Source organism: Neltuma alba, unplaced genomic scaffold (genome assembly GCF_004799145.2).
Source record: "Neltuma alba isolate B1F8T4 unplaced genomic scaffold, ASM479914v2 tig00012499_pilon, whole genome shotgun sequence".
Classification (NCBI taxonomy): domain Eukaryota; kingdom Viridiplantae; phylum Streptophyta; class Magnoliopsida; order Fabales; family Fabaceae; genus Neltuma; species Neltuma alba.
Genome location: NW_021636968.1, coordinates 84 through 72,172, shown reverse-complemented (window position 1 = coordinate 72,172; position 72,089 = coordinate 84). Strand labels below are relative to the sequence as shown.

Sequence of the window (72,089 nt, the reverse complement as noted above, 5' to 3'; positions counted from 1 at the left end):
CAACTTTAGAATGGGTGTCCCCATAATTAAAGACGTCAAGTAAAGAACAAATCATCGTCATCTATTCTCCTTTAAAGGGTTCAGACTTCCTTCTTATCTTTTTTCACATTCTTATGTCATTCATTGTCTTCTTTCATGAACTCATCAAGGCGTCTTGCAGGTAAATATTGTCTTTGAAGAACTGTTAATTCTTTAATTAATTTTCACCAGGAGAAAATTGTGAATATTAGAAAATTAAACATAAAAAACAATCTGTTAGATGTTCTCACTTTGTAACTGTAAATTCATACTAATTGGATTTGTTTGTGTTCAATCTGTGACGGTGACAGTATAATCATGCAGAACGCTGTTTCTTAACTTTCATATTTTGACAAGATCGAAGAATTATGTCTAATCATTTGGATCTTATAGATTAATCATATCAAAACATAACAACAAAAATAAAATAAATACCATCTTCTGATCACCTTCCTTTTTGTTCACTGGCTCCTGAAATATTTTCAAACAAATTATATTTTTTATTGGCTTTTAAATTAATTTCATCAAATATTTTAATATTAAAATATTAAACATCAAATCTGTTAGGCGCTTTTGTCATATTATAATGAATTTATATTAACTGAATATTTATTCTTGAAAGAATTTATTTTTTCTGCATTTCATAAAAAGTTTGGCCAGTGAACTTTATTTTTTCCTCCTTTTGGTTCCTCAATAATTGCAATAATGTGAGGCCAAAAAAAATAATTGCAATAATGAATTTTAAGAATTAAATTTTTTTAAATTTAATATATCATGTATTTGTACCAATTGCATGAATTGTTATTTGTTACTTTTGTGCAACTGGACATCTCTTAATTTGAATTAAGAGTTACTCGATAGGTCATTTCTGTATTATTCGTGTAACTTTATTATAATATTTGAGGTAAGTACCAAATATCATAATAACCCATTTAGTCACTTATTTTATTTATATTTTATTTTTCTTATTATTTGCCATGAATATAGTAAGGGAATAATATCTCAATCAACAAATAAATTGATATTTTGATAAAGGCAAGGTTTAAAAAACCGGACCAATCATTAAAATAATTGAGGCAATGGGTTAGATCAAAGTCCAACCGGAATCAGACCGGTCATATCAAAATAATATAATTTAATTGACAACAACAAAATATAACAATATTTATAAATAATAATCACTCAATAAAATATAAGAAACTATAAAAATATTTTAAATGTTTGATTTTTTTCCCAACAGTTTAATTGTTTAATTGTAGCAATCAAAATTATTAAAATACATATCTATTTTAAATGTTTGATATTTTTAGGTGTTTGAGACAAAAATCTGCACTTCATTAAAATACATATCTTTTTTCTCATTTTTTTAAACTTTTTTTTCTCTCTCCCACGTGACTGCTCCCCATTTTCCTTTCCATGACACGCATCATGCGCAGCTTTCCTCTTTCTTCCTTGAACAACGAACAAGCAGCAAGCACAGTAAAATAGCAAACCTGGAACCCGCTTCACAGTTCTTCATTTCTCTTTCTCAGCTAAATGGCTTTTGCTTTTCTCATTTCTCTTTCATTTGTCCATACTTCATCCGTCCCATTATCTCTATCATCTTCGTTCTTACGTTCTAATCTTCTAGTTTCTCCTCTCTCTCTCTCTCTCTCTCATAGTTTTTCTCTTACAGCTTCAACAACAAATAAGTCCCCCTGGTGAAGCCTTGAATGTTGAATCATCCTTTTATCTTTCTTCCATGCGTTTTAGTTTTCACGCTAAAATGCATCTTCACTTCATTTTCTGGCATGTTCAGGAATTCTCTCATAGTAAGGTTTGTTTTCTCTCTCTATTTTTCCTCTTCCTCTTCCTTCTTTTCTCGGTAAATCTTCTCCTTTCCCACAGTTTATGCATTTTTGGGACACAAAAAAGTTTAAAACGGGCAAACCATCCCAGTTGGTGGTTACCTGGTTAAACCAGTTTGTCACGGGTCCAACAAGAAAACCTGACCAGTTTGCCAGTTTTCTTATCGAACCGGTTGGCCAAGTCCGATTTTTTTTAACCTAAAGCAAAGAATAATCTAAAAACTCTTAGGGGGTGTTTGGATAACCTCAAACCATGGTTTGGAGAATAACTTCTGGAGAATAGATTCTGGAGAGAATAGATTTTGAAAGAATAACTTTTCTGAAAAAGTGATTCTGATAAAGTGAGAGTGTTTGGATAGTTGTTGTCAGAAGTACTTTTTTATATGTAGAAATTACAAAAAAGGACATAAGTATAAATAATAATTACATATAAGATATATTTCATAATATATCTTTATTTAAATAAATAAAAATATTAATAAAAAATTAATACGTACATATATTAATAAAATAAATAAATATGTTTTTTCCCAAAATAATTTAATAAAATAATTAAATATGTATATATATTAATAAATAATATATATTAATAAAATATGTATATATATATCACCGTTGGAAGCTACTGAGGGACCAATAATTACCAACGACTATTTTGACTCCTCAAAAGCAGGTGGCGTGCAGCTTCAACCGAAACCAAGGTTTCCAGCTCAAAACCATGGTTTTGCTGGAAACCATGGTTTTTAAAATTTTAAGGGTGTTTGGCAAATTTTTTGCCAAACCATAGTTTGGCTTCCCAAACCATGGTTTGGCAAAAAACCCAAACACCCTCTTAGTTTTATTGTGATGTTTCTACTTTTTCTATTGGGTTTGGGACTTTGGGTTTCGTTATTAATTTAATATGTATTGTGGGTCTTTAATTAGATATTTATATCAATTGAACCAAAAAAAAACAGCGGTATAAATATTTAATTATTAGCTGATAGATTTTTTTAGTGTATTTTCAGAAGAAAACCAAATCATCATCCTTCCACGAATCATCGATTCATATTAAAAGTTGTAAATACAAAATATTTTGAATCTATCTATGTTTATTTTTTTTCTTGGAAGTTGGAACCTGTGGGTAATTTTTCCAACTTTTTATTTGAAGTTTGGTGAAAGAGAACTATAAAAAAAATTACAAATTTGTTTGATTCGTTCTTCTGAACTTTACAATAATAAATTTAGGAGAATGAATATTTGTAGAAATTGAACTCTAAATTTTAAGATCCATAATGCCATAGGCTTAATTACGTGAATCGTTGTTTGCTTCTTTATTGATTCCAGGCTCGCTTCGGTGAAACATTTTCCTTTCCAGACTAATTTGACTCTACAGTTTGAGGTAATTAACTAAATAAATGCTTTATTTTTTTATTTATTTCATTTTAGTTGTTTGCTACGTCTTATGATTTTTTCTGCTTAAATAATTTCTATAACTGTGTGAAGTTACGACACTTTGGGGGCTAAGTTATGCTTTCTAGTACTCAATTTTGGGAAATCGCAGGAAATCCTTTCAATTTTGTTTAAGAAAAAATTCTCCATTTTTAGAGAGTATTTATTAATCATTAATTTACATTGGTGTCTATAATATCTTCTGGTATGGTATAACTTGAGAATTCCTGTTTTTCTTGTGCTCTCTCATAATTAATTAGTTTCAGTTATCGTCTTTCTGCATTGTCAATTTTCATGTCATTATTTAGATTTTATATTAGTTGGCAGCGAAAGTATGTAACAACCGAATGAACTCTTTTTACTTGATTTTATATTTATAATATGAGAGATTATTAGTACTAAAGCAACATTAAGTATATGTGATTGCGTTTTATTGCATCAGATGGCGGAGATTGTGACATCAATCGGGTCAAAGCTTGCAGAATATTTGGTGGCTCCAATTTCACAAGGAGCTACTTATTTGTTCTGCTTCAAGCAGTTCATTGGAGGTGTTGATAAAGCAAAACAAGAGCTGGAGGCAAAACTAGAAGACGTGAAAAAGCGCAAGGAAGAAGCTGACCGAAAAACTAAAGAAATAATGCCATCCGTGAAGAAGTGGTTGGATGATGTGAATGCAATCCTAGAAGAGGTGCAAAAGCTACAACAAGAGCTTGAAGGAGGACGAAACAAGTGTTTTAATGTGTCACTCAGATATTCTTTAGCAAAACGAATGGAAAATAAGGCTAAGCAAATGATATATCTCAAACAAAATTCCAGCTTTGAGCCATTTTCTCAACTGATCCAGCTTCCTGGCATTCCTGACTTCTCTTCCAAAGAGTTTATGGATTTCAACTCAAGGAAATCAACTTATGATCGTCTTTTGGAGGCAATTATAGATGGCAAAAACAAGATGGTGGGGCTGTATGGTATAGGGGGCTCAGGCAAAACAACTTTGGCAAAGAAAGTGGGCAAGAAAGTGGATGAGTTGAAGCTTTTTGACAAGGTCATCATAGCAGTCGTTTCTAAACCCCCAAATATTCTGAACATTCAGCAAGAAATAGCAGAGCAAATAGGCTTGCAATTTAAAGAGGCAATTCAAAGTAATAGAGCACAAAGGCTGTCAGAGGGATTGAAAAATAAGAAGATTCTTATAATCTTAGATGATGTATGGGAGTATCTAAGGCTTGAAGATATTGGCATTCCAACAGTTGGAGGTTGTCATATCTTGTTAACCACTCGCCTTCAAGATGTATGTGTCTCTATGGATTGTGAGAGTAAAATTGAGTTGCCACTTTTACCAGAGGAAGAGGCATGGTCATTGTTCAAGATGCGTGCTAACATAACCAATGTCTCAAGGAATGAGTTTGATAGCATTGGAAGGAAGATTGTTGATGAGTGTAAGGGTTTGCCTATAGCAATTGTAACAGTGGGAAGGACATTAAAAGGAAAGGGAATTCATGCATGGAGATCAACTCTAGAAAGGCTACTACATCCCCCACCATTGGATATTGAAGATGATTTGAAGAACCCTTATGTAATTCTCAAAGTAAGTTATGATAATTTGTCGAGTCAGCTAGCTAAGTCACTCTTCATATTGTGCTCTATGTTTCCTGAGGATCATGAAATTCATATAGAGGATTTAATTCGTTTTGGCAAAGGGACTCTTAAACTTGGTGAATGAATTTATACAATGGAGGAAACAAGGAATAGGATTTTAGCTAATATTGAGAAATTGTTAGATTCTTGTTTGTTAATCCATGCCAATAAGCAGGCACATGTAAAACTGCATGATGTGGTTTGAGATGTAGCCTTGTGGATTGCAAAGAAGCAATGTCAAGAAGTTCTGGTGGACAGCCAAGAAATTTCAAAGATGTTAATTGATAACTACCAAAGTTTGAAAGATACAAAGGCAGTGTCCTTGTGGAATTTGGATACGGGTTTTGAGCTCTCTAAACAATTGCATTTTCCAAAACTTGAGATTCTGCTACTTCAACCTTATGGTTTCATTCAAGATATTGGAGCAATGGAGTCACTCAAAGTCTTGGCACTCATAAGACATGGATTTGAGTGGGAATTGCAGCCGTGGTATCCAACATTTGGTTCAATTCCACAATCAGTTGTATCATTAACAAATCTTCACACCGTATGCCTTAGAGGGGAAAATTTGGGGGACATATCTCTTTTGGGTGAACTTAAAAGATTGGAGATTCTTGACTTACGTGGTTCTGGATTTGATGAATTACCTGCTGGAATTGTAGATATGAAAATGCTGAAACTTTTGGATATATTTGGTTGTCAAATTGAGAAAAGCCCTTTAGAAGTAATTGGAAGATGTGAGCGGCTTGAAGAATTATACTTTTGGGACCACAAATCTGTCATCCCAGAAATTCTCTCTCTTTCAAATTTGAAGAGGTATGTTATCTATGATTCCAGATTAATTCGTCACTGTTGGGATGACTCTTTTGAAGAATATTTGGATAGCTGTGATGAAGCATTAAGAGCTTTATGTATACAAGGCTTTAGAGTCTCTGATTTGAATTTACCAATGAAAGATCACATTCTGAGAGCCAACCACCTTTGGCTAGATAATTGTAGGTGGGATTATGAGGATATAAATTTGCAGATAAATTATGAGGATATCCTGCTGTCAAGAGAAAAGATTCATCATCGAGAACCCTAATATGAACATTCTTCAAACACAACAAGTGTTCTCACAGTTGATCACTTTAAGATTGTCTAAAATGAATAGTCTTGAGCAAGTGTTTCAAGATTCATCTCTCAGATGCTCGCTCCCCATGTTACAAGAGCTATGGATACGGAGTTGTCCTGAATTGAGAATTTGTATCTTCTCACATGCCACCATTACGAGCCTGCCAGAGTTGAGAAAACTTCATATTGATGGTTGTAACAAAGTGAAATGGCTATTCTCTTGTTCCCGCTTCTTATTGTCCTTTACTGAAGGAAATAATTATAAGCAATTGCTCTGAATTTGAGAGGCTCATTGATGAAGAAGCTACACATGGGGATCCACTATTTCATGATAAGCAACATCATCCATATGTAAGTATTATTCGCAAAATTCCTCTTAAATCACTGCATATTAGAAATAATAGTCCATGTTCACACATTCGATGAAAAATATTTATCTTTTCATTTTATTTTTAAACTGAATTTTTTTGCTTTTCTCTTTTGGTACACATAAATTTGATATCCTTTTCTCAATATATGTGAAATCAATGCCTTTTTATTTTAACTCCTGTGCTGGGGAAAAAAAACCTAGAATCATGCAACTGCTAATAATTTCACTTTTAGGTGATTTTTTTTTCTTTTTGCTTACTCTACCGTTTTTTTTTTTGGAGAACAAATTGAAGATATTACTTTTTTCGTTTAATTTGAAAAATCTGTGCTTATGATCGAACAATATATATAGGCATAAAACATATATATTCTCAATAACCAACAATAGTCATGTTATTTTTCTTTTTGTTTATTCTACCTCTTCTTTCTTTTTAATTTAAAGATAGCCATGTTTACAATCGTATAATATATATATTTATGTTTTAAAAAATATTCTTAGTAAGAGATAATAGTCATTTTATTTTTGACTTGAGTTCATTGTAACTGTATAAGCCTCTTTTTATTATGAAGTTTTCTGAGCTCTGCATTTAGGCTGCACGATAAAAACTACGTTTTGGGTTTTTCTTTATTTTCAAAATAACAAAATACTATTGCTTCTTCAAGCGTTGTATTTTTCATATTAATTCTTTTTTGGCAACAAGTATTTATCGTGGGGAGTACTTATTCAAAGTTGTTCTATTTATAATAAATTGGCATTGATGCATTTTCCATATATAAAATGTTCTTTCTTTCTTCGTTTGGATTTTTCTGCAATGCTTTTTTGTGGATGTGAAAAAACACTTTTTAACGGTGCCTCTCTCGGTCTTAAACAATTGTATGTTTATATTTCAATTTTTGGTCAAAGAAAGATTTTTGTTGGTCAAAAAATATATAATATGTCTACTTATATGTATATCATTAATTAAATGTTATAGCAGAGGTTGAATTTAATCATGGAGCAAAACATATATAGAATATTCGTTTGTTAAATACATGTTGAGATTATGTTAATTATCACCATTTAAAAAATACATGAAATCAATTTCAAAATTTTGGCCCAAAAAAAAAATCAATTTCAAAATGAAAGTCAAGTGTTGTTTGTTATCATAAAATAGTTTGGTAAATCATAATTTCTATCACCATCTATATATTAATTGTGGAAAGTAATTAAAGAAGCTAATATATTATAAATTAGTGTCGTTTCTTTCTTTATTTAAAGACTTTTAACTACATAACAATGTTCGTATAATGAAATTCTATATCTTTGCACTACTGCTAGTCCTCAAGTATAAAATATAGTTTGCAGTGCACCTCAATGATAATATTTTTAAAATATGTAGGATACATATATAATCATATATAATTGGAGAACCTTGTATAATGAATATAAAGAATTTGACCTAAATATTGTTGCTTAATATTTATGTTATATACTAAACATTAAAGAGAAGATTAAGGACTAAGTAGCAATAATAAATAAAAGTCCAGGGACCAAATTTTATATTAAGTTAAAATTATTGGGACTAAGAGGTTTGTTTTTTTTTTAAGAGTTAACTACTAATTATGTTTTGTAACCAAATTACACTGCTACTTCTACTTTTCTTTTTCTTTTTTCAGTATTACAAAAATTATTTATAAATTGTCTACTTGTATTTTTTTTCTTTTTTGAGTATTACAAAAATTATTTACAAATTGTCTTTGTTATCTCATTCTTCCGAGCGGCACTTTAAATTTTTTGTTTTATATTTTGTCAATAAAATAATGATTCAGGATACCACATTTTAAGATAAATGTTTTCTTAAATTTTCTTTTGATATTTAAAAAGATCTCTCTTACCGTGCCTCTTTTACCGCTATTAAAATTTTTATATTTTCATTTCAAGTTTTGGTAAGAAAAAAAGTCCTGATTGTTACTATATATATTTGCCCAGTTGTTAAAAAGGATTATTTACTAGCAATAGTTGGCAATAATTAATATACAATATAAGAAACTTACTGGGTTTAATCTCCAATCTAGTTAGAGTAAAAAGCAAGTTGTTTTTGTACAGCCATACGCGATCGTGGGGGCTTGATGTAAGGTTGCTTTGTTATTTAAAAAAAAAAAAGCAAGTTGTTATAATCAGTCCATTTCATAATTTTAATTTTAATACATTTACAGGGAAAGGAAACTGACAGTGCTTATGTGGGCGTTACAGCAAAAAGATTCAATCAGTTGCAAAATCAGCAATCCTTGATCCTTTTTCTCAGGTTGAAAAGTCTACAAATTAAAAGGAGTGGAAAAAAGAAAGGTATATTGGAAATCCAAGTCAGAGAAAGAGTAGAAGATGATGAAGAATCTATTAAAGCACAAGAACCTCTAAAGCTGGATTCAAAGTTGAGTGAATTAAAATTAGGTGGTCTACCAGAATTGGAATATATTTGGAAGGGCCCCACCCAAATTATGAGCCTCCATAAACTTGAAAATGTTTCATTGGGGGGCTGCCCAAAATTAAAAAGTATCTTCACTCTAGCTATTGTTGCAAGCCTTCCAGAGTTGAGAGCACTTGGAGTATATGATTGTGAGGAATGGGAGGGAATATTTTGTGAAGAATCACTCAAAAACCTCTCTTCTTCTAATATTTGCTTCCCCAAACTCAGAGGATTAACATATACCGTTGCAACAAAGTGAGATGGTTGTTATCTTATTCTCTGGCATCTCATTGTCCTTCACTAGAGGATATAACCATATACTGTTGCTCTGAATTTGAGGGGCTTATTGGTGAAGAAGCTGCACATGGGGATCATCCACAGGTAAGTCTCATCCGCAATGTCTCTCTCTCTTTTTTTTTTTTTACCAGCAAATCCGCAATGTCTCTCTTGAATCATTGCATATTAGAAATAATAATAATCCATATATGTTGACGCATTTGCTAAAGTAGCCGTGTTCAATTTACATCTCCCTTTTATTTGAAAATTTTTTGTTTGCTATCGTATAATATATATATTTGTATAATCATTAAACATAACTTCTACAGTAATTATTTTATTTTTGACTTCACTTTATTATACCTGTATAAACCTCTTTTTATTATTAAATTTTCTTGGCTATATATTCAGGCTGCACGATGAAACTATTTTCTAAGTTTTCCTTATTTTCATAATAATAAAATATTATTTCCTTTTTTTTTTTTAAATAACAACTTTTATTTGTCAGATGCAGTAACATTTTACATTTCGTATTCTGCATTTTGGTTAAGTAAATGACTTTTTCATATTGCTTTTGCTATTAGGTATTTATTGTGGGAAGTGCTCATTCAAAGTTATTTTTATTCAAAAATAAATTAGTGTTGATGCATTATATAAAAACTACACATACTTTAAGAGAAATATTTTTCCCTTTCAAATTTTTTCGCCATGCTTTTTTTTCTTTTCGATGTGAGAAAATACCTTTTTGTGGCTCTTTCTTTTTCTGCTAAAAATTAAGTTAACATTAGTATTTTTGTTCAAATAATTCTTGTCGGTCAAGAAATATTTAATATGTGTACTTCTTGTTAAAAAAAGATATATATTATTTATTAAATGTGATATAGTTGTTATAATAGAGAATTAACATAATCATGTAGTAAAAAGTATATACAACATTTGCCAGTCACACATTTTCCATGTTACTATAAAAATTGATTGAGTCTGGTAAAATGCATGTTGAGATTATGTTAACACAATTTTAAAAGTAAATTATTTTTATTTTGCCGTTAAATGATCAATTCAGAAAATACTTATAATGGCCAGCATAATATAAATTAGTGTCTATAGAAGTTCTCACTAGAGATTTCAAACATTTTGATAAAATTTTTCTTTCGCTCACCTACCTCTTTTTCATAGAATTTTTATTTAGCATTTACATTATAATACTAAAGATTAAACTGCTCAAATTTTTCTTTTTCTTTTTTCAGTACTACAAAATATTATTTGCAAGCTGCATTTTTTAATTTATCTTTCCACATATGAATTTGATAAAAATTTTAATCTCTTCAGTTCATTTTAATTTTTTCGTCAAATAATTAATTTTGTTTTCCCAAACAACACTTTCTGATTTTTATTTTTTATTTCGTCAAGCAAATAATTATATGGAATTGTATTTCATTTAGAATAAGTTGGAGCTGATATAATATCTACAAATTATGTATATATACACAATATTTGTTAAATTTTCTGTGGACGCTAAAAAGGTCTTTGTCAGTGTGCATCTTTTATTGCTATTAAAATTTGTATGTTTTCCTTTCAGCTTTTGTACGAAACTAACTAGCATGCTTTAATCTCTCAGCAACCTTTGATCCGAAATTGTTCTGAACTTGAGAGGCTTGCTGAAGAAGCATCCTATGGGGATCGACTCCCACTTCTCAAACTGAAGCAATTATTTTTGAAGTCATTGCTGAAATTGAGAGAGATCTTCCCTCACGTGAGTGTTTTCTCTCACTATTTCTTTTTTTATTTGTGATTTTTCATGGATAAAATTGATAAATGTCTTTTAAATTATTTATCAAACAGAACACTTTATATTTTTCGTTTTATAGCTTCATCGAAGAAATAACTTCTTTGTTATTACAGAAAGTACTTGTTCATGGTTGTTTTTGTTAAGAATGAATCAGTGGAAATGTTTTCTCATTTTCTTTGGACGTGAGAAAATTCTTTTTACAGGACCTGTTTTCCTTTCCTCTTGTTTACTTTTTAAATTTATTTGAAATGTGTTTACTATGAAACGATATATACGAGTAGCAAGACTATATTCTAATGAAAAGCAATAATCATTTCAAATTTTATTTAATATTTTGCGTCTATGAAGCAGTCTTCTCGTCATGAAATCAAGCTGGAAATTACTTGAAGTATTAGCAATATTCCCATTAATGCTTGGTTGCGGAATCATTTTTCGTTTTTGTGAGTGGTTCTTTATCATGGAAAGTATGACTTGTCCAAGACTGTTTGATTTGAAATAAATCAACGTGGATGCATATTTATACATCATACATTGCGTACTTGTGTGTGCCTATATATATTTCACATTGGAGCATCAATAATATGTATAAGAAAAGTCTAACGTAATAAAATTCATCTTACTGAGCTTATCTTATTACAGTTTTATAAATATGTGAAATGAATGGGGTTTACTTTTTAATGTTACAGTGCCGTTAAATTTATGTGGTTCATGTGTGTGTATACATAGTCCATATGTTGAATTTTCATCTAATCACTGAATATATTTACTTCACAGAAACATGAGAATGACCCAGTGAGAGTGACGAAGTCAGAATTGTGTTCTATATGGTTACAAGATCTACCGGAATTAGAATATATTTGGAAAGATCCCATACAAATTTTGAGCTTCCATAGACTTGAATATATTACACTGAGGGGATGCCCAAGATTAAAAAATATGTTCACTGTTGCTATTGTTACAAGCCTTCCAGAGTTGAGGCAACTTGATGTAAACGGATGCAATGAATGGGAGGGAATATTTTGTGAAGAGTCACTTAAGAATCTGTCTACTTCTTCCACTGTTTGCTTCCCCAAACTTGAGAGCATTCTTACAAGGAATTGCCACAAAGTGAGAAGGGTGTTCTCATATTCTCTGGCATCTCATTGTCCTTCATTGAAGAGAATAACTGTAGAGAATTGCTATGAACTGGAGGGGGTTGTTGTTGAAGCTTATGAAGGTGAAGTAGCTGCTCATCATCATCAAAGGCTGTTTCCTAAACTGAATGATTTGGAACTCATGAAGTTGCCAAAGTTGAGAGAGATTTATGAAGGTTATGAATTCAACCTCCTTTCTGGTACTATAACAATAGAAGATTGTCCAAACATATCAAAAATCTCAAAAGTCCCATTAGACAAGCCTTCGTCATCAGGTTCGTAGCTACACTCTTTCTTTCAAACTATTATCATATTTAATCAATGAAATAATTTTGTGCATTACAATTTCTATCGTTATATGGAAAAAAAAGGTCTTTTATTAGAAGAAAAAAAATTCTATCTTAACACCCACACACACATTGCTCTATTTTTTTTTATAATAAGAAATTGCAATCACTCCCAAAAATTTTTCCGTGTCTATATAATGGTCGTTATGTCAAAATCATAATAATGTACTCGTACTAAATAAGTGACATGTTATGGTAATATTAGAAGTTGAATAATTATTTAGAACTAAACAATAATTAATTTCCACTATTTTCGCATTCGTAGTAACACATTTTTTCTCATCATTATAAGCATAATTAGCTGTAGTTTAGTACACATTATCCAAGGAAAATTTCAAAAATTGTGTATAATAAATAAGTTTATTGGTTTTTATTTTGTCTATGTTCCATTTTGATTAGACTGCTAATTAATTGTTTTTGTCTTTGGTCAGCCGTGGAGATCAAATTAGAAAGTTAGATAATGAAGGACTGATTTGAGCTTTGGATCTTCTAATGGTTTCTTTATCTGCATATGTGTTTTACTGAGTTTTATGTCTGTGAAAATGTGTTGAATTTGTATTATTGTGTTGAAAATAGATGAAAATGTAGATATAACTTTACTCTGAAGTTATGTGATTATATTCAACATTATACACAAAATACAATAATTGCGTGGCTCTTGTGTCCACTACTTATTTTGTTTCAAATATTGTATCAATCAATGATTTCTTATCTTATTCTTTATTTCAATTTCGTAATATAGTTATTATTATTTTAAAAAATATAATCACAGTTCTATATTCATTTTGATGTAGAAAAAATCATTCCAAAAGAGCTTTTCAAATTAAAAAAAAAAAAAAAAGGATAACATACTTTTAAATTGTAAACGAATCTGTTTCGAAGGTTCTAAACTTTATAATCCAGTCCATCAATTTGATGACTGTAAATAATTGTAAATTTTTCAACAATTGTCGACATTTTGTATAAAATTAAAACAATTTTCAAGAGAAAAATATCATTAAAGGGAACAATTATGTAAATTTTATGAATAAAAATTCAACATTAATAAAATTAGATAAATTTAAAATACTTTTCATCAAAGACAAAAATTGAAAAATAAATAAGTTATCTGGTTGTAATGTAACTAATTTATGTCTTGCTAAACTATACTTTATTATCTTTTGTTTTAAGAAATTTCGAACACATCAGCTCGAGTTGTGAGCTCCGCCATTTATTTGATAACTCCAATTGTCATAATTTTCATTCATGCAACTTAATTTTAAAATATATTGTTAGGCAAGACATAAACTAGTTACATTACAACTAAATTATTGTATATATTTGGACATTTCAACAACGTATGTTACAATTTTCTTTTATGTTTCATTTATAAATATATGATATCTAATATTGTTAATTTGAGCATTATTAGATTCCATGATCAGATAGAATTAGATTATGTTATAAAAACACAAGAATTAGATTACATCTGGCTTTCACAAGGAACAGTGATAAGTGATAACTATAAAAAGAATATAACAAAACTTCCTTGTGTTTAATTTAAAAATAAAAATATCATTCATAGTCCACCTATTATAAACCAAAGTCCTGCTGTTTTCCCCCCTTTTTATTCATCTAATAAAGTATACTTTAGCAAACATATATAAGAAACTAGGATTCTTTACATTCATGGATTGATACATTTGAAGAAAGTTCCATAAAAGAATGTAACTACAAATTAGAAATAGTCTTGAGAGTTTTTGAAAAGGTACTAAAGCTAGAAACACAAATGTTCTCTTTATTGAATCTACAGAGCATGAATCCAAATGCTTTTAAATCCTAAGTGGGACCAAGTTAAAAAAAAAAATCTAGGGATGATTGTGAAGAAAGAATATTACTCATCATATTTGCCATGACTTAAAGATTTATATATATGTGTTTCTCATTCTCATGAATATCAAGTAGGTGGAAAAAACCTATTGCGATTGAATGGCAAAGTATAGAACTCTTCATTTCTGCTATCTCCTTTAAACTTTCTGAACTTTGCCCACCACGTCATTCCTCTATCTTTCTTTGACTTTTCAACCTCGAGCATGTTGTCAAGGAACACTGTCACGATCAAAGCCACTGTGGCCGGTGATGAGAATATGGTGTTTATGAGTGCATTGAACTACAAAAATGACACATTGTCAAACATAAAAATGAGCTCTTGATGTTCGAAAATTTCAGCAACAATGCAGGGATGGTTTACTTCTATCTTAATCAATAATCTAAGCCTTTTAAGACAACTTTCCACTTAATCCCATCAAAGGGCTTGAAAGAAAATATCTATTATCCAAAGAGAATGAAGTACGGTGCAGTCAATATTATATTGAGACCAGTATAGATGCAAAAACAGCTCCAAACTTTCTAGCAGAAACAAACAGAACTTTAGTTTAGCTTGTGTAAAAAAACTATTTGCCTACTCTGCTTTCAGCTTTGTCATCATAACAGATAACAACCAACTTGTTAAGCTCATATCATCAGAAAAGATGGGAAAATGTGAATGCAACCATCAAAATTTTCCTTAAAAAATAAAGCTCCACTGCAAACAGTTAATGGCGTGCATCATCCTTATCCTAAAAAATAGCATAAGGATGTGTCGTTATACATTTCTTGCAATTATTCACAGGACAGCATCAATTAATATAAATCTAATATTGGAAAGAACACATTAACAACTGAAACCTATAAACTATTATTATGTGTGTGTGTGTATATATATTAGAACTACTTTTTCATATATCATTACACTGAACATTTTTTTTTTTTGGGGATCAAAAGTACTTCTGTTAGAGGTGCAAATCAAATATTCGCCGGACATTTAAAAGGCGCTTGTGATGATTCCAACTTCAAGTAATAACATCTTTTTTTTTGGGTCAGAAAAGGTATAATATCATTAAAACAAAACAGAACGACTTAAAGTTTAAAGGCAAAGAAAACAACAGAAACTCAAAAACCTAAAAAAGAGCAGAACAGGAACGCGAGAAACATCAAAAGACAACACTGAACTGGATCACTCCTATAGCAGCAGCTGAGAACAAACAGATCTGGTTCACTCCTATAGTAGCACCTGAGAATAAACCGTGAGAAAGAAGGGGAGACGATGAAAAATCTATCCAAGAACACGCTCCCTTAATGCACTTGAAGCTGCACACCAAAACAATCACAAAACCAGGCAAGCAAAGATGAGCACAAGTTAACCATCCTTCTAGAGGAGAAACGAACAAACAAAAGAAGAAATTATTGGGATTGAGGGGCATAAAACCCAACCATAGAGGCCACAAACCCATTACGAAACTCCTTAGGTCATCCAAAGAAGCTAAGTTGCAACAGAGAGCAGCAAATTCCAAAAGGAACATGCTCTCATGAAAGAAGCTCCACCAATCACAGCCAAGCTGAGCAAAATCAACACAAAGAGCCAGAAGCTTTTTATCCTCTAGATTTCCAGTCAACCAATGACCAATCTCCAAAGCCAAAGCAGAAGCAAACCTCCCTCTTAAACCAGAACCATCAATCCTAGCAACTACTAACACTAAATTCTTAAAATCAAATACAGACTAATGACATCCGGGCAGCACCCATCTTAAATCATACTTAATTTTTAGTGGAGCCCTTTTGATTGCTATAAAGAAACTAAACTTCTGGACCTTCCCTTCGGTAAAGATTGAAGCAAAGCAAACAAATGAGTTACCAATAAATCCCGAGATATCCTTGTCTTGAAAGGAAAACAAACTAAAGCTCCATATCACCTTTGAGAAAACTATGGCAAGCACTATCTCAAATAAAACCAACAATACAAACCAGCAGCAACAATCATTTTGAACAGAAACCAAGGTTTTCCTCATATTCCAAAACCACCAAGAAGCATAAATCAGACCAACCAGCACAACACGCACTTCATAACAAGCAATCAAACCATACGGCCAAAAGGAGTTCACAAAGAAACTATTCGAAGAAAGAGTATCACATCTTGTTACCTCACAAGGCCAAGGCAAAAGAATCCCACAGAACAGACTTACATCAAGAAGGCACTGGGAGATTAGCTTTAATTTGAGAATCATTGATCCATGGCTCATAGATCTATTTTGAAGAAACAACTCATTTGCTTCCAACACATAGAACTCTCCTTCACCCATACTCCTCTGACCAAAATAGCTTCCAGATTTCACCATCTCTGGTGCTATTCCCATTGATTCCCAATTTGTGCTCGGCCATTCTGTTTTTGTCTTCGCCATTCTTGTTGAGGCTCCTAGTCGTGCTGCCCACTGATCTTCCTCCTTCGAATCCCTAACCAAAAAAGCCTCAGAACTTGCCCTCATCTTCAGATCTAGCAAAATCTCCAACTCACACGCGCACACACACTAGGCTCACTCTCCCCCAGCGGCGACGCCGTTGGAAGTCGCTCACCTAGGGGTGGTTTGTGCTCTCACGGGAGGTGAGAATTTGCTCTCACGAGAGGAGAGGTTTAATTTAAGTAATAACATCTAGTTGGATTAATTTCCTAGTTTTATATGCTAATTAATCCCTTTTTGTTGTAATTCTGATTGTGACTGATGCTTTTGAATTGCCATGCCAGAATATGAGTAGTAGAATTAGTAAGGTGATTAATTAGTTGTAAGTGTTAATAACCTAATTAGTTGGTGGATGCCCTTTATTTCTGCTTAGCGACTTGCCATTCTCTTATGAAGACTGCTTGGAACTTCCACTGAATCCTCTGTATCCATGAGGACTGAGGATATTGACACCAGTGGAATAAGATCCAACACAATGGCTGAAAACTTCTTTTAGGGGCACTAAAGGAGACATTGTAGATCGTAATTCATAACAATTCAACTCTTTTCAATTAAAAAAAATGATTACTTTAGTAGAGCATTGGGGTGAACAAAGCATCCTTGTCTTCTCTGTCAAAGAACCATTCAATGCCCAACACAAATCTTTTAGGCTACAGACACTAATGTGGAATCTATGAGACCAAAACCAAGTGATCAAGTTTGACAACACAGCTTGAATTGCAAAGTAGATAGTCATAACACAACCGGTGACCAGCTAATTTACAACTTTGTAACAGACCAGACAATATAAGATCACTTAAGCGCATACACCTAAATCACAGTTCAAGAAAGTGATCTTTCTTCACAAGCAAGATTGTCCAATCGCACAAAAACTAGTAGATATAGGCATCTTCACTCATACAAAGGAGGTAGATACTCGCAAAAAATTTAGGAGATATTATCATCTTCACTCATACAAAGGAGGCAGATATGTGCCAGCTGAGATATCACAGGATTAATGTATCTTTTGGTACGATAATATTAAGGACCAGAGATAGTATCTTATTAGAATGAATCCAACCAATTACTTCAAGTAACATCTATTTGAATTAATGTGCTAGTTTATTTGTCGATCTGTTTTATGTTTCAATTATGATTATGACTGACGCTTCTAAATTACAATTCTAGTTGGAATGCCATGTCAGAATATTTAGAAAGTAAACTAAAATTGTTCTGAAGCTTTGGATGTAGGACGCAAGAAATGCTTCATGTACAGTTTAAGAATAAGCTATATATAGTTAAGTTTTTTTAAATGGATCAAACTTGTCTTAAAGATCAGACTTGTCTTAAAGATCAGAGACATAAAATTGGAATCTGCTTTATGAAGCTTGCTCAGAAAGCCGTGAGCTCCTCCTTATCCTTTGGAACTAAAGAATGGACAAACCTTGATTGAATCATATTCCTATTCAAGTTTTTGGAAATAGTTTTTAATAATAATATAACAAATATTTTTTTTAATTTGAATCACACTCTTATCATCAAAAGTCAATTATTATTTTTAATTAAATAATCTAATAAGAAATATATAGAGCAAAGGAATACAGATATATAGAATATATGAATCCCAAACACCGTTTTGAGGTCCCATCCACATCATTTGCACTGTCCTTACAAAGCTTCCAGTAACAGACATATTCTTTAATGCTACTTCCGGTTCTAATTATAAGATCTAGTTGACTAATTTGGAGAGATTAAGCAAAAAAGCTAGGTTAGTTATTTGTAATAAATATATGTCATCTTTTCTAAAATATCCTTACTAATTAAGTGTGTTGTGTACAATTACCATTATTAGAAGGACTATCTTGGGAAAAAAATATATAAATATGAAAGATAAAGTAAATTAGGGTCTTATATTTATAACCAAAATAAAAGTCAAGCAAAGTCTTATATTATGGACCAGAGGTAGTAAAACATAGATCAACTCCAACACAAGACTTTTCCTTAAACTTAATCATTCTAGGCTTTAGAACATTGCACAGTGTTCTGAATCCAGAATCTCAGATTTTCTGTGGCTCTTGAAGAAATTAGGGCCCGTTTGGTGGCCAGAAAATGTGGCTTGGGAAATGGAAAATGGCTCATTTTCCTTTCCTGAGTATGTTTGGTGCACCATTTTTTCCTAAGAGCATTTTCCGGTGGCGGTGAAATTTTCCCTCATCCATGGGAAGCCTTCTTCCTCCCATTTTTGGTGGAAAACAATCTTTCAAGGTGGAAAATTCCCAAATAGCCCCTTCATCTTCTTCATCCATGTTCGAAGGTTCTCTCGCAACCACCGCTCAACCGTCTTCCTTATTCGCTTGCCCATCTCCACTACAGATTTGCTTGTCTTTTGTTGGTTGGTTCTTCACGTATGCTTCTTCTTTGGTTTTGATTGTTGCCGATGACTTAGCATTCTCCACCGCTAACTCATTTGTTGGAGTCATCAGAGATTCAAAATCATGAAGCTCTGACCTGTCGAAATTTATGGAAGAGAACGAAATGAGGATGAAAACTTAAAAATCTGTTCAGATTCATAGGAAATTAAGAAAAAGTTGGAAAGGCAAATCCTTTTGTTAGAAGAAAATAGCAAGGCTGCAGTGAATAGTAGAGGAGGAAGTAAGACTGAGAAGCACAGGTGCCGCTGAATATCCTCAACAAATTCGAATTTTTTTAATTAATTTTTTATTTGATCCTTTTTTATAATAATAAAAATAATAAGAGTACATCATGCCAACTATATTTGATTACTATAATAACAAAAATCATCATTATTAAATTATTATTTATTATTAAAAATTATCTATCCATAAATAATTATCTTAATATTTTCATTACTAATAATAAATAAGTAATTATTTTAGTATTATTTTAAATCAAGGGCATTAAAGTCATTTACTTCTCGCTTTTTCCTATTCTATCATATTTTCATCCAATCAAACATAATATTTTCATCAATCTATTTTTCATTCCATTGCATACCAAACAAGCAGTCGGAATGGCTTCTAAGTAAACTTTTCAATCGTGATTTATAAAATACAAGATAAATATGTAAAAGAAGTTTTATCTCGACTTATATAAAATGTATTTTTGAGTAATTTCAAATATTAATTCAAACAGAGCCTATATATACTAGTATATATATAGTTGTGACATGGATTTGGAAGAATGACTTTTATCACATGCTTCTTTCTTCTGTTTGACATGTTAAAGCTAAACAATAACAATTATTTTGGACCCCAATAATAAAGAAGAAAATGCTTTGGTTTTCCTTGGTCTTCAAGGAGAGGAGGCACAGAATGATTCCAGATGAGGGCAACACTAACTTTGGAATAAAGAAATGAATATATATGGCTTACTTTAATGAGATACAGTTTGGAGTTGTCCCCTGGCCAAAAAAAAACTGAAAAAAAAATTGAAAAACCTCTGGAAAAACCCAGAAGCAACACAGATATATACACAGGACTTTGCTTTAATTAAAGCTATATATACATATACAGATATGGCGACGTTCTTACAAATTAATAGGTGGCTGGAAGACAAGAGAGGGGGAGAGAGAGAGTTAAGAAGCAGAAAGGGAGAGACTGAGAAAGTAAAGAAAGAAAATTGAGAGGAGAGGAGGGGACTGGATCATCATACCGGAGTGAAGGCTGTTTTGGTAGTAACGATCCATCTGTTTTTTTTTTTTTTTAATTTTACTGCCGTTGAACTTACTCTTTTACACTGATCGTATAATCAACATAGTTGTCAATATTAAAAAAAAACTGAAAACTTCTACAAAAATTCTGTTTAAAACAGGACACTCTCCATAGGATAAGATCAAACGCGATGGCTGAAAACTCCATGTAGAGGCAGCAAGAGAGACACCGCTAGATTGTAATTCCCAGTGGTTGAATCCTGTTTTAGTAGAGCATTGGGGATGAACAGGGCATATTTGTCTTCAGTGACTTCTAGCTTACCATCGCTGAAGGCTTCCACCACCTTCTCCCATGACAGCATGGTTAATTAACAGAAGGAGTTGAAGCTTAACGGTTTTAAACTTCAAGGACCCATATCCGAAAAATAGACTCTAGGGACCTTGACGAAATTTGACTGAAACTATAAGGACCTAGAACATAGTTTTCCTTTATACTAACCTCATAATGGTCCATTATGGAGTCTCGTGTTCTTAAATCTTGATATGTAATGGCTTCTAGATTAGGCACATTCAACCACAAGTACTCCTCCGGTCTTTAATATAGGACCCATTTAACTAATTTGATTAGATTAAGGAAGTTAGGTAAGTTAGTTAATTATAAGAAATGTGACATGTTTTTTCTAAAATACTATAATCATCTTTCTTAATACCCCATCTTCCTCTTCTACTTGATTATGATTGAGGGAGTATTCATAAGTATAATTTAGATAAAATTGATAAATATGAGAAATAGGTCTTACATTTAGAATCAAAACCAACTCAACAATTGGGTCCTATATTAAGGACCAGAGGAGTAATAATCAAATGTTTAGGTTGTAATCGTAACTTGTTAATCTACGCTGGTGAAATTAACAAGCTTTATTCCTTTTTAATATTGCCCATAATTTATGCTGATGATCTCTTTAAATCTCATAATTATTTTTCTTTGAAAATGTTGGTCACCAAATTCATTATATGAGCGCTCTGAAACACGTTTCATCTCATGCCGACTCATATTGAGCCACTTCGTCTCATCTTCGATTAAATAAATAGAAAAATGAAATATAATGAGGGCATGCAATATTCTTTCCATGAGCCACCCAGAAAGTTCAAAATATTATGTTAAAGACTTTGATTGAATTAATTTTTAAGTGTGACTTTGAAGGAAATCGTTGTGCTGATAAACTTACAGCGATGAGTCTGGATCAAGAGATTCTCCAAGAAGACGTCGCTGCACTTGATTTATTTCGTTAGTTTGTAATTCTTCTCTGACCTTTGGCCTTTGTCACCAAAAAAAAAAATCTTAACATGCAGTGGCCTCTGTACTATTAATATTATAAGGCATATTAACCAAAAATTAATTAAAACACAAGTTATTTGGCACGATCTGAGATAAATTTGAATATTTTTTTTCAGTTTCTACTAAAAATTTAGATGATTATTTAACAACTTTTTCATTTTAGTGAAGTATTTGGTTACACAGGTCTTATAATAGACAGAGGCCACCACATGTTAAGATTTAAGGACAACATGAGACTCCATGATGGACAATATATGAGGTTAATCTAATTAAAGTCACAATTGTATTAAAAATTAATTTGATCAAAGTCATCAACATAGTATTTTCTTTTTTGAACTTTTTGGGCGGCTCATGGAAAGAAAAATTATATGCTCTCAGCATGTTTTAATTTTTTATTTGTTTAATCTGAGATGAGATGAAGTGACTCATTGCTCAATATGAGTAGGAATGAGATGAGCCGTGTGAAAAATGGGGGTGAAAGGGCATTTAGGTTTAGGGTTGAATGAACTAAATGATTCAAAGAAGAAAATAATAATCTGAATCAAAGAAGCACTTCGTCTTCCTCAGCTTTCCATGGCCCTTTACTTGTAAGAGAGTGATCCCTGTTCTTCACTTGCATTATTATCTGCAAATCTCTCTCTGCTGTAGTCCCCTTGATCCTTATGATGGTGAGTTTAAGGATGGATGGAGGGAGTTGGAAGCCACAACATTGAAGCAACCATATAACCTTCTTTCATTAATCAATGTTCAAGCATCTTTAATTGCATTATATTTTCCCTTTTTGATTCCAATCAAATTAGTCAGACGTGTATCACATCTTGTCTTCTCTTTGATATATAAAGGCTAAAATAACAATTTCTTTGTGGCCCGAAGAAATAAGGGAATACTTTCATTTTCTTCATCTCCAAGGAAACAACAGTATAAGAGAAGCCTAAATGATAGCATAAAAAATATGCTTTACAAAGTTGTTTCAAAAGTTTTTCAACACCCCAAACCTATGCCCCACATCTTTTGCAAAAAATTATTATTATTATTATTATTATTATTATTATAATAATAAATTAGCTAATTTTGCTTTTCTGTGTTTTCTTTTATTGAACATAATATAATGAGAGATTGTTTTAAATATTTTTATTTATTTTTCTCTCAATTTCTCTTTTCATTAAAAGAAGCATATAAATAAAAGAAAAAGTTTGGCGGTAGATCATAAAATTAAAAAGCATTAACAGATGTTGCTTTCTACTTCTGAAAAAAATATGAATTGAAACAAATTTTTTCTTCTAATAAAATTTATATTATAAATTGGAGGCAGTAAATAGTAAATGAGGTAAAAAAAAAACGTAATTAATATTTTTATAAGAAGTAACTCTCTTTAACAACTTTTTTTAATAAAAATGAATTATTTTTTAAAATGAGACAGTAGGAATAGTAATCTACTTATTAATTATTAATTTAGGGAATAAAAAATTTTCTTTAGCCTTGAAAAAGAGCAATAAACTGATAACAGAAGGTCGATTGAAATCTCAAGTGATGCTTTTAGCGACTATAAAATGGGTCAACTTATCATCTTAAGTTAATTTTTAAAATAATTTGCTTTTAAAATCAGCACTACTCAATATTTACTCACTTAATGTAACACTCCAGATTTTCTAACGTAAGAAAAGTAGAAATGAGAAAATTTATTTAAAATTATTTATTGCCTGAATAAATCAGAAAAAAAATGAAATATGAATTTTGAAGATTTAGAAATGTTTCAAAAAGTTTATTCCCCAAAAGTGAGTTAAATAATTTTAAAGTTATTTTTAGAGTAAAAATGGGCTAGTTTCTTAGAAAATTCTAATAAAAATAGTTAGCAATCAACTTTTGACCTAAAATTTTTTTAGAGAAATTATTGTATTGGTCAAAGAAGTTAATGGATAATATAAATCCATATAAAATATTGTGGATTAATTTTTGGGTTTATCTTATAATTTCAGAATCATAGAGGAAGGATGAAATTGGAGGAAAGCATTGAGTGTAAGGGCAAAATGGACATTTCATTTTTATTCCCGCATTTCACGCATCCTCCCTCACCCTTTTAACATCAGATAACACGCTCTTCCTCCTCATTTTCACTCTACTGCTCGGAAAAAAAAAAAAGGGAGAGAAAGTCGAGAGAGAGACCAGAGGAAACGAGAGCAATATAAGAGTGGCGAAATTGGTGGTCGGAGGTATTTCTACTACATGCAAACCGATCGAACTATCAAGGTGAGCCTTCTGATCAATCTCCCACCACTTTCTTTTCCGTTATCTGCATGGTTTGGCTGTAATGGAGGAGAGAGAGATGGGTAGTGAGAGAAAATGGAGGAAAGAAGAGGAGGACCGGTTGGTTCGTGTCCTGTGGCAAGAATGAGATATATGATGTTGGTTTTTGAGCTTGCGTGTCAACTTTTAGTTGTTTAGAGGGTGGCTGAACAGTGGGTCAAGGTTCTGCAAGTTTGAGTTACGTTGTTGCATGCCTTCCTTCTTGCCTCTTCCGTGAGAATCTGAATCGTAGGATGTGTTTTTGGTTCATGGGTGTCGGATTCATGGAGCCAAATGGGAAAAAACTGAAACTGATATATATAAATATAAATGTACTCCTCCGGTCTAGACCCCTTTTATAATGTAAATTACACTATAAAAGGGGTATTATATTTAGGACTGGAGGAGTATAATGTATTGCATGTTAATTTTCAGTTAAATGTTGTTTTTTCTCTGTTTTGGCTGCTAAAAACAGAGGCCATAGTTTCTGGTTTAAGAGGAGAATGGGTTGTGTCAATGGAGTGTGTTGAATGGTTTGCATGTAGTTTTGTTTTTACTCTGTTTATGATTAGCGAAAACAGGGACCATAATCGCTATTATAATGTTGTCGGATTTATGGGGTAAAGGAAAGATTGATAATATATACACATATATATGCTGGTTTTTGCCGAGAGTTTTGGTGTTGAGTACCCTTTGGTTGGTGTTTTGCGTTTGGGCCGAAAGGGAATAGATCTATAATATATATATGTACATATCCATGTGTGTATATGCTTGGTTTCTAAGTGTAGTTGCTGCCCCTAAGTGTAGCCTCTACAAGGAACAGTGATAAGTGATAACTAGAAAAAGAATATGACAAAGGTTCCTAGTGTTTAATTTAACAGTAAAAATATCATTCATAGTCCACTTACTATAAACCAAAGTCCTGCTAATAAAGTATACTTTAGCAAATGTATATAAGAAATTAGGATTCTTTGCATTCATGGATTGATACATTTCAAGAAAGTTCCATAAAAGAACGTAACTACAAATTAGAAATAGTCTTGAGAGTTTTTAAAAAGGTACTAAAGCTAGAAACATAAATGTCCTCTTTATTGAATTCACGGAGCATGAATCCAAATGCTTTATAATCCTAGGTGGGACCAAGTTAAAAAAATTGAGGGATGATTGTGAAGAAAGAATATTACTCATCATATTTGCCATGATTTAAAGATTTACGTATCTGTGCTGCTCATGAATATCAAGTAGGTAAGAAGAACCAGTTGAGATTGAATGACAAACTATAGAAGTCTTCATTTCTGTAATCTCCTTTAAACTTTCTGAACTTTGCCCACCACGTCATCCCTCTATCTTTCTTTGACTTTTCAGCCTCGAGCGTGTTGTCACGATGAAAGCCATTGTGGCCGGCGATGAGACTATGGTGTTTATGAGTGCATTGAACTACAAAAATGACATATTGTCACACATAAAAATGAGCTCTTGATGTTCGAAAATTTCAGCAACAATACAGGGATGGTTTGCTTCTGTCTTGATCAATAATCTCAGCCTTTTAAGACAACTTTCCACTTAATCCCATCAAAGGCATTAAAATTAAATATTCTAAATTAATAGAAGATATTCTAAACCATTATAACTTCGACTCAAACCATAGGGAAATAGATTGAAATTTATTTTAACTTAACCTATTTGGTTCAACATTTTTGGAAAGAGATTCCTTTTGGCTTGCACATAAAACAAGTGTAATAACTATTAACCAAAGAGAATGCAGTACAATGCAGTGAATATCAGGAATGGTATAGATGCAAAAACAGCCCCAAACTTTCTTGCAGAAGTAAACAGAACATTAGTTTAGCTTGTGTAAAAAACTATCTGCCTATTCTGCTTTCAGCTCTGTCATCATAACAGAAAACAACTGACTTATTAAGCTCAGATCATCAAAAAAGATGGGAAAATGTCAATGCAACCCTTAAAATTCTGTTTTTTTTTAAAAAAAAAAAGCTTCATTACAAATAGTTAATGGCTTATATCATCAGTTATAGCACAAGGACGTCTCGTTGTACATCTTTCTAGCAATTATTCGCAGGATAGCATCAATTAATATAAATCTAATATTGGAAAGAATACATTAACAACAAAAAACCTATAAGCTATTATATATATATATATATATATATATATTAAAACTACCTTTTCATAGAAGTTATCATTACACTGGACATAATTTCGGGGGGGGGGGGAAAATTCAAAAGGTACTTCTGTTGAAGGAGCAAAATTAAATATTTGTCTGACATTTAAAAGCTGCCTATGATGATTCCAACTTCAAGTAATAACATCTAGTTGGATTAATTTTCTATTTTTATATGCTAATTAATCTCTTTTTGTTGTAATTCTGATGGTCACTGATGCTTTTGAATTGCCATGCCAAAATATTAACAGTTGGAAAGTTGAATTAGTAAGGTGATTAATTAGTTGCAAGTGTTAATAACCTAATTAGTTGGTGGCCCAAAAAGCCTATATATGAGGGTCTTGGAATGTGGCTTAGACAATTCTTTAATGTGCCCTGTATTTCTGCCTAGTGACTTGCCATTCTTCTATGAGAATTGCTTGGAACTTCCACTGAATCCTCTGCATCAATGAGGACTGAGGAGACTGACATCAATGGAATAAGATCAAACACGATGGCTGAAACCTTCTTGCAGGGGCAGAAAGGGAGACATCACTAGATGGTAATTCATAATAATTCAAACCTTTTCAATTAAAAAAATGATTACTTTAATAGAACATTGGGGTGAACAAAGCATCTTTGTCTTCTCTGTCTAAGAACCACCAGTAAATGCCCGACACAAATCTGTTAGGCTAGAAACACTAATTTGGAATCTATGAGACCAAAACCAACTGATCAAGTTTGACAACACAACTGGTGACCAATTGATTTAAAACTTGGTAACAGACCAGGCAATATAAGATCAATTCAGTGCATACACCTGAACCACAGTTCAGGAAAGTGACCTTTCTTCATAATCAAAATTGTCCAATCACACAAAAATTAGTCATCTTCACTCACACAAAGGGGGCAGATACGTACCAGCAGAGATATTAGGGGATTAGTGTATCTCCTGGTACAATAATATTAAGAACCAGAGATAGTATCTTATTGGAATGAATCCAACCAATTACTTCAAGTAACATCTATGTGGATTAATGTTCTAGTTTTATATGCTGATCTGTTTTATGTTGCAACTCTGATTATGACTGATGCTTCTAAATTACAGTTCTAGCCGGAGCGCCATGTCAGAATATTAGAAAGTAAACTAAAATTGCTCTGAAGCTTGGGATGTAGCATGTAAGAAAAGCTTCATGTACAGTTTAAGAATCAGCTATGGTTATGTTTTCTAAATGGATCAAACATGTATTAAAGATCAAAGACATAAAATTGGAATCTGCTCTCTGAAGCTTGCTAGGAAAGCCGTAAGTTCGGCCTCGTCCTTTGGAACCTAAAGAACGGATAAATCTCAATTGAATTCTATTCCTATTCAAGCTTTTGGAAATAGCTTTCAATAATAGCATAATAAATATATTATTTTTAATTCGATAATCTAATAAGAAATATACAGAGCAAAGGAGTTCAAGACATATTGAATATATGAATCCCAAAATTTGTTTTGAGGTCTCACCCGCACATCTTTACCGGCACCGTCGTTATGAAGCTTCCCGTAACATACATTTTCTTTAATAAAACATATATAGATCAATTCTAACATTTATAGTGAGTAATTAGGTACTTTCGTCTATATTTGTTAATTACGTGACATGAAAATTTTTTATTAATAAATATCTTTGGTTCTTCAAATTTATTCATGGCTAATTGAGGAGAGTTGATTACTTCTTACACTGAGACTAGAATGTACACAGGAGATTTTTTTTTGGGGGAGAAAAATCTGATCCTTTTTTATTTGAGAGAATGACTTATATTATATTCTTCTTCTTTTTGATATGTTTAAGCTATACAAAACTCAATAATGATCACCTTGGTTTATCATGTTGTGGGGAACTAGCTAGCTTCTTTTGCTAAACTTAACACCCGTTGCTTTTCTTCTTTTTGATATGTTAAAGCTAAACAATAACAATTACTTTGGGCCCAGTGACAAAGAAGGCAAATATATGGCTTACTTTAACTTTTCTGAATCCAAATTGGAATTTTAAAATGTTAATGAATTTTTTTCATTTTTTTCCAAAAAAAAATCTCAAGTCATCCTCACCAGCCGAGGGGCAAATTAGTCATTTAAGTTTATAAAATGCACTTTTAATCGTATATTGTTAACACCGCCAACGAAAAATGCAGACGTGGTAAATTTAACGTTGACTCAACAATAAAATGTTGACAGAGAGCAGATTTAAATTATAACGCTTTAAGATAACTTTTATATTTTAAAATAAAATAAAGGAAAACTCAAAATTCGTCTTCTGGTGGCCGGTCAACAACGGCGTCTCCCTCTCCAGACCCACCGGCGCAACGCAAACCTCATCCTTCCATTCCTTTTCACATCCAGCAACTGGTTACCTTCTTTTTTATTTGGCTTTTTATTGTGTAACTGCATTTTTTTTTTTTTTGCTGGTTTCCTCTGTATCAGTGAGGACTACTGAGACTGGGGAGAGCAACAGCAATGGAGCCTGCTATTCTCGTTCTTCATCGCAAATTGATTTAGTGTTGTGCTATTACAGTAAGAAGGCTAAGTCCAGAATGGAACCAAATTATGACTATCACGTTTCCATGCACCAAATGGAGCAATGTTGAAGTAGTGACATGATGTCCAACAAATTCCAACACAACACTTTGTGCCCATCTTCTTTGCTCTGCCAAGGGCAACTCAATCTTGGTCTTGATTTTGAGAAATGGGATGCCTCAGCTAGGAATGCAGGAAGAAACATTATATTTTCTCTACTATCTATTCCGGTGATGAAGAATCAAATTGTTACTATTTTTTTTTTTTCCTACTTCTTCCAAGTGCAGGATAGCCCCAAGGAGTTGCGAGTTTTTTCCTATCAATTGGGGCCTTCCCTTCACTACCCTTGTGGAAATGGTCTAAAGGGTTCATAACTACTCGGCCTGTCATGCCCACCCCTCTGAACCGTCAGAATCAATAACAACTATAATTTACTGACTTGTTAGTTGTTATCCTTTAATATATCTTTATGGACAGACCACTTCCCGAAATATACTGAATTGAAATCCTATTTAGCATTGACACTGGTCAAAGAAGTAAAATGTATTGTTGATGGTTTATACATTATAAGTCTCTAGACGAAGAGAAATGCTGCTTAGCTTAATTATCACTACTCAGCTTGTGTAAATTAAACTATCTTCCTACTCTGATTTCTACTTTGTCATCATAACAGAAAACAACTCACTTATTAAGCTCAAATCATAAGAAAACATGGAAAATGTGAATGCAATCCTTAAAATTTTGCTGAAAGAAAAAGCCCCCTTGCAAATAATTAATGGCGTGTATCGCAGTTATAGCATGAGGATGTGTCGTTGTACATTTCTAGCAATTATTCACAGGATATATATATATATATATAGCATCAATTAAATAGATCTAATATTGAAAGAACACATTGAGAACAAAAAACGTATAAATTATTATTTTATATATATATATATATATATATCTTAGAACTACTTTTTCATAGAATTATCTTTGCACTGGACATAATTTAAAAAAGAATCAAAAGGTACTTCTGTTGAAGGAGCAAATTAAATATTCGTCGGACATTTAAAAGGCGCCTGTGATGATTCCAACTTCAAATAATAACATCTAATTGGATTAATTTCCTAGTTTTATATGCTAATTAATCTCTTTTCTGTTGTAATTCTGATTGTGATTGATCCTTTTGAACCATGCCAGAATATTAGTAGTAATGGTTGGAAAGTTGAATTAGTAAATGTGATTACTTAGTTGCAAGGGTTAACCACCTAATTAGGTGTTGGCCCTAAAAGTCTATATGTAAGGGTCTTGGAACGTGGCTTAGGTAACTCCCGAATGTGCCCTTTATTTATGCTTAGGGACTTGCCATTCTTCTATGAGAATTGCTTGGAACTTCCACTGATGAATCCTCTGTATCGTGAGACTCAATGGAGCTTGCTATTCTACAATCTCCATCGCTGATAACCCAATTAATCAATATAGCTGTGAATATAAAAAGAATGAAGCTTAGGGATTTTCTGTAGCTCTTTAAGAAGCTAGTGTTCTGTTTTCCATTCTCTGGATTTGTGTTGAGCTATGTTTTCTTCCATCCACATTGTCAAACAACATGTGTACGATATTCTTCTGGAATGATCTTGAAATTATATGATGGAGATTGGGTCATGGCCCCCCGGGAGGGTCACTGTAGAGTCAAGCTATTTGGTTCTTCAAATTTTGTCATGGATGGCTAATTAGGGTGAGTTGATTACTTCTTACATTGAGACTAAAATGTACATATGAGAAATTTTTCTGAGGGGAAAAATCTGCTTTGAAAGAATGACTTATATGACATGCTTCTTTCTTCTTTTTGATATGTTAAAGCTAAACAATAACAGTTACTTTGGGTCCCAATAATAGAGAAGGAAATACTTTTGTTTCCCCTGGTCTCCAAGGAAAGGAGGCATAGAATAAACCCAAATGGGAGAAACATTAACTTTGGAATAAAGAATGAATATATGGCCTCTGTACTGTTAATATTATAAGGCATAGTATCGAGACAAATTTGAATAATTTTTTTCATTTTCAACTAAAATTTAGATTATTATTTAACAACGTTTTCTTAGTTTTAGTGAAGTATGTACTTAGTTATACAGGCCTTATAATGGGACAGAGGCCACTACATGTTAAGATTTAAGGACAACATGAGACTCCATGATCCACAATATATGAAGTGGCTCATTACTCAATATGTTAAATTTGCTGATGAATTTTTTCAAAGACAATTATGAGTTTTAAAGAGATCATCAGTGAATTATGGTCTTCCAACATAATATTTTCTTATGAGCACTAGCAAAGGGAAGAGGGTGGTGGTTGGTTTCAGAGCTTTGTGTGAGAATGGAGGTGAAAGGGAATTTAGGTTTCAAGGCTGAATGAACCTAAATGATTCAAAGAAGAAAATAATAATCTAAATGAAAGAAGCAATTCGAAGAAAAAATTTTCTAATCTCTTCTTAACTTTTTCCACCTCTTCTTCACCAGAGAAGCTGTTTTGAAATACGAAGAAAAAATCGATGCAGAAAAAATAAGACAGAGGTAGATGGAGATATTTAAAAAAAAAAAAAAAACTAAATGCTTTATATCATCATCAGCATATGAATGAAAGTGGGCACAAATCATCGACTTGGCATAAATTAAGGGCAAGATTTTCCCAATTGTTTAAGATGAAATCATGACTTATTGATATATGCTAATAAAACAGGCATTCCTTCTTAATGTTGCCCGTAATTTATGCTAATGACAATCTCTTTGCATCTTATAACTATCGTCTTTTGAAAAAGTTCATCAACGAATTCAACATATGAGCTGAAACATGTGGTTCATTACATTTTCCAGCTGTCTTTTCCATGACCCGCCAGAAAGTTACGTTCAAAGAAGAAAATATTATGTTAAAGGCTCTGATTGAATTCATTTTTAATTGTGAAGTTAATTAAATTAACCTCATATGCTGTCCATTATGGAGTCTCACGTTGTCCTTAAATCTTAACATGCAGTGGCCTCTGTTCTTATTACAAGACATATGTAACCAAATACTTCACTAAAATTAACAAAAAAAAATTGTTAAATAATCATTTAAATTGTTCAAATTTAATCTAAGTACTTCAGTTCTGTAAATTTTTATTAAGATATTTTACAGCCTTTTGTTTTTATCGTCTGCATTTTTGAAATACATGTGGTATTTTTAACAATTTTAATTTATTTATATGCATTGTTGTTATTTAATATTACTATAATATATTAATCTCAACCATTGGAAGTTGATCCAATGATAGAAATAATAAATGGAGAGGAAGTGCAGAGAAAGGTAGGTGGAGACATTCTTTTCCCTAAGTAATGATAGATGAATTTTTTTTTTTGACCGAAGACAGATAAATATATACTACCTCCGGTCCTAATTATAAGACCCAGCTGACTTATTTGAGGATATTAAGGAAGTAAGTTAAGTTAGTTATTTGTAATAAATAAGTGTTGTCATTCCTAAAATATCCTTGTTAATTAAGTATATTGGCTAGAACTATCATTGTTAGAAGGACTATCTTGGAAAAAATACATAAATATGAGAGAAAAAATAGACTGGGGTCTTATAATTAGGACCAAACAAAAAGTCAAACAGGGTCTTATATTAAGGACCGGAGGTAGTATAATAATAATCCTCCTTGTTGTATACATTACAAGTCTCTAGATGAAGAGAAATGCTACTTAGCTTAATTGCCAGTTTTAAAGTCATAATCGATTCTGGTGGGAAGGCATTGTTACTATTTGGGAAGATCTTGCACTGCAGTACTAGTATTAGATTTTGGGTTGACTGGGGAACAACACTAGACGCGCCTTTAATGCAGCTGATTGATAAAAATGAACTTCTCATTTGGAGTTTACATTTACAAGAATGGAGAAAATTCCTACCTTTGTGGGTGATTCACAGAATTAGAACTATGAAACCACCCTGTAACCAACTCTGTCCATGGGCAGAATATTCACAGATCAAATCCTTCATATGGAGTTGCACCTTCCTGAAAAGGTTTTTTTTTTTTTTTTGGTTTGGGGCAACTGCACATGATAGGCTTCCTACAAACTGATTCAGCAAAACGAGGGATAAATACTGATATTGTGTGTCCTTTTGAGTGTAATGATGAGGAAACACTTATTCATGTACTGAGAGATTGTGAGATGGCAACGAGAGTCTGGTTAAATTTACTGAACCCATTTATTTGTTCTGATTTTTAGGAATGGCTCAAAGGAAATATCCAACCTAATGCCCCATTTATTCAAATGAAATGTGCTGATTATCTTGTGAGAACAGCCCATCATTTGGCCAGCATCATTCTTATGTGTCTACATCTAGAAGACAAGAGATGTCTTGGTTAGCTTCTTATTACCTTGTTTGCAGATTTGTTATGTGTTCTCTTTTCAATCTTTGTTCTTGATGTTTTATTCAAGAATAAAGCCATAATTCATTCTCTTAGTTTTTGGTCTGTCTAGTACAGAATATAGATTCTCCTGCTTGATTTATGCTAATTCATTCACTAGAAACAATGTTCGTGTTTCACCAGAAGTATATTATTATCCTATATTCATTTACATCAGACAGACCTCAGCTGAAACACCCATAGTCAAAGGTAGATGTGTAAGATTGAATTGTAATTTTGACACAATCCAAATGGAAATTTTATCACATGTGTAATAGGTTCCTTCCTTCAGTAAGATGCATCAGATCCAGTTGGTTTCTCGGAGAGACTCTTCAACCATTGCTCTTTTCCAAATTATATTATAATGCAATAAACAGATGTTATTGTAATGCAATAAACAGAGTTTTATTGTATTGCTTGCAAGCTTTTTTCTTGAATCAACCCGTCTTTTTCTTTAAGTACAGATATGTTCAAGCATCTGTAGTTACATTTTCTTTTTTCCTTTTTGACTTCAATCAAAGTAGTGGCTTATTTTGGAAGTTGACGGGTGCTTTTGTTTTTCATTTTGATTTTAGAAACCAGACTTTCTTTTTGCTCATCCATGTGTGTGACGACTAAAATTCCATGTCTACTTTGTTTTATTTCTCACATACATATCTGTGCGCTAACTATGCATTACATAGTTGTCCTTTGCCTTTGGCGTGGAAGTTCCCTTTAAACAACCATAGTACTTCCTATTGAACATTTATTAAACATGAATTATAAAGTACTGCTTGGGGTATAACCTGATTATGTTTGTGGCTTGTCACGTCTTCCTTCTCTCTGGTATATTAAAATTGAAATTATAATTGCTTTGGGGCCCAAAAAAAAGAAGGGAATACTTTCATTTTCTTCCTCTTTAAGGTAATGACAGCATATATAAAAGAAACATAAATGAAAGGACTATACATTTGATATACACAACAAAGCTAAAGCAGTGTGCATCAAAACCGATTTAAGTCATCATTAAGGAATGAATATATAGCTTACTCCAACTTTAGAATTGGTATCCCCACTATTAAAGAGGTTAGCTAAAGAACTAATCCTCATCATCTATTCTCTTAAAGAGCTCAGACTTTCTTCTTATCTCTATTCACATTCTTCTGTCATTCATTGCCCTCTTCTCATCAAGGCCATCTTTCAATCTTGCAGGTAATATTGTCTTGGAGATTCTTTGTTATGTTGATTCTTAAATTAATTTTTACCAGGAAAAAATGAATTTTAGAAAATGAAACATCAATGAAACATCAAAAAGAATCTGCTAGATGTTCTAGCTATCAGACAGTAAATTTATATTAGTTGGATTTGTATTATTCAGATGTTGGTTCAATCGGTGACTTCTTATATGGTCCTGTGCTTAATTTTTTGAAATGTTAAAGAGTTAAACTAACTTCTTTGATTCATTTACATTTGTCTCTCATTATATTTAATCTTTCCTATCTTGATTCATTTATATTTACATCCATTCTTGCTTTATACATACTAGCAGCAGTTTCCATCATTCTCTCCAACCTGCCTTTACTGTTCAAGCTTCTCAAATATCTTCAAGTTCATCTTTCGTTGTATTATTCAGATGTTGGTTCGGTCGGTGAATTCTGAGATGGTCCTCTGTTTAATTTTTCAAAATATTAAAGAGTTAGACTAACTTCTTTGATTCATTTACATTTGTCTCCCATTTAATCTTTCTTATCTTGAGGCATCTATAATTACATTCAATCTTGCTTTATACGTCCTAGCAGCAGTTTCAATCATTCTCTCCAACCTGCCTTTACTGTTCAAGTTTCTCAAATATCTTCAAGTTCATCTATCTGTCAAACAGGTATATATTCACTTGAAGATCCTTTGCTATGTTTTTTTTTTTTTAAATATTGTTTGTTTCACAATAATATCATTTAGATATATATCAAATTGTTGTTTGTTTCTTTATCCTTGCATCTGCGCATCACAGAGTTTGAACTCGAGAGTAACTTATGCTAATGGAATCTAACTTATCTAAACTTTCAAAATATAAAAGAAGTCTTGGCCACAAAAAAATATAAAAGAATAATAATATTATCAGGCCAAAAAAATAGTACCGCATTAAACACTGAATTTGGGTGCTTTTAATATATACTGAATTTATGTTATTCAACGTGCTTTTCACTTAAATAAAGTATTCATAGCAGTTTCAGTATTCATCATAGTAATAAACACCATGATACTCATCGCTGCAATAAAATCTATACAATTCAAATATAGTTTTAATGGTTTGGATTTAAAATTTTCAACTAATAATTTTTAAATAAAAAAATTATTTTTTAAAAAAACTTATAATTAAAAGATTATATTTATTTTGGATTATCTACCGATTATAGGAAAATACTTTTTTAAGAAACAGAAGCATAAAAAATGAAATATGGACTATCCATATTAAATTTAAATGATTGAAATTTGATAAGCATCATGATTTTGAATGTTACATAACATTTGTGGTAGGAAGGTTGAAGATTGTTATGGAATAATGTTATTAGTAAATGCAAATTCTGAGTATGAATAAATGAAAGAGTTGTGCATTGCCTGATCCTCCTTTATAAATATTTTTTCCCCATATAGATCCTCCATTCTAATCATTCTAATCAGCACTTTATATATCACTAAATACTTGATTTTAATTTTATCCTTCACATCTTTAGTGTGGATAGGCTATTATTCTTATCTTTTTTATCAGTTTCGGATTCTATGTTCTTGTAGGGAAGCTTCTGTAGGTATCAATGTGTCATGCAAAATGGGACATTTTACATATTTTACTCTATTAAGTGAGAGTAATTTCTTGAAAATAGTCATTTTCTTTAATAGAAGAATGATAAAGTGCCGATGCCTCAGTGTAATATGCCCAGGTCGTCTTCTTATAGTATCACCATGTAAATAATAGAGCAGGGTTCATATAAGTACAGGCGAATGGTTTTCAAAAGGATTAAGGTGCTTAAATATGCAAGAGTATTTATGAAGGAGTATCCAGCACATGAAATTTTTTTTTCACTCTTATATGTTCTGGAAATTTCATAGCAAATATATCTTAACTATTATCCACCATTAAGTTTGATCATTAAATGATACGATTTGACCTCTGTCTTCAATAGTCAAATTTAACGGTACATGATAGCTCAAGGCATAAATGCTACAAAATAAAACTTCCTAGATATATTTAAGCTAAAAAAAAACAAATTTGAGGTTTTGAGTGTTCATTCGTGAATACTTTTAAAATATCTATAGATGTTAACTCTTTTAAAGACAAAAAGTTACAGGTGATTTCAAATGGAACCTCCAAGATGAAGAGATAACACTTGAAGGCGATGATAATGGTCAATCCTTTTCTTTCTTTTTTTTTTTTTGATAAAATGATAAAATGTATTTGGAATATAATAACGTTAGTACAGCATAATTAGACTCCACAAGTATAACAAGCACCAACCATAATTAAAACCTCCAACACCATAGAGAGTAAAAGGATTCAACAGCCTCCAGCTAGCTGCAGTAAGATAAAATCCATGTCAATCCACAAAAGCAAAGCTGAAGATCTATCTGCAGAACATGAGCAAGTAATGCCTCTTCTGAATAATCCTCTTACTGCAGCTCCCCGAGATCAAGAGAGGAATAAGGGGCATCTACCCAAATTGGGTTTGAATAAAACGGGCAAAGAACCAACTTTAAGTCGGCAATCCCATATAAATAGTGAGAACGCCTGTAATACTCAGAAATTTCACCAAAGCTGTACTTGATCATGATGCTGGGATGAAATCTAGACCTTGCAAATATGAGTGGAACACTAAGCTTAAAGAAGATGCATCTGATAACTCACACCGAAAGCATTGAACATAAAGCTAAAGAAAATCCAGTAGGAAAAAAAAGCCATTGGAAATTCAAGAGCAGTTCCTAATATACCAGACCATCAAACAGTTGAAGCAATGGGCTAAGATATGCTAAGAACCCAAATTGGGTTTCTTATTCAGATTCCTGCAGATCATATCCGTACCAACAAAAAAACCCAACCGAGATATGGTAGATGGACTTTCCTTGAGAAAAACCTCCATACCCTTCAAATTGAACTCTGACTCCAATATTGGCTTCCTCTGCATCCGTCTGCCGTGAAGGTAAGATGCTGATCTTGAAGCTTTCCATGGACCAACATTCCTTAGGTTTGCATCTTCATTCAAGTCATGATCTCTCAAACTTTTTTCTCCTTCTTTACTTTAATTTGCCTTTTAAGTTTAAGGGTGTCTTTTCATATATGTTTTCAGATCACACTCAAGTCTATAGGGATTCATATTTATTTCATTTCTTGACATTTTCTAGTGCTATTTGTTTTCCCCGACTCTTCAGCTATTTTCCCTTAATTTTAACTAACCAACAACATTTGGTCAAACCAAGAAAACACTAAACATTAACTCAAGCATTGGCATGTAATTTAAAAAAATAAGTAAAACTTATTTTGTAGTATAATTAGCCAATTTTGTAATTAGTTGTACTGTAAAATAGATATTATATTTAGGATTGTAGGAAGTACTACCTCTTATCCTAATTATAAGATCTCACTTATAGTTTACAAACGAAGTCTTATAATTAAAATAGGAGATAATATATTTTTCTGGCCAAGACATTTTGCTTTTAATAATAATTGGGTTTGCAAATTTCTAAAGGAAAATTTATAAATTCTGGAGAAATATTTATAAATTGACTTATAAATTCCGTGAAAAAATTTGTAAATAACAATATTTAAGTCAAATTGTATCAATATTTTAACAAGATATTGTCAAAACAACCAAAAATAGTGTTTTCTTAATTACCAACACTATTACCATAGATGATAAGCCAATAACCATAGCAAATCAAAATGATATCTTGATATTTTACATGAGCGCAAAAATAACATTAATTTTTAAGAGCTTTGTATCTAAAGATCAATCCAGAAATAATACATGTGCTCCTTTTGTTGATGAATGGAGAACTGTAATAACGATTGACTGGCTGGAATATATGTGAACAGAGCAATGCAGAGCCTCTTATCTAAGATCAGTGCCGAGTCATATGCTCATTTGTTGATGTGGAACATGAACACTGATTAGAATGAGGTCACTAGAGGCAAAGTCTGTTTTTGGTTCATTGGGCTGTTTAACACACTACTTAGCGAAGAAACCGAAAATGAACAAAAGCGTAATAGGCAATTTACAGAGTGAACAATAATACAAAAATAGATCAACAAGAGTTGGGTCTAGCAGAAGGAGCTAGTCCTTCACAACATGACGAACCAAGGTTCGAATCCCTGCTGGTAAAGGTGTCCACATTTAGTGCCCAACAGTATCTCGAATAGGATTGCCTCTAATAGGAGGATACCTATGCTTTAGCAAAAAAAAAAAAACAAAAATAGGTTTTAGAAAATTGCCAAAGAAGCATAAAAACAAGATTATAGTTCTAATTTAGTAATTAGCAATTTCAACTATTGGCAAAGGAAAAATTTAGTAATTTCAACTCACAATATTTCTCCAAAGTTCATTCGATGCAAATGTGAATTCAAAACTGAAGAGAAGGAAGTCTCAGAAACAACTCTGCATTTTCCATCAATCAACAATTTCAGACGGCACTTGCAACATATAAGTGCAATCATCATCGACTTCACTATCTCAAAACCCTAAAATTAGTTAAATAATAAATGAATTACCCACAATTTTGTGAATATAATCGCATAAATCGGCTCCGAAGGATCAGGAGATGAGAGATCCACGGATTCCTATCAAAATGCGAAACAGATAACTCCCTCTCAGTCCTATCATAGCATCGCTGGTCACAGCTCTTCGTAGCTACCGGCAACATGGCATCGGACATTTGGGAAGAAGAATAACAAGGTAGAGGAGAGAAAATCAAAACACAGATGGATCGTTTTTCAATGGTTTTCCCTCTTTTTGTTGTATTCGGCAACGAATAAGGTCTAGATCCCCATTGAAAATGAAGAAGCCTTGCCAAAGTGTTCTAAATCACACGAAAAATAAAGAAAACCATAGAGGAGGCGATAGCCGAAGATGACATGAAGAAATTAAAATAGATTCTGTTCATATAGGAGCGACGGCCCTAACTCCTCTGTAATTTGCTATTTTATCCCTTTGTCCGGTTGTGCCCGAAGAAATTAATTTTTTTTTGGGGGGCCAACCGAAGAAATGAACCGCATTGTCCTCCCTCTGTCCTTTTTTTTTGTTTTTTTTTTTAAATATGTAACAACGGCAAAATTGCTAATAAAAACCCTCTAATATGTGAAATTATGATTTGAGACTCTCCATTTGAAAAATAGCAAATAAAGACATGATTTCACATTTCAAATATAAAATTTTGGTAAAATGTCAAAAATGCCCCTCAGCTAAATGACAAATTGACTATGGGAAATGACAAGTTCACTTTAGCGAATGACAATTTTAGTAGATCAAATTACAACTTGACTGAGAGTATGCCAAATGATAAGTTGACTATGCAAAAATGACAAGTTCACTTTAGCGAATGATAATTTCAGTAGACCAAATCATAATTTGGTTGAGGGGCATTTCAAACATTTTACCAAAATTTTGTATTTGTAATAATGGACCTGGTCTTTATTTATTATTTTTTAAATTGAATGTCCCAAATCACAATTTTACATATTGGGGTCTTTATTTGTAATTTTTTCTATAACAACTGTCATTTTGGTTTTATCCCTAAATATAAACAATATTTATAAGTTGTCTTAAATTTTTGTAACAAATTTCTTATTTTATCGCCATTAATTACTTATTACAATACTGAATATATTTATTATGTCGTTTCCCAAGCTATCATTTCTATCCATCACGCATTCTCTCTTTTTTATAATTTTCTTTATTATACTAATTTTCTTATTCTCTTTCTTATATTCTTTTTCCCAAAAATAATGATATTTTGGAGAAAAAAGTTTTAATTTCTACCCATTTATTATTTTTAACCATTTTTTTTCTATGTAATGAAGTCCAAAGTTGTTTATAAAAAAGAAGATGGATGGAGTAGTTGGCCAAAAAAAAAGAAGAAGAAGACCCTGTAAAAAAAGGAGACAATTGTAATCAAGTCTCAAGAAAGAAATATAATTACTAAAAAATCTAACAACAACCTAATCGACTTGTAATGATAAGTTCTAGAGTAGGAAATAACAACTTCTAACTTGTTATTGAGACTTATTGGTAGTTTTTTTTTTTCCTGAGACTTTATTGTAATTCTTCTTAAAAAACTATAAAACTTGGAGAAAATGATAGAAAAGTGATTGTTGGAAATGATCAACTAAACAAGAGAAATTCTCCTTTAGTCACATATGACCAAATGAGAATTTTGTAATTTGATAGAATGACTATATTGTCCTTATGAATTAAAGAAGAGATATATTTACAACTTTAATAATACAGTTAACAAGTCACGTAATGATATTAAAAATTCTTATAACGGTATTATTACATGATCTTAGAGTCTTTTACACTTTGAGAGGTTAGTTAGTGCGTAGTAAATGAAATTTTTTTCAATTCTTGTAGCGCAGTTAACCGTTATTTAATGTTATTAATGAGTTGGTATTGCCATTTACAATAGGTTTTTCAAAAAATTAAATAAGTGTCATTTTTACACTAGGTTTTCTAATTCATAAGGACAGTATTGCCATTCTATCAAATTACAAAATTCCTGTTTAGTCATGTTTGACTGAAAGAGAATTTTCCTTACTAAGTTTTAAAGGAAAAAATTCAGAAAAAATTAATTTCTAAATCATTACAATTTCAGCTGATTTTTAATTAAATTTTTTTTATTAATTGGGTTGTTGCCGTTGATTTTCAAAAATAAAAAATAATGGGATGTTTTGAAAATAAAATTATGACATAAAATTTTTTTATTACCAAAATAAAAAAAATTATTATGCTAACATTCACTTTATTAGAAAAAGAGATTTTAGTAGAATGTACCGAGTAACGTTTGTTTAAGAATACTATAACTCCTCATTACTGTATCTTTTTCAAAAAAATAATTTAAAAAGAAGTTATAGACTACATTTTAATTTATTATTTTCTTTCTAAATTTGAGAGAGTTAAGCGCTTGGTGTCGTGATGATCAAACAATGGCCACAAGCCCACTTGCAGCGCTTGCTTGGCCTAGCATATGGTTAGGGGTTGTTTGAATTTTAATTTATATTACTTCTCATCTTTAATACTCCTCCGATCCTTATTATAAGACCCCATTTGACTTTTTATTTGGTCCTAATTATAAGACCCCAATCTATTTTGTCTCTTATATTTATGCATTTTTTCCAAGATAATCCTTCTAATAATGATAGTTTTAGCCAATATACTTAATTAGCAAGGATATTTTAGGAATGACAACACTTATTTATTATAAATAACCAACTTAACTTACTTCCTTAATCTCCTCAAATAAGTCAATTGGGTCTTATAATTAGGACCGGAGGAGTATAAGAGTTTATTTAATTTTTATTTTAATCCTTGATATAAGAATTCAATTCACTTTATCTTTTATATTTATCTTTTTTTAAAAAAAATAGTTCAAGTAATAATAGTAGTTTTAGCCAATATATTTGACTAGAAATGATATTTTAGAAAAGACAACACCTATTTATTACAAATAACTAAACTAACTAGTTTTCTTAATCTACTCAAATTAGTCAAATAGTTCTTATATTAAGGATCGGATGTAGTATTTCTTAAATTCGTACTACCTATAGCCTTTGGCCAAATAAGCACTACAGATTATCTCCAAAAATAAAAAATAAAAAAGGCACTACAGGTCTATATATTAGAAATGAATTATAAATATAGGGACTAATATTTATAATTGAGAGGATAATAAGGGCTTAAAAGGAAATAACTGGAAAGACTTAATTAACAAATTAGAGAACTTATAAAACTTGCTTTTACATATCAAATTTTTCTAAAATGAAAAATGTAATACCTATCCCTTATATACTAGTAGAATTATTCTATTTAATCATGATCCATTAAAAGCCAGGTTTCATCCTGGGAATTATATATATTTTTTATTTCCATCTGGCCCTTCGAATCCTGAATTAAGTCAACTATAACCAATAGGGTTTAACATTTGACACCTTGGCCATTGGCTCACACGACGAGATACGTAATTAGATACACATAATTTTAGGCCAAATAATAATTATATCAAAAAATTTGACCATTTCCTTCAATAGCAGTCATTATGATCTATCTGCCCTTAGTCATCTCCTTATGGAGGAATATTTACATACCAAAATAGATATACAATATATATCTTTACTCCAAAATAAGATGCATTTTAAACAAAATATATATGTACAAATGATCGCCGGCTTCCTGCACCTTTAAACTCCACCGATCACTACTCCCTTGCCCTTAGGAGTACTTGCTCTTGCTGTATTACATGGAAGAAGGGGTGAGATTCTAAAGAATCCCAGTAGTAACAAATTTCCCTCACGTAATCATACAAGATCACAAACAACATGCTACGCAGGCCAAAGAGAACAACACCTTGCATCCACGTATAATCAATGATGCATATACACCATACACCCATATAGCTAATCGCTATCTATCGCGCCCACATTCCAAAATAAATGGAAACCAGCGCATATTGTCATGACAAATATTATTATGCAAAGGCAACTTACATGTTCTCATGCACAATCAGCATAAAGGCACATCCAAGCATGTGGCAATCAATGCACAATCACATTAAAGGAAAAGAGTTACTACCTTTTGCTTTTTCTTCTGTACTAACTTCCCCTTGCTTCTTCCTTGGCTCCCTTCTTAATGGACTTGAACAAATATCAAATCCTATAAATTATATAGGGAGTGGTAGATTAATATATATATATATACATATATAAGTATATGTAAAGTAGATTATTTATTCCAATTCTTTCAAAAATGAATATGTACCCTGGAATATTTTCAGGATCCTACTTAATATTTATAACAGTAACAACACTTCACCCATACTTTCTTGAAATTCCAGCTTCATAAACATCACTCTATCCACTACTTTAATGTCCCAAATCTGAATTTTGCCTTCCCAAATCATTATTCAACATTAAAATGTATTAAAGAATGAGTACTCAATTAATTTCAACAACTCTTCCTAATCTGTAGAATTTTCCAGAATTATAAATATTTAAAGCATTAACTCAATGCTAACCTTTCCAAGCGTATCCACAAAATTTTCATCAATTTCTAGCTTCAAAAATGTCAGATTCTCACACGCATAACCAACCACACATATATATAAATCTATCCATAAACTTTTTGACCATCTCCCTTTCCACTAAATCCAACGGGCCCACCTCTCTTACACGACAATTTCACTTTCAACCACAACATATTCATACAGATACACACTTCCAAAATATTCCTTATGTCTTCACTTTGGGCTTTAATCGTCTCTCTTCCTCTCCTACATATCACGCTACATTGAACAGCAAATCTGAAAATTTTTCCAGATACCAAGTGTACTCCCAAACCAGTCACCGAAATCTCAGAAAAAGAAAGAGTAAACATCATGCCATCGCGCATATATATATATACACACACACACATCACAACCTCATCTTCTCTTTCATAAAACCTAACGCTCACACCAGAAAAGCAGAACAGGGGCTCGGTTCAAACATTCCAAAAGCAAATCAACAACATATACAACCCCATAACTTACTTGATCAAGCCTCTATCTACACTTTACTACTTTTGTTACATTTAGATACTGATTTTTCCTCCATAACCGAGAGTTTTAAATTGTCATTTCCTCTTCTAAAGTTGCAACGGTTGAGAGAAAGAAGAGTAGGAGAATGTTCACAAGGCTTACCTTGCTTGATTTCCTCCTTTGAACGAACCGATCTTCTCCTTCAATCACCTCCTCTTCTTCCTCGTTCTTCCCCTAATCCACCGACTCTCTCTTGCTCTGTTTCAGTCGTGCAGCAGGGGAAAATAAGAAGGGAGAAGATATTAAGGTATAATAAGTCGGTAAGGGCATGTGAAATAACTATTATACCCTTTGGTCTTCATTTTCCCTTCAATTTGATCCTTCTCTATTTTTCCAGGATAATCAGATAATTCCAGAAATCAAACCTGGATATCTTATATGAATTTTCTTCTTCCATTAGCTTCTTTAGTCCATAAAATAATTTTCCTAAAAATCTCAGCTCAAAAATTAGCCTCTAACTATTTTTCTTGAATATTCCAAGAAAATAAGTCCTAAATTCTTGAAATTAACTTTATAATTATTCAGACCATATTTTAAGGGTCTTAATCTCAACAATTTCTCTAAAAATTTCTCTTTCATCATGCTTTACTCAAATCCATAAAATTTGGGATATTACAAAAAAGGGTGCTCCACATGGGATTGGGATGCCTCATCTAGGAATGCCAGCTAGACCGGACATGGCTATCCTAACTATCAGATGTAGCAAAAACGGCAATCAACTAACTTCTAATCCTTTAATATATCTTTAGAGGACAAATAAGTTTCTAAAATCCTATTCAGATTTCAGTACAATCATGTATTGACATTTGTAAGAAAGAAAAGTGCTACCTTTGGTCATCTGGTTGACTAAATTTGAGAGATTAAAAAAGTATTAATTACTTAATTTTAAGATATGTTACATAATTTTCTTAAAATATTTATGAGCATCATCAGATTATATGTCAATTTATAAGTGAGAAAAATTAGTTTGAAAAAAAATAAATAATACAAATATTTAAAATAATATAATAACTTTCTTAATTTTCTCAAATTAGTTAATCAGGTTTTATATTAAAAACTGGAGATAGTATATTATTATTCATGGTTTATAAATAATGAGTCTCTAAGTGAAGAGAAATGCTACTTAGCTTAAGTGTTAAATTTAAGGTTATAATTATATTGATAATTTTGGTGGGAAGGTATTATATTAAAAATGGAAGCAGAAGTAGGTTTCTCCATTCTTGTAAATTCCAAATGAGATGTTCATTTTTACCAATCATTTGGATTAAAGCCACATCTAGATGTGTTCACATGTCCCATTAAAAAATGGATGTCCGCCTCTCTCTACATCTCTCTCATGCAATATTATACTCCTCCAGTCTTTAATATAATATCTATTTAACTATTTTAATTAAGTTAAGAAAGTTAGTTAAATTAGGTAATAATCATAAATATGACATATGTTTCCCAAATACCCTCAATTAAGAGTTTTTTTTTTTGTTACTTCAAGTCCGCTGCACACTCATACTTCACACGCATGCACCCATGCTAATCATCATCAATATCATCATCAATGTATATACTAAGGGTCAGTTTGAATCAGCGATTGCAAAAACATTGCAAAAATTATTATTTTTTAAGTTGTTGAAGATTATTGTTTTAATTATTTCATATCCTTATAAGTTTTTCTTCAAAAAAAAATCTTAGCACAATCATTTATTATTCCCTATAATCTTATGAAATTTTTATAATTAACTTTTCAGAATATATATAATTAACTTTTCAGAATATTGTTAATATAAATTATAAAATTCGAGTGTAATAAATTTTTTAAAAAAATACAAAACACCCAAAATGAGAGAAGAGATTGTACGAGTAAAAACATAAATAAAAAAGGTTCGCTTACACTAAAGCGCTTTTCGAGTGTGTTCAGCGGGAAGCCAAGCAGATGGGAGATGAGAAGGAGACAAGAGAGTGAAGCAGCATTCAGAGTCGCAGTGATGCAGAACTGTAGAAGGCTGAATCGCAGTTGCAGAGACATACAAATGGAGAAGAGGCCAACAACTCTAGAGGCAAGAGAGAATCTATTTCCGTTTTGGGTCGGTCCCTAGAGAGACCGTTCCATTCAAATTCAAAATTCAAAATCATTTGACTGAGCAAATGTCTTCTCTCCTTCAAGCATCAAACCCGAAAGAAAGATTCCAGAAGGTTGTGATCAAACTTCTCTCCCCTACATTCTCATCTCTCTAATCCAAGGGTTTTCAAATTTTGAATACCCTCTGGGGCGTTCCATCTCAGGTTTTTGAACACTTTAACCCCATCCTCTGCCATCGAATCTCATCCAGACAAGTGGGAAAAGTTATGTTCTTCATTTTTGTCTTTGATTCAGATTTCCTTTTTATTGCTTTGTGAACCGTATCTTTCATCTGGGCTGAAGGTGAATGATTTTGGTCTTATTGTTTTTTTAGATGATTCTAGTCTTGGTTTTAACGGTTAAGTGAGGACCCGAGTGGGGAGCTGGCTTTATCAGTTTTAGAAATGAACCGGCAAATAGTTATCATGCGAGGAGACGAGGGTGGGGAGGAACCGACAAGGCAGAGAAAGAAGGCACCTTTAAAGCTAAACAAGTCCTTGTATCAAGCTTTCTTTGACTAACTTTCTCCCTCATTACAATCAATCTTCCATCCTGAATGCTAATAAAATGGATCTTTTGAGTTTAACCAAGAATGCACGCTCCAGAGCATGTTTCCTTCTTAGTTCTTCAAAATTTTGGTTCTTCAGTTTTGGATTCTATTCTGGGCAGCTTTTCTTATGGGAGTAATTCATTGGTGGTGAGTCTGGATAATTGTGTTTCCAATTTGAGTTATATGCTTCTCCCTCCTCTACTTTGTGAAAAAGCAAATCATTAATAATATATACAGTATTAGTATTTTGGCGATATGGATTTTGTTTCTGTCGGAGATGATATCGATGGTTCAACTTTTATTTAAAATCTCTTCGTCCCATTCATCATCAATGATCATTCCCGCAATTTATTCACTTTTAAAAGACATCATTTTTTTTAAAAATTATAATCATAAGTTTGAGTCATTTGACTCATTTCTTCATATTGTAAAATCAATTCTATATACTAAACAATTGCTGGAAATTTTCTTGCGTGAAATATACTTTGTTTCAGACTAATGCTTATGCAAATATGGAGGCAGCAATTGCATGAAATTTTCCAACACAGGCAAATGAAGGTAGCAATGTCATGTTTCTCAACCAAATCTTGCTTTAGTTTGGTGGCAATATGTTTGGAATCTGCTTAACTCTTCAATCTGTGGTAAAATGCTACTTCTTTACCAACCTTTTTATTTCATTACATTCTGAATTTTTTACAATATATATTTTTCTGTTCATATTCTATCACATTTTATTTAATTATTTAATTCATTCGTCTGGGAATCTCAGATTTGCTGATATATAGAAACTATATTTTAGTTTAGACTCGTGACTTGACAACGTTTTCGATTGTATACAAGATATATAATTAATGCAATTAATAGTTGTGTGGGTTTCTTATTTTATTTTCAACACACTTGTATATTTGAACAAACTCTAAAAACCAATTAAAAAAATGTTGTGTTGGGATTTGAATTAAGGAGAAATTCACATAGGTTAAATTACTTATATTCATTTTGTCAAGTTCTTCAATCATATATAGTCATATGTCATTTTTATTTCATGTGAATTTATTATTAAATACTAATATTTCAAAAATAGAACACAAGGTCTAGTGTGATTGCAGAATTTGATATAATGAATATAAATAACTTGGTATAAGTATTGTCCTACCTCTTGTCTTTAATATAAGATTTAGTTTACAACACAATTCATAATATGAACTATAATTTGTATTATAGACTAGGGATAGTACTTTCTTATCCATTTACTTCATCCAGCTCAAAATAGAAGCTTTAAATAACTAAATTACGTAATTCAAAAAGTTGGTTAAAATTTGTTGAGGAAAATTAACTTGTAAAAAATGTATCTTATTTTTCTTAAACACCTTTACTTATCCACAGGATGAGTGGGAGAGAGAATGAGTGAAAGAAATAGACAAGAGAGTATGACTAGGGGGGAAAAAAGATGAAAGACTAGCAGATGGGACTAATTCCGAACAACGTAATGAATTAGGTTCGAATTTTTGCTAGAAGAGATGTTTATATTTCATGCACGATAGTGCCTCGAATAAGATTACCTCCAATAGGAATATATCTATGCTGGTGAAAAAAAAAGGAACAACACATAGAATAGACCCAGATGAAAGCAACATGCAATGCAACAAAGCTCAAGCAATGAAAATGCATTGAATAACTTTCAAATTAAGAAATGAATGTGTAGCTTACTTTAACTTTGGAATTACTATCTCCATATCATTCAAGAGCTCAAGTAAAGAACAAATTCTTATCATGCCTTTATTATCTATCAATGAGTTTAATCTTTCTTCATATATCCATTCACATTCATCTCTTGTTTGTTCTTCCTTGTTTTGTGCTATTTTGTTGCCTCCGTCAAATTTGCAAAAACTACAAGTCAGTACTGTTCGGAGTCCTGAGATATCATCAAGCTCATCTATATATCTTACAGGTAATTAAATATTACTCCTCCAGTCCTAATTATAAGACCCAATTGACTTATTTGAGGAGATTAAGGAAGTAAGTTAAGTTGGTTATTTATAATAAATAAGTATTGTCATTCCTAAAATATCCTTGCTAATTAAGTATATTGGCTAAAACTATCATTATTAGAAGGATTATCTTGGAAAAAAATGCATAAATATAAGAGACAAAATGGATTGGGTCTTATAATTAGGACCAAATAAAAAGTCAAATTGAGTCTTATAATAAGGACTGGAGGAGTAGCTATCTTGGAGATACGTTTGTTTTATTGATTCTTAAAGATAATTTCTTTATAGTGGACTTAAATTTTACCTATTTATTTAATGCCTCTTCGTTTGCACTTTTGTTTCTTTTAGTGCATTTTCAGAAGAAGATCAAATCATCATCTTTGTGCTGATGATCATCGATTCATATTAAAGGTAAATTAAATAACAGAACTAGCTAACAGAAGTTGTTTATTTTTTTTATGCATGTTGATAAATTACATTGCCTTTCACAAGGGAACATTTGATCTTCTTGTTTTTTCCCCCCGCAGCATATGGTTGGCTATTGAGATGATAATGAAAAAAAATGAATAATATGAATTTAATTTACGTGTAACCATGTTCTAAATTTACATTTGATCTTTTTTTCCTTTGGCAGTCAATGGTTAAGGGCCTGCTTGCATTTTTAATTTTTTAAAAACAGTTTTTTGTTTTGGAAAACAAAAGCAATTAAAAAAACCATGTTTGAAAATATATGTTCACTTATTTGTTCGGAAATTTGTTCTGAAAACAAAGAAATCAGAACATCTTATTAATATTTTCTTACTTTTTTCCTACAAAAGTAAAGAGGCAAAGAACATTGTAATAACAATCACGCTACTACTTAAAGCAAAATATTCCATTTACCTTTCACTTTACCATTATATGATTTTAAAATAATGATTCAGACAGACTTTTTTCTCTAGTTTTTTGTTTTAAAAAATTATTCCACAGAATTGTGCTGATAATATAAAAATACATTAATAGAATCAAACAAGCCATAAAATATGGCAAGTCAGAAGGAATTCTACTTTTTCAAAAGTTTGACATTATTGTAAATGACCCAAATACACTTGTAAATATGGTAATTTGACATGCAAAAATAAATTGTTAAATTTGATGTGTAAATGACACAATTTGACTTGTAAATGTACAAGTTTAATTTGTAACTATGATATTTTTGGCATCTATCTGTATTTAGTTTTCTTACTTGGCACCTATGAGTAATTATCCCAAATTTTTATGGAGTTTGGTGAAAGAGCATTATAAAATTATTACAATTTTTTACATCTTTCTTTTGAATTTCACAATAAATTTATAATAATAAATATTTGTAGAATTCAAACTCTTTAAAATTTAAGATGGATAATATCATAGGCTTAATTAAATCAATCACCGTTTTTTTCTCTCTTGAAGGTGCATGGGTATCACAAAATCTGATTCCGGGGTCATTTAGTTTCTTTTCCTGTCTAATTTGATTGCAGAGTTTGAGGTAATTAACTGCGAAAATATTTTATAATTCTTTTTATTTTATTTCAGTTGTATTTTATTTTGCGGTCTGCTAAGCTCATGATTATACAATGAAAATTCATGTACATAAATACACAAGGACTTTTCCACTTAAACGACTTCTATAATTTGGAGCTAAGTTATACAATTTTGAGAAGGAAAATACTTAGATTAAGTGTTCTTCAATCATATATAGTCGTGTATTATATTTTTTTCATGTGGGTTTATAATTAAATGATAATATATTAAAAATAAGACAGATGACTTTGTATTATCAGAAAATTTGACATAATAAATATAAAGGAATTTGATGTAAGTATTGTCCGAGAAGGAAAATCGGAAGTACTTTAAGTCTTGTTTAAGAAAAAATTTGTCCATTTTGTTATACTCCTCCGATTTTAAATATAAGACCTATTTTGTAGTGTAATATGCGCTACAAAATAGATCTTATATTTAGAACCAGATAAGTATTATTTTTAAAGGTATTGATTAATTTACATTGTTGTCTATAATTTCTTCTAGTATACTATAATTAACTTGAGAATTCCTGATTTTCTTGTACTCTCATAATTAAATAGTTTCAGTTATTATCCTTCTGCATTGGTTTTTGGCTCAAAAGATATCAATATTATCACCGGATCCTTTTCCAGGTAATTATCAGATTATCATTTCTTTATTTTATATCTCCTTTAACTCTTTTTCTTTTTAATGAAACATCTCGTTTTATTCCATTTCTTTTAAGTAGCATGAGAATATTAGAAGTAACACATTATTGATTTTGATGTTATTATTTAGATTTTATATTAATTGGCAAAAAAACAGAAAAATGAATACTTTTTACTTGATTTTATATTTATAATATGAGAGACGAGAGATGCATTGCAGTTTTTCCTCTCATATCATATTGTTGGGAGTTTATCTTTCTGTTACATAAATATTATTATTACAAGAAAAATTTAATCTTGAAATATGATGAAAAATAACTTTAACACAAGACATTAGTGAATTTTTTTGGTTTTAAATATAATGAGGTATTTTAGCTTTTATTTATCTTATGTTATTTTCACTTACAGTCGCGGCCTAGGAATGAGGAAATGTCTGAGCAGATTTCGAACGAGAAATCATAATGTTTCCTTTGTTTTTTTTTTTTTCAAAGTATAAAGTTATATTACATATAAATTCAAGTAAAGAATAATTTCTTTTCCTTTTTGTTTTAATTTTGTTTATTTATTTAAAGCCTCATAGTTTCACACTCTTGTTTCTTTTCTTTAACTTTTTCAGAAGCAGTTCTAATCATCTTCCTTCTGTTTTGCTTTCCATTAATTCTTGTTCTGCCTTAATAATCATCAAAATTATCTCAATTCATATTACAGGTAAATAACAGGATATAAGTTATTTATTTTACATGACAATAAATTATATTTCTTTTAACAAGAGAACATAATTAAAACAATGTGTAAATGTGATCTTTTTTCTTTGTTCTTGGATTCTATGATGACAAATTTGTTTTAGCATTCTTTTCGGCAATCAAGATGATAGTGAAAAATAAATAATTTGAACATTGTAATAATACTGGACTAAATTTTATATGACGTCTTATGATGTTTTGGGAAATATAGGTAAAAAAAAAAAGGTAAAAATATGATTTTTCTTCGTTCTTGCCTCTGAATTCCACACAAAATATATGATTCACCCTTTTGCTATTAATACTTTTATTTTTTAATATTTAAATCCATTTATATTTATTTATTGGAAACAGGTAGTTCAATTATATAAGGTTAAATATCTGTATTTTCTCTGTTCTACGATAAGCTTACAGTTGTTATATATAGAGAGGGCTAATGGTGATTTTTGCCCTCGTGGCATATATCCACCAAGGAATTATGCGTATTTGAAAGTATTTTAGTTTAATATCACTCTGAAAGTATTTTCAAAAGAGCAATACTGTTCTAACTATTGAAAAATATTAGCAATCGACTTTAGTGTTTTTTTTTTTAACGGATAGGAGTGACTTTGTTGTTTTTTAACAATTCCATTATGACATTGAGATAAAACAAACTTTTGGATGCATAAAGCTCCTCGCAAATATTTTCAGAAAAAACCATTTTATAGGTATCTATTGTTTATCTTAATTTTTAATTTAGTATCTGTGTGTTTTTTCTCTTAATTAAAACACTTAAGTTTTAGTTTGTTAACACTATTAATCTTCGTAACTTTGTTTTGTTAGTACCGCTAGCCCCTACACAGAAACTAACGGTATTAACAGAACAAAATTAGAGTAATTAATTTGGAGAGAAAAATACACGTGACAAATTTTGAGTAAATATATGTACCTGCAAGGCCGCAACAATACTTTTTGGGCAAAACTAACCTTTATTTAACCCATATATATATAAATGTATATATAATATTTGATATTCACATTTCTCTGCAAGTCACTTTTGTCAATACTCAGTCGTTTGGATTGAATCAAAATTTTATTAGAAAATCAAAAGTGAAATATGTTAGATGTTAATGTTTGCGTATTACATTGTATCTATATTAATTGAAATTTACTACTGAATTTGATGAATTGTCTATTTTGGGAAATATATACCAGTGAAAGGAATCAGATTATTTTTAACTTATATTATTCATTAAAATCTAACTTAATTATCTAAACTTTCAGACTATAAAAGAGTAATAATACTCCTCCGGTCCTAACTATAAGACCCTTATATATACTAGTAGGTCTTATATTTAGGATCGAATGAGTACTTTCAAACCATAGAATAATATTGCGTTAAACACTTAATTTGTAGGTGCTTTCGATATTATTCTGAATTGATGTTATTGAACATGCTTTTAATCTAAATGAACTATTTTAATTTAAATCACCCAAATCTTGAATGATTCAATTTTCAGTTTTAAGTTAAATATGTACGTATCAAACAACTGATAGTTAAAAAGTTAGTTTTATTTTGCATCATGATTATCTTAGGATAAAATTAATTAAAAAAAGATAATTTTTAATTTGGTCTGTCTTTTTGCAAGTTGCTGATATATTGGACAAGCTTTGAAAATTTATATATATCATATGTTTGTACTAATTGGGTGAATTGTTTTTTGCTATTTTTCTGCAGTTGGGCATCTCTTAATTAATTTCATTTGAGAATCACTCTGTGCACATTTCTGCATTATTTGTCTAATTTCATTACGATACTTGAGGTAAGTAATAATGATTATATCAGACTAACTCGTCCCGCCAAACTCCTTATTTGCTTGTATTTTTATTTTTTTATTATTCGCCATGAGTATAATAATAAGGGAATAACTTCGTAATCACCAAATGAATTGGTACATTGGTAAAGAACTCAAGTAAAGAATAATTTATTTTTACTTTTTGTAACTTCAATTTTTTGATCCAAGGACTCTTGGTTTCGTTATCATCTTTTTTCTTTACATGTCTATTTTATGTCTTTATCCCTTCAAGGGTCTCTTGTGGGCCTTTATTTATGTATTTATATCAATATTTGAACAAAAACTAGGGGAGTGAATATTTTATTATTAGCAGATGGATTGCATTCAACACTAATTAATTGTTTATATTGTTGTTCTTTTTAGTGCTGCGTCATATGACGGGAGAAACATATATGTTAATAAATTATGCTATATATATCTTGCTTTGTCATAAAATATTTATCGGTTTTTCATGAGATGGATGGTGATATAAGACCAATTTTATTAGATATACATTGTCTCAATATATATGTATATATATTCTCTCATTATGATTGCTTGATTGTATATATGTTATGCGTATACAATGGACTTGTATTAGGGATGATTACTTATGACATAAATTATGATTGCATTAGATGGAAGACATTGTCATTGGTATCGGTGGAAAGGTTGTAGAATGCTTGGCGGGTCCAATTCTAGATCGTGCTCGCTATTTATTTTGCTTCAAGAAATTCATTGGGGAGCTTATGGAAGCTGAACATGTGCTGAAGAGAAGACTGGAAGAAGTGAAGGAGCGCATGGAACAAGCTGCTCGAAATAGTGAGGAAATAACACTACCTGTGAAGAACTGGTTGAATGACGTGGAGAAAATTCTAGAGAATATGCAAGAGTTGCAACAAAAGGCTGAAAAGGAAGTAAAGAGTTGTTTGAATGTGTCTCTCAAGTATTCCTTAGCAAAACAAATGGATAATAACGCAAAGAGGATGATGGAGCTAAAAAAGGAGTCCTACTTTGAGAAAGACCATTTTTCTCATCTAATCCAACTTCCTGGCATCACTCACTTCTCTTCCAAAGACTTTGTGGATTTTAAGTCAAGGGAATCTACTTATAAGGATCTTTTGGAGGCAATTAAAGATGAAAAGAACAAGATGATCGGACTCTGTGGTATGGGCGGTTCACGTAAAACCACTTTGGCAAAAGAAGTAGGCAAGGAAGTGGACAAGATGAAGATTTTTGAAAAGGTCATCATGGTCATTGTTTCGAAACCTCCTCTAAATGTTACAAAAGTTCAACAAGATATAGCAGAGCAAATAGATTTGAAAATTTCAGATCAAACTCCATTGGCAAGAGCACAAAGGCTGTCAAATCGATTGAAAAATAAGAAGATTCTTATAATCTTGGATGATGTGTGGGAATATCTAAAGCTTGAAGATATTGGAATTCCACTTGTTGAAGGTTGTCAGATCTTGTTAACAACTCACCTTCGCAATGTATGTGGCTTTATGGGTTGTAAGACTATTGAACTGCCTTTGATAACTAGGGAGGAGGCCTGGGAATTATTCAAGAAGCATGCAAATCTACGCAATGATTCCTCAAATATGTTTGATGACATAGGAAGGAAAATTGTTAATGAGTGCAAGGAGCTACTGATTGCAATAGCAAAAGTTGGAAGCTCCTTAAAGAGAAAACCTATTAGAGCATGGGAGTCAGCACTAAGCAGAATAGAACGTGGTCAGCCATTAAATGTTGCAGAAGGTTTGACCAATGTTAATGCATGTTTAGAATTGAGTTATGAAGGCTTGTCAAGTTCAACAGCCAAGTCCCTCTTCTTATTATGCTCTATGTTCCCTGAAGATCATGAAATTCATAGAGAGGATTTAATTCGATTTGGCAAGAGGACACTTGAGCTAGAGGAGTCTATTGTCACAATGGAGGATGCAAGGAGAGAGATTTTATATGCTCTAGACATCTTGTTGGATTCTTATTTGTTGATGAGTATAGAAAAGGAAGCGCATGTGAAAATGCATGATTTAGTTCGAGATGCAGCTTTGTGGATTGCAAAGAAGCAACGCTAAGCAATTTTAGTGGACAACGAAATGATTTCAAACATGTTAATTGGTAACTACCAAAGTTTGGAAGATACAAAGGTAGTGTCATTGTGGAATTTGAATGTGGGTTTCGAGCTCTCTAAACAATTGCATTGTCCAAAACTTGAGATTCTGCTACTTCAACCTCATGGGTTCATTCAAGATATTGGAGCAATAGAATCACTCAAAGTCTTGGCACTCATAACATGTGGATTTTATTGGGAATTGGGGAGGTGGCTGTATCAAACTTCTGATTCAATTCCACAATCAATTGTATCATTAACAAATCTTCAGACCTTATGCCTTAGAGGGAAAGTATTGGGGGACATATCTCTTTTGGGTGAACTTAAAGGATTGGAGATTCTTGACTTACGTGGTTCTCGATTTGATGAATTACCTGTTGGAATTGTAGATATGAAAATGCTGAAACTTTTGGATATATTTGGTTGTCAAATTTGGAAATGCCCTTTAGAAGTAATTGGAAGATGTGAGCAGCTTGAAGAATTATACTTTTGGGACGACAAATCTGTCATCCCAGAATTTCTTTCTCTTTCAAATTTGAAGAGGTATGTTATCTATGATTCCAAATTAATTTGTCAATATCGGGGTGACCTTTTTCAAGAATATTTGGATAGTTGTGCTGAAGCATTAAGAGCTTTACGTATACAAGGCTTTAGAGTCTTTGCTTTGAATTCATCAATGAAAGATCACATTCTTAGAGCAAACCACCTTTGGCTAGATAATTGTAGGTGGGGTTATAAGGATATAAATTTTAAGATAAAGCACTTAGTGGTATCATGCTGTCATGAGAAAAAATTCATCATCGAGAACCATGATATGGACATTCTTCAAACACAAGTGTTCCAACACTTGATCACTTTAAGATTGTTTGAAATGAATAGTCTTGAACAAGTGTTCCAAGATTCATCTCTCAGGTGCTCTCTCCCCATGTTACAAGAGCTATGGATACAGAGTTCTCCTAAATTGAGAATTTGTATCTTCTCGCATGCCACCATCACGAGCCTGCCAGAGTTGAGAAAACTTCATATTGATGGTTGCAACAAAGTGAAATGGCTATTGTCTTGTTCCCTGGCTTCTTATTGTCCTTTACTGAAGGAAATAATTATAAGCAATTGCTCTGAATTTGAAAGGCTCATTGATGAAGAAGCTGCACATGGGGATCCACTGCTTCATGATAAGCAGTATTATCCAACTGTAAGTATTATTCGCAAAATTCCTGTTAAATCACTGGGTATTAGAAATAATAGTCCGTGTTCACACATTCGATGAAAAATATTTATCTTTTCATTTAATTTTTAAACTGAATTTTTTTGCTTTTCTCTCTTGATGCACATAAATTTGATATCCTTTTCTCAATTTATATGAAATCAATGCCTGTTTATTTTAACTTGTGTGCTGAAAACAAAACTAGGATCATGCAACAGGGAATATTTCACTTGTGGGTGATTTTTTCTTTTTGCTCACTCTACCTTTTTTTTTTTTTCCGAGAACAAATTGAAGATATTACTTTTTCCGTTTAATTTGAAAAATCAGTGCTTATGATCGAACAATACATATAAGCATAAAAAATATATATTCTCAATAACCAACAATAGTCATGTTATTTTTCTTTTTGTTTATTCTACCTCTACTCTCTTTTTAATTTAAAGATATATTTATGTTTTAAAAAAAATTCTTAGTAAGAGATAACAGTCATTTTATTTTTGACTTGTGTCCATTGTAACTATGTAAGGCTCTTTTTATTAGGAAGTTTTCTGAGCTCTGTATTTAGGCTGCACCATAAAACTACTTTTTGGGTTTTTCTTTATTTTCAAGATAATAAAATACTATTGCTTCTCCAAGCTTTGTATTTTTCATATTCATTCTTATTAATTCTTTTTTGGGATCAAATATTTATTGTGGGAAGTACTTATTCAAAGTTGTTCTATTTATAATAAATTGGCATTGATGCATTTTCCATATATAAAATGTTCTTTCTTTGTTTGTTTGGATTTTTCTGCTATGCTTTTTTGTGGATGTGAAAAAACACTTTTTAACGGTGCCTCTCTTGGTCTTAAACAATTGTATGTTTATATTTTAATTTTTGGTCAAATAAATATTTGTGTTGGTCAAGAAATATATAATATGTCTACTTATATATATATCATTAATTAAATGTTATAACAGAGGTTGAATGTAATCATGTAGCAAAACATATATAGAATATTCGTTTGTTAAATATATGTTGAGAGTATGTTAATTATCACCATTTAAAAAATACGTGAAATCAATTTCAAAATTTTGGCCAAAAAAAAAATCAATTTCAAAATGAAAGTCAAGCGTTGTTTGTTATCATAAAATAGTTTGGTAAATCATAATTTCTATCACCATCTATATATTAATTGTGAAAAGTAATTAAGGAAGCTAATATATTATAAATTAGTGTCGTTTCTTTCTTTATTTAAAGACTTTTAACTACATGACAATGTTTGCATAATGAAATTCTATATCTTTGCACTACTGCTAGTCCTCAGTATAAAATATAGTTTGCAGTGCACCTCAATGATAATATTTTAAAAATATATAGGATACATATATAATCATATATAATTGGAGAACTTTGCATAATGAATATAAAGAAGTTGACTTAAATACTGTTGCTTAATATTTATGTTATATACTAAAGATTAAAGGGAAGATTAAGGACTAGGTAGCAATAATAAATAAAAGTCCGGGGACCAAATTTTATATTAAGTTAAAATTATTGGGACTAAGAGATTTTTTTTTTTAGATTTAACTACTAATTATGTTTTGTAACCAAAATACACTACTACTTGTACTTTTCTTTTTCTTTTTTCAGTATTACAAAAATTATTTACAAATTGTCTACTTGTATTTTTCTTTTTCTTTTTTGAGTATTACAAAAATTATTTACAAATTGTCTTTTTTATCTCATTCTTCCGAACAGCACTTTAAATTTTTTGTTTTATATTTTGTCAATAAAATAATGATTTAGGATACCACATTTTAAGATAAATGTTTTTCTTAAATTTTCTTTTGATATTTAAAAAGATCTCTCTTACCGTGCCTCTTTTACTGCTATTAAAATTTTTATATTTTCATTTCAAGTTTTGGTAATAAAAAAAAGTCGTGATTGTTACTATATATATTTGTCTACTTGTTAAAAAGGATTATTTACTAGCAATAGTTGGCAATAATTAATATATAATATAAGAAACTTACTGGGTTTAATCTCCAATCTAGTTAGAGTAAAAAGCAAGTTGTTATAATCAGTCCATTTCATAATTTTAATTTTAATCCATTTACAGGGAAAGGAAACTGACAGTGCTTTTGTGGGCGTTATAGCAAAAAGATTCAATCAGTTACAAAATCAGCAATCATTGATCCTTTTTCTAAGGTTGAAAAGTCTACACATTGAAAGGAGTGGAAAAAAGAAAGGTATATTGGAAATCCAAGTGAGAGGAAGAGTAGAAGATGATGAGGAATATATTAAAGTACAAGAATCTCTAAAGCTGGATTCAGAGTTGAGTGAATTAAACTTACATGGTCTACCAGAATTGGAATATATTTGGAAGGGCCCCATCCAAATTGTGAGCCCTTATAGACTTGAAAATGTTTCATTGCAGAACTGCCCAAAATTAAAAAATATCTTCACTCTTGCTATTGTTGCAAGCCTTCCAGAGTTGAGAACACTTGAAGTATATTATTGCAGGGAATGGGAGGGAATATTTTGTGAAGAATCACTCAAAAACCTCTCTTCTTCTAATATTTGCTTCCCCAAACTTAAGCAGATTGACATATGGGGTTGCCACAAGGTGAGATGGTTGTTATCTTATTCTCTGGCATGTCATTGTCCTTCACTAGAGATTATATCCATAGACCATTGCTCTGAATTTGAGGGGCTCATTGATGAAGACGGTGCACATGGGGATCCACCACTTCATGATATGCAAGATTATCCACATGTGAGTCTTATCCTCCGCAATGTCTCTCTTGAATCATTGCATATTAGAAATAATAATAATCCATATATGTTGACGCATTTGCTAAAGTAGCCATGTTCAATTTACATCTCCCGTTTATTTGAAAAATTGTTGTTTTTTATCGTATAATGTATATTTGTATAATCATTAAAGATAACTTCTACAGTAATTATTTTATTTTTGACTTCACTTTATTATACCTGTATAAACCTCTTTTTATTATTAAATTTTCTTAGCTATATATTCAGGCTGCACGACGAAACTATTTTCTGAGTTTTCCTTATTTTCATAATAATAAAATATTATTTCCTTTTTGAGCTTTGCCTTTTTCTTATTAATTTTTTTAAAATAATGACTTTTATTTGTCAGATGCGGTAGCATTTTATATTGCTTATTCTGCATTTTGTTCAAGGAAATGACTTTTTCATATTGTTTTTGCTATTAGGTATTTATTGTGGGAAGTGCTTGTTCAAAGTTATTTTTATTCAAAAATAAATTAGTGTTGATGCATTATAAAAAAAGATATATATATACACACACAGACATTATTTATTAAATGTGATATAGTTGTTGTAATAGAGAATTAACATAATCATGTAGTAAAAAGTATATACAACATTTGCCAGTCACATTTTCCATGTTACTATAAAGATTGATTGAGTCTGGTGAAACGCATGTTGCGATTATGTTAACACAATTTTAAAAGTACGTTATTTTTATTTTGCCATCAAATGATCGATTCGGAAAATACTTATAATGGCTAGCATAATATAAATTAGTGTCTGTAGAAGTTCTCACCAGAGATTTCAAACATTTGTATAAAATTTTTCTTTCACTCACCTGCCTCTTTTTCATAGAATTTCTATTTAGCATTTACATTATGCTACTAAAGATTAAACTGCTCGAATTTTTCTTTTTCTTTTTCCAGCACTACAAAATATTATTTGCCAGCTGCATTTTTTAATTTATCTTTCCACATATAAATTTGATAAAAATTTTAATCTCTTTAGTTTATTTTAATTTTTTATCAATTAATTAATTTTATTTTTCCAAACAAAATTTTCTGATTTTTAGTTTTTATGTCGTCAAGCAAATAATTATATGGAATTGTATTTTATTTAGAATAAGTTGGAGCTGATATAATATCCACAAATTATGTACATATATACAATATTTGTTAAATCTTCCGTGGACGTTAAAAAGGTCTTTGTCAGTGTGCATCTTTTATTGCTATTAAAATTTGTATGTTTTCCTTTCAACTTTTTTGGTGAAACTAACTACTATGCTTTAATCTCTCAGCAACCTTTGATCCTTTTCCCCAAACTTAAGAAGATTAGCATCATAAATTGTCCTTCACTTGAGTTAATAAACATCGAAAATTGCTCTAAACTTGAGAGGCTTGTTGAAGAAGCATCATATGGGGATCGGCTACCACCTCACGTGAGAATGAATCATTGAAAATATTTTCTCATTTTCTTTGGACGTGAGAAAATTCTTTTTACAGGACATATTTTATTTTCCTCTTGCTTACTTTTTAAATTTATTTGAAATGTTTGTGTTTACTGTCAAACAACAAAACTATATCCAAATGAAAAGCAATAATCATTTCAATTTTTATTTAATATGTTTCATCTATAAAGGAGTGTTCTTGTCATAAAATCAAACTGGAAATTACGTGGAACATTAGCAGTGTTCACACTAATGCTTGGCTGCGGAATCATTTTTTGTTTCCATTTTATTTGTGAGCAGTTCTTTATCATTTGAAATAAATCAACGTCGATGCATATGGTTAAATCATATATTTGTGTGTATCTATATGTTTCACATTGGACCACCAATAATATGTATAAGAAAAGTCTAACTTAATAAAATTCATCTTACTGAGCTTGTCTTATTACAATTTTAAAATATGTGAAATGAACGGGGTTTAATTTTTAATGTTACAGTGCCATTAAATTTATGTGGTTCATGTGTATATATAGTCCATATGTTGAATTTTCATCTAATCATTGAATATATTTACTTCACAGAAACATGAGAATGACACGGTGAGGGTGTTGAAGTCAGAATTGTGTTTCTTGGAGTTAGTAAATCTACCGGAATTAGAATATATTTGGAAAGATCCCATACAAATTTTGAGCTTCCATAGACTTGAAATACGTTCACTCTTGCTATTGTCACAAGCCTTCCAGAGTTGAGGGAACTTGAAGTAAGAGGATGCAATGAATGGGAGGGAATATTTTGTGAAGAGTCACTTAAGAATCTGTCTACTTCTTCCACTGTTTGCTTCCCCAAACTTGAGACCATTTTTATATCTCGTTGTCACAAAGTGAGAAGGGTGTTCCCATATTCTCTGCCATCTCATTGTGCTTCATTGAAGAAATTATATATATGGGATTGCTGTCAACTGGAGGGAGTTGTTGAAGCTTACGAAGGTGAAGTAGCTGCTCATCATCATCAAAGGCTGTTTCTTGAACTGAATTATTTAAAGCTCAGTAATTTGCCAAAGTTGAGAGAGATTTATGAAGGTTATGAATTCAACCTCCTTTCTGGTACTATAACAATAGAACATTGTCCAAACATATCAAAGATCTCAAAAATCCCATTAGAAGACAAGCCCTCATCATCAGGTTCGTAGCTACACTCTTTCTTTCAAACTATTATCATATTTAATCAATGAAATAATTGTGCATTACAATTTCTATCGCTATATGGAAAAAAAAAGTCTTTTATTAGAAGGCAAAAAAATCTATCTTGACACCCACACATCACATCCCTCTAATTTTCTAATAAGAAATTGTAATCACTCCCAAATTTTTGCCGTGTCCTCATATCAAAATCACAATAATGTACTCGTATTAAATAAGTGACATGTTATGGTAATATTAGAAGTTGAATAATTATATAGAACTAAAAAATAATTAATTTCCACCTTTTACACATTTTTAGCACATTATTTCTCATTATTATAAATAGTTAGCTCTAATTTAATACACGTTATCTAAGGACAATCTCGAAGACTGTGAAGAATAAACAAGGTTATTAAGTTTTATTTTGTCTATATGTTCCATTTTGATTAAGCTGATAATTAATTTTTTTTTTGTTAGCCTTGGAGATCAAATTGGAAAGTTAGACAATGAACGGCTGATGATGAGCTTTGGATCTTCCAATGGTTTCTTTATCTGCATTTGTTTCTCACTATGTTGTGTGTGAAAATATGTTGGATTTGTATCAGTGTATTGAAAATTACACAAAAAATTGAGAAAAACTTAAAATTTTAGACATACCCTTACTTTGAAGTTGTGTCTTATTTGAGTCTGTCGGAGCTATGCAACTATATTCAAGATTGGACCCAAAATACAATAACTGTGTGGCCCTTGTGTGCGTAACTTATTTTATTTCAAATATTGTATCAATCAATGATTTCTTATGTCATCCTTTATTTCAATCTCGCAATATAGTTGTTATTGTTTAAAAAAATACAATCACAATTCTATATTGATTTATATGTAAAAGAAATCATCACAAAAAAGGTTTTTCTAAAAAAAGAGGATAACATACTTTAAATTGTAGACGAATAAGTTTTGAAGGTCCCACCCATAATCTCTGCACACTTACTTCATCCTTCCGAAGGATGAAGTCATGTTAATGTTTATAAAGCATTTTAAGTGAAACTTTATAATCCAATCCATCAATTTGACAACTGTAAATAATTATAAATTTTTTAAGAGTTGCCTACATTTTGTATAAAAATTAAAACAATTGTAAGAGAAAACGTCATTAAGGGATAATAATATTAATCCATCATCAAATGGAATTAAATTATGTTATTAAAAAAGAATTAAATTATATTTGGCCTCTACAAGGATTAGCGATAAGTGATAATAATAAAAAGAATATGGCAAAGCTTCCTAGTGTTTAATTTAACAATAAAATATCATCCATATATAGTCCATTTAGTGTAAAGCAAAGTCCTGCTCATAGGTCTCTATTTTCCCCCTTTTTTAATTCACCTAATAGAGTATACTTTAGCAAACGTTTATAAGAAATTAGGTTCTTTACATTCATGGATTCATACATTTGAAGAAAGTTCCATAAAAGAATGCAACTACAAATTAGAAATAGTCTTGAGAGTTTTTGAAAAGTTACTAAAGCTAGAAACATAAATGTTCTGTTTATTGAACTTACAAAGCATGAATCCAAATGCTTTATAATCCTCAGTGGAAACAAGTTAAAAAAAATTGAGGGATGATTGTGAAGAAATAATATCACTCATCATATATGTCATGACTTAAGGATTTATGTATATGTGCTTCTTCATGAATATCAAGTAGGTGGAAGGAACCTATTGAAATTGAATGGCAAAGTATAGAACTCTTTGATTGAAAGGCAAAATATTCTCCTATAAACTTTTTGAACTTTGTCCCTCATGTCATTCCTCTATCTTTCTTTGACTTTTCAACCTAGAGCGTGTTGGCAAGTAATAGCCCCACGATCAAAGCCACTCTGGCTGGCCATGAGAATATGGTGTTTATGAGTGCATTAAACTACAAAGATGACACATTGCCGCACATTAAAATGAGCTCTTGATGTTCAAAAATTTCAGCAATAATCCAAAGATGGTTTGGTTTATCTTAATCAATAATCTCAGCCTTTTAAGACAACTTTCCCCTTAATCCCGTCAAAGGCATTGAAATTAAATATTCTAAATTAATAGAAAATATTCTAAACCATTTTAACTTCAAGTCAAACCACAAAGAAATAGACTGAAATTTATTTAACTTAACTTGTTTGGTTCAACATTTCTGGTAATAGATTCCGTTTTGCTTGCACACAAAACAAGTGTAATATCTATTATCCAAAGAGAATGCAGTACAGTGTAGTGAATATCAGGAACGGTTGAGATGCAAAAACAGCCCCAAACTTTCTTGTGGAAACTTGTGTAAAAAAACCATCTGCCTACTCTGCTTTCAGCTCTGTCATCATAACAGAAACAACTGACTTGTTAAGCTCAGGAAAGTGACCTTTCTTCATAATCAAAATTGTCCAATCACAAAAATTAGTAGATATAGTCATCTTCATTCACACAAAGGAGGCAGATACGTACTAGCGGAGATATCAGAGGATTAGTGTATCTTCTGGTATAATAATATTAAGAATAAGAGATAGTACCTTATTGGAATGAATCCAACCAATTACTTCAAGTAACATCTATTTGGATTAATGTCCTAGTTTTATGTTGCAACTCTGATTATGATTGATGCTTCTGAATTACTATTCAAGCTGGAGCGCCATGTCAGAATATTAGAAAGTAAACTAAAATTGCTCTAAAGCTTGGGAGGCAGCATGTAAGAAAAGCTTCATGTACAATCAGATATGGTTATGTTTTTAAATGGATCAAACATGTGTTAAAGATCAGAGATATAGAACTGGAATCTGCTTTCTGAAGCTTGCTTGGAAAGTCGTAAACTCCGCCTTGTCCTTTGGAACCTAAAGAACGGACAAATCTCAATTGAATTCTATTCCTATTCAAGCTTTTAGAAATAGCTTTCAATGATAACATAATAAATATATTATTTTTAATTAGATAATCTAACAAGAAATATACAGATTAAAGGAGTACAAGACATATTGAATATATGAATCCCATAATTTGTTTTGAGGTCCCATCCACACATCTTTACCTGCATCGTGGTTATGAAGCTTCCAGTAACACACATTTTCTCTAATAAAACATATATAGATCAATTCTAACATAAGAATTTTTCTAAATATCATCATTCTAGGCTTTAGAATATTGCACGGTGCTATGAATCCAGAATCCCAGATTCTTTGTGGCTCTTTTAAGAAATTAGTGTTTTGTTTTCCTTTCTCTGGCTCTGCACTGAGCTATATTTTTGTTCCGTCTAACTTGTCAAGCATGTTTTCGATATTCTTCTAGAATGATCTTGAAATTATGTGATGGAGATTGGGTCACGACGGAGGCGTCACTTTAGAGCCAAACTCTTTGTGCTTCGTTTGGATGGGAATAAAAGTTAAAAGGAACAAAAATAGAAGAGAAAAAATTGAAGAGAAATGTTATCATCCTTCTTGTTTGATTAGAGGAGAGAAAATAGGAAAAAAAAAGAGTAAATAGATAAATGACTAAAATATCTTTATATCTATATCAAAATATATCATGTTGAAAATAAAATTGAACATTCCAATGAAAACATCATATTAAGACTAACATCATTAAATAATTTAAAATCAAATGATTTGGTAAAAGAATATTGTCATGTGATGATATTTTAAAAACCAAATAATTTAGTAAAAAAATATTATTTTTAAGGTAAAAATAAAAAGTGGGTCAATTTTTTAAAGTAAACATGATAAAAGAAATAAATAAATTATATATTAATAATCAAAATTTAAAATAAAATTTGAAATATATGAAGATATATATATTAATAATGGAGTTTGCGTGATGGTTTTGAATTTGGCCATAATACAGTGAGATAATTTATTAATATTAATTTGCTGAATTATGAAGTAGCCATAAATAAAAATAAAAAGAAAAATTTTGCATCAAACATAGAAATGGGAGATTACTAGACTATTTTGGAGGAGGACATACAAGGGATGTGAGTTTTTCTCTCCATATGTGGAGAAAAAAAGTTAGAGAAAAAATTAGATAGGCCTTATACCCTATTTCTCCTGTATTTTTCTTTCCTCCCACTTTTCTCTTCAAAGGGAAAAACTCTTCTTCTTCTTTTTTTTCCACCGCCGGATCCTCTGTATCATTGTGGACAGAGGAGAACATCGATTATTGTTCGCTATCGGCCAAAAGCAAACGGGCAACATCGCTGCCGGGTCGGGTTAGTCGTATATCCCTGGCTGCTAGCGGCCAAAATCATCAGGAGATATGATGTAAAATAAACTGAAAATCCTCTAGAAAAAGCCAGAAGCCACACAGATATATACACGGAGCTTTGCTTTAATTATAGCTACACACAACACACACAGATATGGAGACCTTCTAACAAATTAATAGGTGGCTGGAAGACAGGGGAGAGAGAGAGAGAGAGTTAAGAAGCACAAAGGGAGAGACTGAGAAAGTAAAGAAAGAAAACTGAGAGAAGAAGAAGGGAATGGATCATCATACCACAGAGACCATCGCTGAGGCTTCCACCAACTTCTCCCATTCCCAGTGGGGAAAAAATGACAACTCATATTTTTAGACCATGTCGGCATGGTTAATTAACCGAAGGAGTTAAAGCTTAGCCTCATGTCCTTAAATCTTGATATGTAATGGCTTCTAGATTAGGCACATTCAACCACAAGTAATAATCAAGTGTTTAGGTTGAAATCGTGACTTGTTAATCTACGCTAATGAAATTAACAAGCTTTATTCCTTCTTAATATTGCCCATAATTTATGTTAATGATCTCTTTAAATCTCATAATTACATTTCTTTGAAAAAGTTGGTCAACAAATTCATTATATGAGCGCTCTGAAACACGTTTCATCTCATGCCCACTCATATTGAGCCACTTGGTCTCATCTTTGATTAAATAAATAGAAAATGAAGCATATTGTGGGCATACAACCTTCTTTCATTAATAAATGTTCAAGCATCTTTAATTGCATTACCTTTTCCCTTTTTGATTCCAATCAAATTAGTGAGACTTGTGTCACATCTTGTCTTCTCTTTATATATTAAGACTGGAATAACAATTACTTTGGGATCCAAAGAAAGAAGGGAATACTTTCATTTTCTTCATCTTCAAGGAAAAAACAGTATAAGAGAAACCTAAACGATAGCATAAAAAAACGCTTTAAAACATTGTTTTCTAAAGTTTTCCAAACATATGACCCATATCTTTTGCAAATAATAATAATAATAATAATAATAATAATAATAATAATAATAATAAAATTAGCTAATTTTGCTTTTCTGTGTTTTCTTTTATTGATCAAAAGTATGATGAGAGATTGTTTTAAAATATTTTTATTTATTTTTTTCTTTCAATTTCTCTTTTCATTCAAAGAAGCCTATTAATAAAAAAAAGTTTGGCGTTAGATCATAAAATAAAAAGCAATACAATGTTGCTTTCTACTTCTGAAAAAATATGAATTGAAACAAATTTTTCCTTCTAATAAAATTTATATTATAAATTGGAGGGAGTAAACATTAAATGAGTTAAAAAAAACGTAATTAATATTTTATAAGAAGTAACTATTTTTAACAACTTTTTTTAATGAACATGAATTATTTTTATAAAATGATACAGTAGGAATAGTAATCTACTCATTAATTAATTATTAATTTAGGGAACAAAAATCTTCTTTACCCGAGTAATAAACTAATAATAGAAGGTCGATTCAAATCTCAAGTAATGCTTTTAGCGACTATAAAATGTGTCAACGTAACTTAATTATCATCTTAAGTTAATTTGTAAAACAATTTGCTTTGAAAATCAGAAGTACTCAAAATTCTAAAATAATATTGATACAATTTTTACTCATTTAACACCGTAAAACTTCATAACCAAGATTACACCAAAATATAGTTTAGGATACTCATTATTACCGGAAAATATTTTTAGAAACAATTGTTTTTTGCCAGCTTAAGAAAAAATTGTATAAAAATTAATTTAGGATGCTAGATGCTGTGGAGAAAATATTGTGCTAAGACTATTCACTAGAAACAATGTCAAGTAGATTTTCACCATAACTATAGTATTCTCTTATATTTATTTAGGTAGGCATGTTTGGCTAATTAAAGACAGACCTCATCAGCTGGAACATCCATAGTTAAAGTGAACGTGAGAGATTAAATTGTAATTAGGTTTGTTCATTCAGTAAGATGCCTCAGATCAAGTAGGTTTCTTTGGTAGACTTTTCAACCATTGCTGTATTCCAAATTGTAATCATACTTGCTGATGGAGCATTCCGTTTGCTAGAGAGCAAGAAGCTTATGGTGCACATTGACTCACTAGAATCAATCAGCTGCTTTTGTAGTGTTGCAAGCTTTTTTACTTGAATCGATCCATCTTTGTCTTTAAGTACAAATATGTTCAAGTATCCGTAATTACATTCTTCTGTCATTCATTGCCCTCTTATCCTCAAGCCATGTTTCAATCTTGTAGGTAAATATTGTGTTGGAGATTCTTTGTTATATTGATTCTTAAATTAATTTTGCTAGGAAAAATTGAATAATAGAAAGTGAAACATCAACAAGAGTTTGCTATTTGGTCTAGCCATGTGAGAGTAAATTTATATTAGTTGGATTTGTATTATTTAATTGTTGATGACTTCTTATGTGGTATTTCGTTTAATTTCTAAATTGTTAAAGAGTTTAGATTAACTTGTTTGATTCATTTACATTCACTTGATCTCATTTGTTCTTTCTTATATTTATGTTCAATCTTGCAGGATATGTACATACTAGCAGCAGTCTCAATCATTTTCTTCAACCTGCCTCTACTGTTCAAGCTTCTCATCAAACATTTTCAAGTTCATTTATTTGTCAAACACGTAATATTCACGTGAAGATTTTTTGCTATGTTGTTTTTTGAAATAGGAAAAATTAATTTGATAGTGCTTGTAGTTTGGTTAAATTTTGAATAAGATTCTCAGGGTTCGTTTGATATGAGGAAAATGAAAGGAAAGGGAGGGAGGAAAAATTTTATATAGGTACATAAAATATATACTTCTTTTTGCATGGAATATTAGAAATACATGTTGTACAAAACTATACTACATACATACAGCTTGTGTTAACTTAAGATATTTATTAGTTTTTAATGTGTCTCTAATCATTATTTAAACTCCAAATTTAAATTATTAAACGATGAATAATTATATTATAAAGTTTTACACACCTCTTTAGTCAAGGGAATATTTAATATATTATGTTAGGGCTTGTGACTTGAAAATTTAAGTTCTTGAGAAAAATTTTTTTGAATATTTTTTTCTTAAGTAAATATTTATAAATTCTTTTATGATAATACCCAACACAGACACGTATACATATGTTTTACATTGTAAAATGTTACCCTGACTAATGAAAATAGTTAAAATAATTAGTTTTTTAATTTTTGTCAAAAACTTATTGAAATGATAATTATAAAAATTGAATAAATTGTTCCCTCAGTCTCTCGATTTCATTTTAAGGTCTCCATTTTTTTGGCAAAAAAATGTAGAATCACTATTGCGATAAATACCTACAACGTACTTATTTCTCTGTGTTTATCTCTGTGTGTCTTCCCTTGCTGCTCATCAGTCATCACATGGTTTTTGTTTCGGCAAAGGAAGAGGCCTAGGGTCCAAAACACAACCAACTACATCAGCCCAGACCTGTTCTCCAACCTCCGTACACCAACCTTATCCCTTTCGAACCGGGGCGCCTTTCTCCCAGATCTGAAACTCCCCCCCAAGACCAAATCCCGTCTTAGCCATAATATATGCACAAGAATTAGAACTTCGCTTGATTTTGCAGACACGAGCAGCTCACTCCTTCTCCATCAAAGAAAGAATCCCCTATGGATTCCGTTACAGAACCCCTTCATCTCCTTCCCCTTCAAACGCCGAGCTAGAATCCCAGAACCGGGCTCACCTCTACAGAATCCATCAGGTTTGAGCTCACGGAGTTCTACATCTACGGCTCCCTCAACCCAGCACTCATACGTTCAATGATAACCTTCATTTCAGCGAATTCCGTTGCTTGAGACCAAGATCGTTTTACCAACTCAAAGTATTAAGCTTTTCAGCTCTGAAAAGCCGGCCATTCCTCTGCTTCCACAAGTTCCTGCAGACCCCTCTAGAAAGAACACCCCACGGTATGTTCTCATTTTCTGATCTGCTGCTCATCACATGCTGAACAATTTCTTACTTCTTTTTTAATTAAATATTATTATAATTAAAATTGAATTTCAGTTTTTTTGTACTCATAAAGTATAATCTCAACACAGTAAAACTTCATGACCAAGATTACACCGAAATATAGTTTAGGGTACTCATTGTCGCTAAAAAAATATGTAAGAAAAAATTGTATAAAAATTAAATAAGATGCTAAATGTTGTGGAGAAAATTTGTATAAAAGTATTCACTAGATCCAGTAGGTTTCTGGGGGAGACTTTTCAACCGCCGCTCTTTTCCAAATATTATAATCCCATAAGCAGAATTTTGTACTAGTGTTAGCTTTTTACGTTGAAACAACCCATCTTTTCTTTAAGTACAAATGTTCAAGCATCTGTAATTACGCACATGATCTCTTTGTTTTTTGATGTCCAATTAAATTAAATTAGTGATTTATCTTGAAAGTTAGTTAGTGCTTTTCTTTTTCATTTTGATTTTACAACCAGACTCTCTTCTTGCAGGTAAATATTGTCTTTGGAGAATCTCTATTACGTTGATTCTTTAATTAATTTTTACGAGAACAAATTTATGAGTATTAAAAATTAAACATAAAAAACAGTCTGTTAGATGTTCTCACCATGTGACTGTAAATTTGTATTAATTAGATTTGTGTGTGTTCAATCTGTGACAGTATAATCATGCAGAATGCTGTTTCCTAACTTTCATATTTTGACCAATCGAAGAATTATGTCTAATCATTTTGATCTTATAGATTAATCATATCAAAACATAACTACAAAAATAAAGTAAATACCATTTTCTGATCACCTTTCTTTTTGTTCACTGTCTCCTGAAATATTTTCAATCAAATTATATATTTTATTGGCTTTTAAATTAATTTTGTCAAATATTATAATATTATAATATTGAACATCAAATGAATTGATGTAACTAAAGTATTCACTAGATCCAGTAGGTTTCTCGGGGAGACTTTTCAACCACTGCTCTTTTCCAAATTATATTATAATCACATGAGCAGAATTTTGTACTAGTGTTAGCTTTTTATCTTGAAACAACCCTTCTTTAAGTACAATATGTTCAAGCATATGTAATTATGTACATGATCCTTTTCTTTTTTGACTCCAATTAAATTAGTGACTTGGAAGTTGACTGGTGCTTTTCTTTTTCATCTTGATTTTACAAACCAGGCTCTCTTCTTGCTCATCCAGGTGTGTGACGCCTAAGATTTCATGTTTACTTTTGTTGTCCCAAGTCTTTGGCATACGAGTTCCCTTTAAACAACCATAGTAATTCCGCAGGAAATTTGATTAAAGTTCCTGTTTAAAAATTTAATTAGCTAAAGAATTTAAATTTGAGCGAATACAACTGTGATATATATGAGTGTAACTTTTCTTTTACTGTATGCAATATATCATTAGAGATGTGTAACAATTATCAATACGTAAAGCATTTGCACATAACAAAAAATATGTTGCATACAACAGATGAAATGTGACACTCACAGATGATATTGTATGTGCCCAAATTTAGGTCCTTTTAACTAATTAAGTTTTCAAAAGAAATTTTTCCCTAATTCCTATTGTAACTTATTAAATATGAATATTTTAAAGTACTACGTGGGGAATAACTTGATTGTTTGGGGCCTGTTTTACATACTTATTCCCTTTGCCATACTAAAATTGAAATAACAATTACTTTGGGGCCCAAAGAAAGAAGGGAATATTTTATTCTTCATCTTCAGCAAAAGGACAGCACACAAAGAAACCTAAAGCAAGTGGCACAAAACCGATTTA

The 72,089-nt window shown here is 31.2% G+C and overlaps 2 protein-coding genes, 1 long non-coding RNA gene and 1 other non-coding gene across 4 annotated transcripts; 2 read left to right on the top strand and 2 right to left on the bottom strand.

The window, feature by feature from the left end:
* Positions 1-3,738: 3,738 nt before the first annotated feature.
* On the top strand, positions 3,739-5,016 carry LOC114727613 (disease resistance protein RPS5-like). The gene has a single exon (XM_028914304.1). The coding sequence runs from the start codon at positions 3,739-3,741 to the stop codon at positions 5,014-5,016; it is 1,278 nt and encodes a 425-aa protein (XP_028770137.1).
* Positions 5,017-38,882: 33,866 nt separating this feature from the next.
* LOC114727625 (small nucleolar RNA snoR2/U65) lies at positions 38,883-39,033 on the bottom strand. Its single transcript, XR_003738597.1, has one exon. It is a non-coding gene; the product is annotated as a small nucleolar RNA snoR2/U65 (small nucleolar RNA).
* A 3,316-nt stretch (positions 39,034-42,349) lies between these two features.
* On the bottom strand, positions 42,350-44,118 carry LOC114727608 (uncharacterized). The gene is made up of 3 exons (XR_003738595.1): positions 44,048-44,118; positions 42,943-43,023; positions 42,350-42,601 (listed from the first exon to the last, which is right to left on the bottom strand). It is a non-coding gene; the product is annotated as an uncharacterized LOC114727608 (long non-coding RNA).
* A 9,859-nt stretch (positions 44,119-53,977) lies between these two features.
* On the top strand, positions 53,978-55,417 carry LOC114727612 (disease resistance protein RPS5-like). Its single transcript, XM_028914303.1, has one exon. It carries the CDS (start codon positions 53,978-53,980, stop codon positions 55,415-55,417), a length of 1,440 nt encoding a protein of 479 aa, XP_028770136.1.
* The last annotated feature ends 16,672 nt before the right edge of the window (positions 55,418-72,089 follow it).

What these genes read in the sequence shown, in the direction of transcription:
- LOC114727612 (XM_028914303.1), top strand. Translation starts at nt 53,978, where the DNA reads ATGGAAGACATTGTCATTGGTATCGGTGGAAAGGTTGTAGAATGCTTG.
- LOC114727613 (XM_028914304.1), top strand. Translation starts at nt 3,739, where the DNA reads ATGGCGGAGATTGTGACATCAATCGGGTCAAAGCTTGCAGAATATTTG.